Source organism: Passer domesticus, chromosome 6 (genome assembly GCF_036417665.1).
Source record: "Passer domesticus isolate bPasDom1 chromosome 6, bPasDom1.hap1, whole genome shotgun sequence".
Taxonomy (NCBI): Eukaryota; Metazoa; Chordata; class Aves; order Passeriformes; family Passeridae; genus Passer; species Passer domesticus.
The window spans coordinates 72,301,316-72,370,693 of NC_087479.1; the positions used below are offsets into that span (position 1 = coordinate 72,301,316).

The following is a 69,378-nucleotide window of genomic DNA, read 5'->3' on the forward strand; positions in this document are numbered from 1 at the left end:
CTCTTCAAGACTTAGCTCTGTCCACTGAATGAAACTTATCAGTAGAGAATGGAAGCCCAGTACCTCTATTATGAAATCGAGCACCTATTAAGAAAATATTGTAGCAAATGGAAATTCTTTATGATAAGAATAAGCCTGTTTTCTGATTTTCTTGTGAATTTAAGGTCTTTGCCTTAAGGGGTGGAAGGCATAGAGGACAACCTCCTCCCCAAATGACCTTGTTGTGGAGGGTTGCAGAGGAGTGCCCATGGGCTGCTCTAAGCTGTCACCTGAAGCAGCTCTCAAGACTGCTTGGAGATCATGGCCTCACCTTGTCATGAGCCAGGGAAGATCCAGATCTCTGTAAGAGTTTTGTAAAAGACATGGAGAAGTGTTGGAGGCAAGGTACATCAATAGGTTTAAAAAGAGAAATTCCGTTCCAGTGTCCCTTCAGGATCGCTATCAGTTTCGTAGATTTCTCCAAACTAGTCAGTCACAACCAGTCTTTCTAGAGAGACACAGATGTTGATTCCTGCACAGACCTATGGGGACTTTGATGTCTAGTTCTTTTCCTAAATTTCTTGCCATTTATTTATTCAGCTGAAAAAGAGGACATGTTAGCAACAAGACCATAATCTTCTCTTGGGAAAGGATATGAAATTGTCTGAGGGAGGATAATATTTGGGAACACACAAAGGTGGCTGGGAATGCCCCTTTCTTCCTTGCAGAGCATTCTACAAATTCCTCCATTGTCTCCAAGCCAATGATGTTGAGTCCCTGTACCTGAGAGCCCTTGGGGTGTTTTGTGATTGAACACCTGAGCCGTTGTTGCCCTTCTGTTCTCCTTCAAGCCAAGTTCAAGAAAATGTCACCTCCTAAACCCTGAGACTTGTGTCCATTTTTGCCTGGCTCAGGGGTGCTCCTCCAGCTCTGCAGTGCAGCAGCCCCAGGGATGCTGCCGTGGGGGGCATGGGGTGAATTGTGCTGGGCTGCCTCCCCTGGGCCTGCTGGCTGCTGCTGCTTGACAGAGTGTGCCAGAGTGCTGCTGCCCAGGCTGGGCTGAGACTGAGGACTTCATGGTTACCCATTCATGACATATCTTCCCCTTGATGGGATTTCTTCTAACTCACTCTACAGTGCATTAGAAAGTTTTATTTCCATGTTTTAACAAATAGAGGCTTCAAATTCTCATCTATATTCCCTCCCCCAAGTCCCTTATATGTTGGGGTTGGTTCCCTTGGGGGCAGGTGTATCAATGTACTGATCCCATCCCCTTTTATTGCTGCAGGAGTGCTTAGGAACTCTTCAAATGGTTCTTTCCACTTTTCTTTAGGTGGCTTGTTGTTCTGCTTTCTGACACAAGACACAGTCCCCAGGTTGATGAGGCTGTGGCTGAGTATCCAAAGCAATCAGGAATGGTCAAACCATAAATTTGTGGAAAGATTGAGAGCACTTTTCACAAGGATGATAAAAAGGGATTTAAATTACCATTTCCTATAATAACACCTTCTCTAGAAAGGATTGTAATTTGGTATTGTATTCCGAAGAGCATTTTCTATGAGCTCACTTTTTCTTTAGAAGCCACTGGAATTCTGGAATTCCTCTTAGTAGTGCAAGGGGAAGTGTTTTTGTCTATTTCAGTGAGTTTTCCTGACAAAATTTACTCATTTCTCTTTTAGACTCTGATTTGTTCTCACAGTCTTGCTGCTGGGGCAAGACCTCCATGGGCCAAGTAAATTCCATTTCATTTGGAGTTTTCTAGGTTACAATATAAAGATATATTCTATTCCCATCCTCAAGAGCTGTTGAAAACAGGAGGGGCATTGTTTTGTCCTTATCTCCTGTTAATGGGCCCATCAATGCCTTTCCCCATGACTCAGAGATAACTCCCTACAGGAGCCATTTCTGTTTAATGGGCAGTCAAGGACCCACTGCATGACTCAGAATGATATCAGCCCATTGTGAGATGCTCCCCCCAGCGGGGAGGAGCTAAGCATCCCCACCTGGATATCATTTGGGATTTGGGACAGAACAAGGGGCCCCAGCCAAGTGGTTTCCAGAAGAGAAGATCTACCAGATCTTTTCTATGGGATCAGCACTTCAACAAGACCATTTCATCTGGACTGCTACCACCACCCTAACTAGCAGAGGGTCAGGTTGTATTCTGATTCTGCCCATGGTTTTTCTTTTGTGTTATTGCATGCATTTTGGGATTTTTTTCCCTTTTCCTAATAAATTGTATTTCTGACTTGGAGTCTCTCAGTAGTTTTGCTTCCAAACCAGAACAGAGCTGCATTGCCCGCACACATCCAGACCACCCATGGCACAGAGCTTTGGTATCTAAAAAGAGAAACCAGAGGGAAAGAGCTGGAAAAGGTTTCATTGGGACCTTTCTTACCTGCTAACAGAAGTTGCCAAAATGAAAGTCACCAAGCAGGGCCTGATCCCTGCTGCCAGCTCAGGGTTAGAAAGAAAGCAATACTTTGTTTCAGTGCTGGGTGTGTAGGGATTCACTTCCCTAACACATGCACACCCAGCAATCTGACTTAGTAGTTTGTATCCATGGAACTAAGACATAGTCAATACTTTGCTGAAACTCACAGGCTAAACATTACTCCAAATTATTTGACATATTTAAACCTCTTCTCAGAATTTATTGCCATCAGAGTAGGAGTGTCCTGTGGGTCCCTGATGGTGGTTGCCACAGGTTCAGGAGGAGACCCATGCAGAAAAGCACCTAAGACACAACTGGGCTTGCAAAGCAAACTTATTCCATTAGTTGCAGTAGCAAATAATACATACCAACCCCTGGTTTCCCAAACATCCGCTGAGCAGGAGAAGGAGCTGGAGCGTGGTGCTCAGTAGGAGGCACAGGTAGGCAGTGCACTTCCAGGACATCCCCTGGATCAAAACGGTGTGCATCTCATCATTCTCACCCCTCCACCCCAGAACCAGGCCTTCTATCTCCTGCTCAGGACTGGGATTTTCCCAGTTACAGCATCAGCTCACACACGGCCGGCGTGTGAGATGAGGCCACCATGGCTCACCATACTCCATGACTCCCTGCCAACAAGGGCTCCATGATGCATTGTTCCCCTTTCAAAGCCGAACTGCCCACCCACTGACCAATACATTCTTTCTCTTTCAAGGGTCAGGTTCCCCCCTTTAAACAACACACTTTTCTTCATTGTCTTATCAACCTGCTCTAACATGGATCAAATATGGCAGCACCTCGGACATAACTCTGGTTACTGACACAGTGGTTTGGGAAATATCAGATTCCTCAAATTCTCCTTTGGTGGTAAAGAGCCTTCTAAGAACACATTCTTCCCTTCCAATGCATTCCAGCTACCTTCTTAGCAGGACCTCTCTCTTTATTCTCAAGGCTAAGATAGCCACTTGCACACATTCATCACTGCAATGGGGGAATACAGGGTTCAGCACTGCCCGTTAAAGCTAAAGGAATTCACAAGACTAAGCCCTGTTTGTTACACTTCATGCCTCTCCTTCCTTTTCTGGGAATCAAACACAAGCATTTCATCAATACACCATACAAGCGCTCTTGCTGAGTCACACCACATTGCTGTGTCAATAAAGCAACTGGGACTCCATTTCTTCATGCAGGGAAAGCCAATTCTTTATTCATATAACACATTTTTATGTGGTTTTCACAGCCCTCGTGTTCAATTCCAACTGCCTGGTAGTTTCCTTGCCACACAATTCATTGCTTAGAAGGTGTTTTTGTGTGTATGTGCTAAGACTTTCTCTGTTACTCAGGTGTTTACATTTTTCCTCTGTGGACTCTCGTGGGACATATTTCTTATTTATTACAGATGCAAACTGTTTTCTAACCACAAAAGCTTACTGTGTTAACTGCACTCATTCTTATGATTTTTCACATGGGAAGTTAGCTAGCTGCACATAGAAGACATAACAGGCCACCTGGTAATTGAGCAGAGCAAGGCCTGATTTTATAAGGCCTTTCTTTTCTAATACCCCTATCTGTGTGCAACACATGGTGACTTTCTTTCAGAAATTAACCAGGAAAACACAGATTGCCTGATGAAATTATTCTGCTCTTTTCCAAATCAGTTCACTACTCAAGTACAACCTCAGGCACATCCCCGATTCCCTCTCTCCCAGCAGCTCAGAGCAGCATTGCACAGTGCTTGCTGTGCTCCAGAGAGCACAAAGCAGGCTGGCCTGGTGGCCCTGAATATTTCTGCAAAACACTCTGCATTTCACACCTTTGCTGTGGCTCAGGGCAGAACTGCAGGCCTGCAGGCGCTTCCTGGCAGAGCTGTGGGAGGCACTGGCTCCTGCAGATGTGAGCTGCCAAGCTGTCAGTGCCTCAGGCTGGCCTGGGTTGCCCTGGCAGAAGTGCCGTGCCTGAAGGACGCTGCCCTGTGCTCCAGCCTGCCCAGCAGCCCGGCTCCCTGCGCCGCTGCCCAGAGTGCTGCACACACTGCTGCCCTTTGCCAGGAGTCACAGGGCAGCCGGCAGAAGAGTAGGAATCCTCAGCCAGGCCACCGGCCCTCGCCTGCCCCTGGCCTTTCTCTGCTCCTGGGCGGACTCCAGACGGCCAATGCCTCCAGTCTGGGCTGTGCCCAGCACGGCTACGCTTCCCCTCGGGAGCAGCCAGCTGCCACCTGGGCTCTGAGAGCGGAGGATTCGCCCGCTGCCAGGAAGAGGCACCCAGGGCCCGGCTGCTGCCTCCTGCAGCTCCAAGGGCCTCCTTCCAGCCTGCCTCTGCCCAGGCTCAGGCTGCTCCGGGCTCTGCCAGGCCTCTGCTGGGGCTGCACCCCGGCCAAGGCCGGGCCCGCTCTCACCTCACAGGCGCTGCCAGCTCTGCACCAGAGGAGACCTTTCAGAGCCCCCTCTCTGATCCTTCTGCTTTCTCACTTGAGCAAGGCTCTCCTTCTGCCAAAGAGATTGCACTTGGGGATACAAATCTAAATAGCAGGAACCAAATGTTCTCGAGTCACAGCTGCAGGCCTGAATCTGCACAGGAAGTCTTGGCTGCCCCACTCCTTTGGTCTTTCCTTAAAATGTTGATTCCCTTTCTGCCTGCACTAGAAATACCACAGCTGGGCAAAAACAAGCCAGTGGGTCATATTCCAAACACAGTGTGGTCTGGAGAGGATGGATGAAGAAGATCCTTCCCCACTTATAAACCATACAAAAGAAGCCATAGTGTGATTTAGCAGCAATAAAAAACAAGAAGTAAACGTTGAGTTTTCTGAAGGGTCAGAAGGAGGGGATTCTTCCAAATGAGTTGATGATTCGGAAATTTTATTTCATTCCAATCCTGATCTATAATTCAACTCTACAAAACTCTTCAACAATCCTACTCTACAATCCTACTCTACAGTTCTACTCTAAATTGCTTATGAAGATAACATCTTGACGTGATTGTAAAATTCTTGTCTCCTACTTCTTCTTCTTATTCTGCACTGAAATGATGAGTGGTGCCAGGATGGAGGCTGGCTTGGCTGATATTACAAATGGATGCTGTCCACAGGAAAAAGAAAAAAAAAAACAACAAAGAACAGTGAACCATGACTTTCCAAGCTCAGTGCTTCACTGGCTCCATGAGGATACCTCTAGTTCCTACAAAGACCCACAAAGTAGAACAATGGGACCATCTGCTCCTCAATTGTCATGTGCACGACCTTGCCATCACAGGCAAACCTGGCCCAGAATCCCACTCTTCCATTTAAACAGGTGTCTTCATCTTGCTGGGATTTTTGCCCTGCCAGTGCTCTAGAAATGCTGCTTTCAGTCCTTGGAGTTTCTTCTTTTCAAGAAACTTCAACTAATCACATAGGTCCCTGTCTTTGAAAGACAAGCACTGTGCTGATTCCCACAGGGAGACAGAGCAGTGTCTACCTTTCCATGCCCTGCCCCTCCTGTGCTGGATGGCACCTTCCTTCCCAGCAGGGACAGCCCAGTGGCACTGGCTGCTGCACTTCCCTCTCTGCCACACGAGCTGGCAGTAACCCTGGGGCAGTTCCTGTCTGCTTGAGCGTGCCAGGCAGCAGATGGGGCTGGGACAAGTCCCCCTCAGCTCTCCCTGTTTGCGTGCCAGAAACCTCCAAGGGTGGGCTGGGGGCACAAACCAGGGCCCCTCAGAGGCTCACAGTGAGCCCCCCCACAGCCCCTCCTGCCCACAGCCAAATCTCTGACCACTTGGCCAGCCTGGCTTCCTTGGGTTCCTGCACCACCTTTTCATGTCTCTGTACCCTGCATTGCTCTACTTCAATTCTTTTGCCATTGGATAAAATGGAGCACACCATCAAATTACAAAACAGGGCAGCAGAAACAGTCAGAGGACAGAGTACCTATCCTCTCAGGAAATGTGGAGAGAGGTGGAGTTATTCAGTTGTGTGAAAAACAGGCCCCAGAGAGGCACTTATTGCCACTTTCCAAAACTTCAGATTGGCTTTGAAGAAAGTGGGGGACACCTTTTTGAACGGGACAAGTTACAACAGGATGTGGGTGAAAAATTTTAAACACACAGGGGATCAAGTCAGAGTAGGTCGAAGGAAGAAATTGTTTCCTCATGGCATGGTGCCACCCTGGCATGGGTTGCCCCAAGAGCTTGTAGTTGCCCTGTCCCTGGAACCATTCCAGGTCAGGTGGAAAATGGCTCTGAGCAATCTGATCTCTTTAAAGATGTCCCTGCTCATTGCAGGACACTTGCACCAGATGACCTTTACAGGGCCCTGCCAGCCCAGCCCAGTCTAGGACTCCTCACCATTTTCATTTGAAGAGCACCAAGAGTGGAGGTGAGGAGGAAGGGGGCTCATCTGATGCCTTGGACTTCAGTAGAGGAGGAGCCCATCCCTCACACCCTGTTTCACCTGCAGCCCCTTTGCATTTTACCTGCAGGAGCTCCTTGGCAGACCAGCGCCGCTCCTCGTCTGCCTGCAGGCAGCAGCTCAGGAAGTCATGCAGCCAAGCCGAGAGGAGCTTGGGATGCAGCAGCTGTGGGGTCCCTATTGAGGCTATCATGAATTTAGCCTGGAGAAAAAGGAAACACCTGCTGCTTTCCCCATCTGTAACTGCTCTCCCACATCCCACTGTTTAAATCCTGTTCTTCAGTGGCAGTTTCTGCCCTGGCAGAGACCCAGAGATGACTTTCCTTCACCTACAAAAAACCCAAACCCCGATGCAGCCACAGCTTTTCCAACATCCCTCAGATCTTGCCATGGCTGCTGATTTAATTGACCTACTCAGTGGGAACTACATCAACAAAAACATGTTTGCTTCTCTGAGGATTCACACCAGCTTGACAGGCTTTTTGGAAGAGGGACTTTACTATACTAATTCCAAGGATTAGTACATGAACGGCATCACTGCAGTGCTTGTTGGTCCCTTAAGCACAGCTGCCATAGAACAAAACTAATCAAGCTTTTTCTCCTGTTCTTGAAAACAATGGTAATTGGAAGGAAAGAAAGGAAATCCATCAGTTATTCCCCAGGTAAGGCAACTAACACCTACAATCTCATATTCCACACAGACACATTAAGATGCCTGCAGAAATGTGTTGGGATGAAAATGCCTGCTTGGGCACACAGGAAACACCTGCAGCTCTGTCTCTCAACTGTCTGAAAATTTCAGCTTCTCTTATGTGGAAAAGAAAAGCTTTTCATGGTCAGGAGAGGTGCCATCACTATGGTCACTCTCTGCTCTTTTGGATACTCAAGTCAATGCATTAATGGTAGGCCCATCCCAGAAAGTGCCAGGATACACTGGGAGGTTTTGTCAGGCTCACCACATCACCAGGTGCTGGCTTGGTGACGTGGAGAACGTGGCTTCAACTGTGAGAGAAACATGGTCACTGAGTGTTTCAGCAGCACTGCACAAGAAGCAGAAGAGACTCTGTGGTCTCTACACCCTCCTGCCCAGATTTCAGGCAAGCTTCCCAGAAAGAAGAAACTGCACAGGGGATGCAGTCCCCCTCTGAAAACCACAGTTTTAGAAACTCTGTTTGGTTTGGGTTTCCTTCCTTCATTTCTGAAAGCATAAGAGTAGTTCTAAGATTCTTGTTTCATATTATTGGAGCCATCTACGCAGACAAATAACTGGAACCACTTATAACCCAAAGGCAAGTGTTGCCTGAGAATGGAGTTTTTTTGCATGTGGTAAGGCTTGAGTTCCCCCACTGATGCAACCAAAACTACAGCAGACACTGATGTGTTGCAGGGACATTTTTAGGAGGGCACTGTGCTGGAAGTACTTCCAGCAGATGGCAATGGGATTTTGTCCAATGGCACACAGAACATGGGACAGGTGAGAAAGACAGCGGGATCAGTGAGGATTTGCTCCTTACCGAGGCAGGACTCTGGTTCCAGTAAGGAGGTTCTTGTTCCACCATTTCAATTCCCACAATTCCAAAAGACCATATGTCCACTTTGGGGCCATATGGTTGACACGTCACCACTTCAGGTGCCATCCACCAAGCAGTCCCTGCTAACGAGCTCCGTATATTCTTCTCAGGAGTGAGTTGAGTAGAGAGGCCAAAATCGGCTGAGGAGAAAGCAAAACAACTGTTGTTATTTTATTCTGTGCAATTAGGAAACCAAGCAAAATAATTTCTCTGTAGAAGTTTGAGAATGTGCTGTTCAATGTCCTGGACAACTGTCCTGTTCTGTTTTCTCAGGTCTTTAGCCAAGGAAATATGGCATTGGCGACTTAAAAAATCCTCACATTTTTTTACACTACCTCCAGCAGTGGCTTTTGTTCTTTGGAAGCTTTAGACCTGTAGCTCCCTCCCTGTGGAAGGGACACACAGAGCAACACCACTCTTGGCTGCTTGTTCCTTGTCATGCCTCTGAGCACATTGCAGCCGTGTCACCAGCTCACAGCAGATGTCCCTGCACTGTCACCAGCACCATTTCTGGGGAGCTGGCAGTCACTCCAAGCAGCCCCACACCCACATCCCTGGAATGTTGCACCTGACCAAGAATACACTGACCCAGCTTGACAGATCCGTCGGTTCTGAGGAGGATGTTGCTGCTCTTCACATCTCGGTGGATCACGTGGTTGGAGTGAAGAAAATCCAGTCCTTGCAGGCACTGAGAGAGGAAACAGAAACAAGAGGGCAAAACTAAGTGATGTGATTTCATCACATAAGAAAGGGCACAAAGAATCAAAAGGATTCCCTCTTCGGGGGAATGGGGAGGAATGGAGAACACAGTGCCACTGAGAGGAAGAGCTTGCTGCTGCAACACTTGCAGAGCAGGACCTTTCTAAGGAAAGGCGTGCCAGCCTTTGAAAGAGCAACAGCACCTGCTGTTGTAGACTGTCCCCTGCACACCAGCCAGGATGACTGCTGCTGCAGGGGATGTGCTCAGAAGCAAACAGTGCTTTGGCTGCACTCCTATCCTTTTTAGCTGAGGACTGAGAGAAACGAGTCTCTCTCTTTTCCTTTGCTGTTCCTTTCAAATCCTGCCACCAGCACCTTTGCTTTTACAGGCAAGGAATGCAGTGAAGACAGGCAAAAGTTTAGAGAGGCAAGATGGAGAAGAGCAAATACAAGAGGCAGAGCGAGAACACAACAGCAGGAGATAAGAGTACAAGAACTGAGTTCAGTGAGTGCAGGGGCACTGGCAGCCATTTCACTTGAGATTCTTCTACTTGCCCACAGCGTAGCAGCAACACAGAAACAAAGCTTGGCACATAAAACCTCTCCTGTTCTGAGCCCCTGTTTCCCAGACAATCCTGCCCAAGCCCTCGGCAGCACAGATGGCATTGCTGACCTCCCGACTGATGGCTGCCATCTCCTCTTCAGACAGGTAGCTCTTGCTGATGACATCGCTCAGGGTGCCTCCGTCCATGTACTCCATAACCAGCCAGAGTTCCTCACCCAGAAGGTAGCTGAAAGAAGGAAACAAGGGCGTGGAGATAAACATGCATGGCTACATTTATATTTCCTTCCGGGTTTCATGTTTCCAAGTCCCTTTGTGATGAGGACAGAATCAAAGGAATAGACATTCCCTCTAGGCTGGGCATTGTTTGCAGTCTGTGCAGTCTCAAGGAGAAAGGCACAGCGGTGAAAAAGGAGATGGCTTAGATAGCCTGCAAGCAAAAAGTTCAGTTTAGTAACAGCCCAGACAAAAAGCCTGTCAGGCATGGTGCTTCTGGAAATAAGCACCTAGTCTTCCTGGCATGCATAGCAATGGCAATGAGAGGCAAAGATCTAAGGGAAATCCACTTTAGGAAGGTTCATCAGCACTTAAGAAAGTTTAAAAAATCAATCCTGAAAAACTGTGGAGGCAGTGATCTTCGAGGGTATTAACTTAGTAAGATACAGCTGATCCAGGTTTTGAATATTTTTGAATAATTGTCAAACTCTGTGTGCCTGGGAAGACTCATGCAGACAAGATGCACTCTCTTCTCATCTATTGGAGATGAGAAGAGAAATATTAAGAAATAATTAACAGCTCTACTTTCTGACACTGACCAAAGTGAGTTTTTAACCTCTCATGTTTCCTGTATGTAAATGCACATTCACGGGATAAGACCATGACCTCTCACCTGTCTAAATAATTCACAACACTGGGACTCCTATGCCTCTTCATGATCATGATTTCATTAAGGGTTAGCTGCTTCCTTTTCAGTCCTTGAAGCTTTATTTTCTTTATAGCCACCTAAAGAGACATTGAAAATCAATAACTTGAGAAGTTGGTGGCACGAGACCACAACAGACATGGAGCGAGGGATTTTGCAATGACACAGCTGAGCTGTGCCAAACTGCCTTGTGATTAGCACTGCAGTAATTAGGAACTGACATTCCAACAGCCCATTTCTCTGCTCCCTTGGAGGGCAGTTACAGGACATGTGGGGCCACTGATGTTGCCTTGACAACTTGGTATCAGTGGTGTGTCAACTATCAGCCACAAACCTCTGACCACACTCTCTGCTGCTTTGGATGGGATTCAGAAGAAGTAATCCAGGCCTTGATACTCTGTGGATACATCTTGGGCTATGGGCAGGGCTTAGGGCTTTTAGGGACGCCTTGCAGATCTCTCCCTACATGCAGCTCCCAAGTGCAGCACTGCAGGTGGCTAAGGAACTACCAGGAACTTTCAGATGTATTTGCTGGCAGCCAGAAATGAGAATTCAGGACTCTGAAGCTGTAGCCCCAAAGGGCAGTGAGGTGCTCTAAGGCACCACCTTTGTTTTAGCCATGGAGAGCGAGTGAGCGCGTCCTTCTCTGAAAGGAACCTCTGCCCTCCGTGCCTTCCTTCTGGCAGCTGAGAAGGACAAAGCCCCAAATGTATTTTGCAGGCTGGCACCAGTCTGTGCTTCTTGTGCCTTTTCAGCACAGCTCTACCCAAAGCTCCAGCCACAGCTCACAGCAGAGGGGAAAGCCCTCGAGTACAGCAGAATCTCTGGGGGCTGTTGACATTTACCTCTCCCCATGTGTCATTGTCGAGCGCTCTAACCACATCTCCAAAAGACCTAGAAACAAAACAGAAGCAGAGAAAGGAGAAGCTGTTTAGCTCTTGGAGTGAAAGCCAGCTCACACAGGAGATGTCTCCTGTAAATGCCCAAAACCTACAGGATACAGGAGGGCTCTGCCAGAAGGCAGATGATGCATTTTCCTCTCAAGTGCATGGGCACTGGGCCTGTTCCTGAAGCATTGGGGTTCACTCCTCAGCTCCTAAAGGGAGTTTGTTCTTTCATCTTGGGTTTCAGTTTCTAAACTGTGTGGTTCCTCTCCTAACCACAGAGTATTTCTTTCCGCAAACCATAGGAAAGAAATGTTCCTGAGAACTGTAACCTGACAGCTTTGATAGGGAGTAGGTTGCTCTTTCAGGCAAGCAAGATTCTTCTTTGTTCATTAGTGTGTCAGTATGATTTTGAGACATACAAAAACGCTAAAGAAATTAACACAGAGCTGTCCTCCACTTGAGAGAGAGGAGATATTCCAGGTTCTGTCCCTTGATGCAGGCAAGACCTCGGCAGCATGGGGATGTCTCTGACAAAGCCTTCTGAGCACACTTACAAATTCTGAGCAGCGCTAAGAGATGGGACAATCTATCCCCAGGTTGTGAACATATTTCCATCTGGCCTGACTTCATGCTGGATAGACATTCCACCAGAAGAACTCCTGGCCCATGGCTGTGCAGAAGTAACTGCAGTTGGACTCACCCGCTGCCAATGTGTTCCAGTTCTGTGTATTTCATTGTGGGATTTTCCATGGTCACCATTCTCCCTGAGGGAAACAAAGTGCAAGATACTCACTTTAAAGCAGAGATGCCAGCTTCCAGGAGATACAAAAGGCAGCCCCACTGTCTGGGGCTCTGAGTCCTTTGTGGTCAGCTGGGTAACAACAACAACCACAACAGCAGCAGGACAGGCAGCCCTGCAGTGCAGATGGCTGGCACAGAGACTGATTTTGTCCAGTCCTTTGAAGAGTTCTCTTGACAGGAAACAAAGCACAGGGAGATGCATTCCCAGGAGAGGAGGACATCTTCTCCATCTTTCAGCAGTTTGCCAAAAGAATGTCTTTCTGTTTGTAAACCACAGCAGCTCAAGCTATAACCAATCCTGACGGGGCTTTCAGCATCAGGACCCTCACCCTTTATGAGCAGTCTGAGCTCAAAGATGCCCCTCTCCCAGCTAAGGAAGGCTGGGAGTCCCACCAGCCCTCAGGGACAGGGTAGCTACCACAACAAGGCTGGCAAAGCCCAAGCAGGGAACACTGACAAGAAGTGGGAAGAAGCCACAGGCAGCCTGAGCCCTGTACAAGCTGTTGCCCCCATTCAGGACACAGCAGGATGGGCTTTGAGATCAGACACAGCGAGGTGCAGATCAATGCCCTTCTTGTCCCAACAGGTGATGGCAGACCCAGAATCCACTGGGCTCTGCTCTCAGCCCCACCAGGTCTTATCTGAGAGCACAGCACTGGCAGCTGTTGTGGGCAAGAAGCAGATTGATGGGGTTGTGCTGCAGAATCACAAAGGACTTGATGTGTTTTCCTAGGGACTGATCTGAGCAGGGCTTGGGCCAATGAGTAGGGTTCTAAGAGTCATGGGAAAGAGTGGGAATCAGGTATGAAAAAGTGCACAGAGTACACTGTCCCTCATATGAGAAATACACCAGACATACCCAGTATCTCCAGATATTTCTCCTCAATCTTCCATTTTGGAGCAGCCATGTTGCTGTCAGAACTGGTGATGAACGAACTGTCTGAGCTTGACTTCCAAGATTCAACAGTATATCTTCCTCCAGGTAATGCTGCTGCAGCAGCAGGTTTAACGCCAGAGCCCATGGTGTGCTCAACCTGTCGCACTTCTGGTAGGGACAGTTCCTGTGCCTCACACCAACCTTGGGGCCCTTCATTGCCCATTGTTTGCTGGAAGTCTTTGCAGGCTGCCAGGTGAGATGTCGACACTTGCACCTCAAGTCAAAGAGAACAAAGCAGTCAGAGACTACAGCTTGTCCCTGTCAGCCAAGAGTCATTGACTGTGAGGAAAGGGAAAGAACTGATTTACAAGGGACACAGACAGGGATTCAGTCCTCCATCTGGGTCACCATGTTCCACTGCAAAGAAACAGGGAGAGCAGCAACAGGCCATCAGGAATCAATTTGGATGACTGCTGGCCAAAAGGCCAAAGGACAAGTCCCACTGTCCAGGGCAGCAGCTGAGATTCAGCACAGCAGGAAATGTCCTTCAGAGTGACTGTGATCCACACTAGACCAGGATGGCACTCAGAGGCACGGCCCCACTCCCTGCTGCTCTGCAGTGGAAAGGCAAGAAGGGCAGAAAGCACCAGTTTGGTGACTGCAGTGGATGTCCCTCCCTCACTCACTTCATTTTGTAGAGCCTGAGGGAGGCAGTTAAGTTTCTCTCTGATGATTTTAATTTCTTCCTCCAGCCTCTTCTCCCTTGCCTTGTTCCTGTCCTCAGATTGCTGCAGCTCTGCCTCCACATCTTCCTTGATGGTCTGTAAACAACAATGCATGGGAAGTTTCATGAGTGGAGTGGCTGCCACTCTTCCACTTACCTGGTTTTGTTGATCGCTCCTGTGCTGATGGCGATTCATCTCCTCTTGAATTCTTCTCATCTCATCTTTGTTCCTCCTCTTCACTGCCATGATGGCACTCTGAGCTTCGGGCAGCTCTGCCTGGGGCTCTGACTTGATGTTCTGTACACACAAATGCACAGCAAGTGACTGGCAGCTGCCATCAGGCTCAGCTTTTTCCTCTTGCAGCCTCAAAAGCACATCTATTCAGCCACTTCATTCTGCTTCCCTACCCAACTCTGCTTCCATTGCAACCCTCCTGTCCCAGTGCTGATCTCTGCAGATTCCAAGGCTCTGTGCTTTCAGTGCCTGTGGGACTCCTGGCCTCCTCACGCCCAAGAGCTCTGTTTTATGCCCCTCTTCCTGCCCTTCCCTCTGGCACCTGGTCAGTCAGGCTTACCTGGCCATTCTGCTGTGGCTCTTCCACCTGCTGCCTGAGCTGCTCTTCCTGCTCTCGGGCTGGGAACAGCTCTCCCTGAGCCTGGCATGGCATCTCTGATAAAGCAGTCTGCTCCTGCTTTTTCTCTACAAGGACCTGCAGAGAAAGCAAGAGAAGATGGGTTTTGACTTGCCATACAATATTTGTGGGACAAGACTCAAAGGCTGATGGGCTCACACATTCCCAAAGCTCTGTGCTGATGCTCTCCTGGGTCATTCCCTACCCGAGGGGAGGCACAGATTCCAAAGTGAGCCTGGCACTACAATCAGGGGCCATCTGGCACTGAAGCTCCAACAGCCTGTCAGGCAGCTGACAGGGAAGGTGTGGCATTCCTCAAGGCTCTGGTGAGGGCCTCCCTCTGCTCCTGCCATGTCCTCTTTGTCTTTCAGTAGTGACTGACACCCAGCCCTGTCCCACAGCTCCATCCTGGCTCTGCAGGTGGCTTCCTGGCTGAGCTCAGCCCTTGGGAGAGACACTTCTGCAGTTCACGTTCTCCTCGGGCCTGCACCAGCATTCCTGCCTTTCTGACATCTAATCTCTTGTTAGAAATCCTGGTCATTCAGGAGATAAGGATGCGTGCAAAGATCCTCTGATGGAGGTCACAGAGCCTCTATGGCCACCACAGTATATGGAAGAGGACCAAGGTGTTTCTTCTCCCTCTTTTGTCAGTTGAGAATTCTGACCAGCAGAAAGAGAGACTCTCATAAGGCCCCATTAACAAATGCACTTAAACACCCCTGGGGATGCCAGTGAAGGAAACCGTGTGTCATGTAATGCATGTATGAGCAGAGTCACCAAACACCACTGAACCATGGAATTGTTCCACCTCTCTAGGACAGACAGAAATTTGAAGAATTAAGTGGGGACTTCAGGGCAGAAAAGACCAGAGGAGGAAAACAGCTCTGAGGGGAAAAACCACCATGTCTGGAGGGGGAAACATCTCTGCCTGCTCAGAATCGGTCGACAGAATATGTCACTAATCCTCTCCTGAAAGGGATGCTTTAGGTGAGCTTTGCACCTCCGACATCCTTGGACCAGAGATGGGAAGATTTAGTTATTAAATGTTACATAGACAGAGATAGAGATAGAGAGAGAGAGAGAGAGAGAGATAGAGATCTCACTACTATAATCTGTTATTACTGTCCTCTCTGTTGTTACACACATCAACACTTGGTAGCCAGTGCCCCCAGTCAGCAACAATCCTGATATTGCTGTTCAATTGCTTCAAGAAACCCCATTCCTGGGGAACCTGGAGTGTGTAGGTCCTTATGGAAATTGGTCTGACCCAGAGATTGCACTGGGAACTGCACTGTGTGCATCTGTGCTGGAGAAAGTTCTTCTCTTGGACTCTACCACAATGACACTGCTAAATTTGCTGTAATCAGAAATAAAGCACAGCCCCTCCCTGCTCCTCTGATCTCTGAGGACCAGTTGGAATGAAAGGCCATTGATATCCTGCTCAATTCCCAAACAAAACACACTCTGATTCCCTGGGCTGCAAAAAGGAACAGACATTGATTACCTAAAAGTGATCTCTAATGCCATACTGGCCGGCCTGGAACCACAACAGATCCATTGGCACCAAGCTCATGAAAAACGACTTAATTCTCCAGAAGTGACACATTGGAAATTAAAATTCTAGCCGACCCACTACAAGTACTGTAAAAGGGCAGAAAATAATGAGGAAAAGTAGCATGGTAGGGATAAAAAGAAAATGAACAAGCCTCATCCTCCAAGAAAAGAAAAATTAACAATTTTTAAAAAGGGGAAAAAAAGTAAATTCCAAAAGTGGCTACAATATTTTGATTGAGTGAGGAAAATCTGAATGTCCCTCACCAGCCTCCCTTTGTCCAGGCTAAAGCTCGCTCAGCACCTCCTCCCTGGGCTGCTGCTCCACACCCTTGCCCACCTCCCGTCTCCTTCTGTGCACACGCTCCAGCCCCTCAAGGACTTGCTGCTTCACAGGGCCCACAACTGCACACAGCAGTCACTGCAGCTGCGGCCGCAGCGCTGCCCAGCACAGGCTGGCGCTCACTGCCCTGCTCCTGCTGCCCCTCTGCTGCTCACACAGCCCACCATGCCCTTGGCCTTCTTGGCCACCTTGGCCACAGGCTGGCTCTTGCTCAGCTGCTCTGGACCGGCAGCAGCCCTGGCTCCTTTTGGCCCACGCAGCTCGCCAGACACACTCTTGCCCATCTGACTGCAAATACAACATCCTCCATTTCTACATGTCCTTCCTGCTCTGAGCAACACAAGACAGCTCTCAAGGACTTGCACCTTCACCCCCACTCCAGGCTCCAAGGCACTTTCCAAAGCTGCAGACTTCACTGCAAAAGTGATGCCCAGAAACTCACCGCTTCTGCCTTTTGCCTCACGAGAAGGCTTCACAACTACGCGCCTCCTTTCCTTGGCCACAGGGGACAGGAATGGCCCCCCACTGCTACACGGGCAGCACACTCATCTCCTTGCAGCTTATCAGAAGGCAAAAAGCTGGACCAAAAGAGTCTGTATGAGTGAATAACTCCTCAAGAAAACTGCAGAACTCTTCCACAAGCCAAACACACCTTTCCATGAGGGAAAAACAAAGAAACAAATCCCTGGGACCAGCGGCTCAACCACCTGTGCCCTTGGCCAATGCACTGCAGAAGCCCAGACATAGAGCTTCACTGACCCAGGTGGCCAAAAGCCCACCCAGAGCCCCCAGCTCTTCGGTGCCTCGACATGACAGGGCAAAGGCCAATTTCCAGCTGGCACTGCCTGCAGGAATTGGCTACGTCCTGCAGGACTCCAGCACTCTGCCTCCTCGGCCAGCAACAGCAAGTGCTGGCTGCTCAGAAACTTGCACCTCTGCCTTGCACTAAAGACAGCAGCACCCACAACTGGCACTTACTCTCTTGGGATGATCAGGCTGGGCTGTGACCACAGCTGGAGTCTCGTGGTCATCTTGCTCCCTTTGCTCCTCTTTGGCTTCTTCTCCAGGAGCAGAGGGAGCCAGGGGAGAGATGGCTGTTGCATTTGTCACCTGTGGCAAGAGAGAAGCATGAGGGACAGCCAGTTACCTACCATTTCTAACCTCATTTCTCCTGGCATTTACAACCACAGCTTCTAAGGAGAACTCGTCAACTGTGTTAGCAATGGCATTCTCAGTCACTCCATCCCCATTAAAATCGGCCAATTCAACACTGTATGGCTATGAATTTGATATTCCTTCCTGGCTGCTATCAGCAAGCAACGTTGTCTCTGCAAAACAGAGCTTATACTTCTTGCAATCTCGGAAATGGAGGAGTAGGAAAGAGCCAGCAACGTTGTTGCTATTGCTGCAGCAGACAGGGAAAACTACAACTGGATCAGAATCCCATCCAGTGCTGGAAAAGGGCAGGAAATGTTGTGCAGAAGCCCCATTGCTGGCTGGAGAAAGAGAAAACGAACAGGGCTTCTCATCCTGGCATACCAAAAACACCTGCAAGCCCCAGGATGCAAGTGAGCCATTCCAGTGTCTAAAGCACTTGGATGCACTGAGGGCAGGTTTGGCAGGGCAACACGTCCTTTCTGGCCCTCTATACTCTTCTGTGACTAACCAAGGTGACAGCTCGCTCCCGAATTTTAAATAGGAGGAACATGAAATCTCCCTTTCTCACTCACCTCAGGATCAGCTCCGCTGAATACATGTTTTATGTGACCTGTAGTGGGCAGGGAAAATGAATCAAATGCTGTGAGAAAAGTTCCTGACCTGGTGAATCCCATAGAAGAGGTCAAGCCAAACAGAGATTATTTTCCCTTTCACAACATCCCTCCAGGAGACACATTTCATTCACACAGCCACCAAGAGATCAGGACAATGTTCTTGCTTGTTCCTACACTTCAACCTCTTTAGCCAGCAAAAGAATACAAACATGATCAAGAAAATACAAAGTCTTCATTAACACTCAATACTCATGTTCTAGTAAACACATAAAATAGCTTCTAAAATCCTCTCCTTCAGGTGGTTTAAAAAAAAAAAATCAGTTGCATGCACTAATTCTCATTAACTTGCTGTAAACAATTGCCCAGTAAAGCTTCCCCAAAATTCCTCTGAGCTTTGGCAGTTCTATTGTGAAACAGCACAGCAGCAGCTGCAGGGTTCAGGAGGAGACACTCACTGGTTTGAGTTTGCACTTCATTGCAAAGGGAATCGCTCTTTTAGCACTAGGTAAAGGGTCAAGTTAGACAATCAAATTCTTTCATGACCAAATTTAGAAAGAAAGAAGCTTTCCCTGAATCCTGGGAACAACTGCAACAGGGAAGAACTGAATTTTTAGAAGGCCTTCCGAGAAGTTCTCCCAGTCTACAGTTTCAAAGCTATCTTGCTTGTCCCAGCAAATTGAGGAAATGACAGACCCTGTTGCCACAGACTCTCCCATGGAGGGAAGGGAATCCCTGCAGGTTCCCTGGCAATGCTGCCCCTGTGGCTACAGACACCCCCTTTTTAGCTGAACCTCTTGACAGGACCTTTATTAAACCAGTGGCATCCTAATGCTCTTTCTGTTTCTCAATCAACTCAGCCACTAAGAAGGAGCAGGAAGACATACAAAAGCCGGTTATGTTACACCCTAACCTAAGTAGAGGGGAAATCTCTACTTACGTGCCAGGTGAGTCAGAAAATAGCCGGAATAAGTAACGCCACAAACAGTAACCACTGCAGCAGCAAGCTGCTGAATCATTGCAGCACTGCTGTGCAAGTTTGCACACTGTGCTCCAACACTAGAACAAACAAGGCTCCTGTCAGTGTGCAGCTGCCCACTGACAAATGCCTCAAGGCGCAGGGTGCTCCTGCTCTGAGCAAGCCCTAGGACTGCTCTGACACTGAGGCCTTCCGTGCACCAAGGCAACCTTCTCATGTCACCACTGTGACGTGGCAACCATGCCCTGACATCACAAAGCAAACGCTCCATGCTGGTCTGTGACTTTATGCAAAGCAATAACCAACCTTCCCCACAGCAAACACAAAATAGCCTGGGAAGTTCTCCTCTGCCACAAAGCAGCACAAATTGCCCTCCTGGGCCAAACCCTGTTGTTCAAGGGATCCAAGAGTAACTCCAAGAGTGCCCCTAGCACCTACAGCCTGTAGCCCAAGTGAGCACTCAGATGGGACCCAAGCAAAGGAATCCAGATCAAGAAAATGGCCCACAGCATTGCACATGTGAGAAACTACTCTCACTTTGAAAATTTTAAAGGTTTATTAAACCTTAACAAAGGACTGAACAAGGAAAAATGTTCAGCACTGGCAGTCTCTGTGACTTGCAGCCACATCCTCATCTACAAAAGAGGTACTCTGCCTTTGATAGCTTTAGCCCCTCCAAAAGTTTGGTCAGTCAACTCTTTCTCTGCTATCCATTGCTGGAGATTACTTTCTTACATCTTGATTGGAGGTCAGATGTTTTAGACCCCACCTCCTGGTCACAAGCCAGCCCTTCCCTAATGCCCTGACTGCCAAGGTTATTACAAGGGGAGGGGAAAGAGGACAATGGGAGGATATATTACGATAACATCATTTTACATTTTTACATCCACATCATATCTATCTCTTAATTGTGAGAGCCAACCATTACATTACTCATCTGTAACACACAGAGCCAGGAGAGAAGCCACTGTTGGCATAACAGCTGAAATAATTGCTAACAAATCTCCCCATATATTTGCACGTTTATCGGACATGCCCAGGGCTTCTGTGCATGTACATCTCTGCCTTTAGTCCCGTTTGGAAGCAGTCACACTGGCAGCACCTGCCCAGCAGCAGCAGCTGCTCCCAGCTGGGAACATGACTGGAGGTGCTGATTTCCAGAGGCTTCTGTGTGCCAGGGGAAGGCAAGGCAGGAGCGGGTTGAACGGCGCTGGCGCTGCTGCTGCTCTGTGCCAGGGAGCCCCGGCTGGGCAGGGCACGGTGCCCTCTGCGCTGCGGGCTCTTCCTCCTGCCACAGCTGGGCACACCTGGGAACAAGGCAGGACAACTTGTGGGAAACCAAGGGCTCTGTGGGGCTCCTCTGCTCTGCACACACTCAGGACACCTGCAGCAAAGAGCTCTGGAGCCTAAAAAGAGAAACCAGAGGGAAACAGCTGGAAAAAGTTTCATTTGGACCTTTCTTACCTGCTAACAGAAGTTCCCAAAATGAAAGGTTACCAAGTAGGGCCTGATCCCTGCTGCCAGCTCAGGGTTAGAAAGAAAGCAATACTTTGTTTCAGTGCTGGGTGTGTAGGGAATCACTTCCCTAACACATGCACGCCCAGCAATCTGACTTAGTAGTTTGTATCCATGGAACTAAGAAATAGTCAATACTTTGCTGAAACTCACAGGCTAAACATTTCTCCAAATTATTTGACATATTTAAACCTCTTCTCAGAATTTATTGACATCAGAGTAGGAGTGTCTTGTAGGTCCCTGGTGGTGGTTGCCACAGGTTCAGGAGGAGACCCATGCACAAAAGGACCTAAGACACAACTGAGCTTGCAAAGCAAATTTATTCCATTAGTTGCAGTAGCAAATAACACATACCAACCCCTGGATTCCCAAACATCCACTGAGCAGGAGAAGGAGCTGGAGCGTGGTGCTCAGTAGGAGGCACAGGTAGGCAGTGCACTTCCAGGACATCCCCTGGATCAAAACGGTGTGCATCTCATCCTTCTCACCCCTCCACCCCAGAACCAGGCCTTCTATCTCCTGCTCAGGACTGGGATTTTCCCAGTTACAGCATCAGCTCACACACGGCCGGCGTGTGAGATGAGGCCACCATGGCTCACCATACTCCATGACTCCCTGCCAACAAGGGCTCCATGATGCATTGTTCCCCTTTCAAAGATGAGCTGCCCACCCACTGACCAATACATTCTTTCTCTTTCAAGGGTCAAGTTCCCCCTTTAAACAACACACTTTTCTTCATTGTCTTGTCAACCTGCTCAAACATGGATCAAATATGGCAGGGCCTCGGATCTCGGGTTTCCTGCTGTCAGGATGACCCAAGTGTCCCTTTTTCCCAGCCCGATGGTTGAAGGAAGAGTCGGAATTCTTTGGCTCTGATTCACAAGATTGTTCATTATCTAGTATCTAAAATATTTTCTCTCAGACTCACAGAGGTCTGATCTGCAGGTCTGTCAAGGGCACGCTGCCCTGCCCTGAGGCAGTGCTATCTCTTGATACTAAAATCTACATGTACTTTATTTATAGTTATTTTCCAATACCTATCACCTATGTTAGACTGTCTACTTCTACTCTAAACCAATCCAAAAGTGCCAGCATCACCCAGAGCATGGATGTTAGGAAGGAGAAAGAAGAAGGACAGGGAACGCCCAAATTCCTCCATCTTGGGACTCCAAACCCCTCTTCTAAAAATCCCAAAATTCTACTTTTCACCCTGTAACAACTACTATTATGCTACTTCAACTCCTGTGACTTGTGATTCTTCATACAAGGTTGTTAATTTGCTCCATGGCTTAAGATCAAAATCCCAAGTGTCTTTGGCTTCCTGACAGGATCTCCGAGCCCCCTGCCAGGGCTCGAGCCATCCAGGGCTCCCAGAAGGATGTCCTGGGTTCTGACACTCCAACACGACTCCTGTTCCTTACATAGTCATTTAGGAAATATTTCAATCTTCAAATTCACCTCTGCTAGTCAAGAGACTCCTAAAACACTATCTTCCCTCTCAATGCATTCCGGCTGCCTTCTTAGCAGGACCTCTCTCTTTATTCTCAAGGCTAAGATAGCCACTTGCACACATTGATCACTGCAATGGGGGAATACAGGGTTCATCACTGTCTGTTAAAACTAAAGAAATTCACAAGACTAAGCCCTATTTGTTACACTTAACGCCTCTCCTTCCTTTTCTGGGAATCAAACACAAGCGTTTCATCAATACACCCTATAAATGCTCTTGCTGAGTGAAGAGCCACATTGCCACATTGCTGTGTCAATAAAGCAACTGGGACTCAGTTTCTTCATGCAGGGAAAGCCAATTCTTTATTAATATAACACATTTTTATGCGGTTTTCACAGCCCTCATGTTCAATTCCAACTGTCTGGTAGTTTCCTTGCCACACCATTCATTGCTTAAGAAGGTGTTTTTGTGTGTATGTGCTAAGACTCTCTCTGTTACTCAGGTGTTTACATTTTTCCTCTGTGGACTCTCGTGGGTCAGATTTCCTGTTTATTACAGATGCAAACTGTTTTCTAACCACAACAGCTTGCTGTGTTAACTGCACGCATTCTTATGATTTTTCACATGGGAAGTTAGCTAGCTGCACATAGAAGACATAACAGGCCAGCTGGTAATTGAGCAGAGCAAGGCCTGATTTTATAAGGCCTTTCTTTTCTAATACCCCTACCTGTGTGCAACACATGGTGACTTTCTTTCAGAAATTAATCAGGAAAACACAGATTGCCTGCTGAAATTATTCTGCTCTTTTCCAAATCAGTTCACTACTCAAATGCAACCCTCAGGCACAACCCTGATTCCCTCTCTCCCAGCAGCTCAGAGCAGCATTGCACAGTGCTTGCTCTGCTCCAGAGAGCACAAAGCAGGCTGGCCTGGGTTGCCCTGAATATTTCTGCAGAACACTCTGCATTTCACACCTTTGCTGTGGCTCAGGGCAGAACTGCAGGCCTGCAGGCGCTTCCTGGCAGAGCTGTGGGAGGCACTGGCTCCTGCAGATGTGAGCTGCCAAGCTGTCAGTGCCTCAGGCTGGCCTGGGTTGCCCTGGCAGAAGTGCCGTGCCTGAAGGACGCTGCCCTGTGCTCCAGCCTGCCCAGCAGCCCGGCTCCCTGCGCCGCTGCCCAGAGTGCTGCACACACTGCTGCCCTTTGCCAGGAGTCACAGGGCAGCCGGCAGAAGAGTAGGAATCCTCAGCCAGGCCACCAGCCCTCGGCTGCCCCTGGCCTTTCTCTGCTCCTGGGCAGACTCCAGACGGCCAGTGCCTCCAGTCTGGGCTGTGCCCAGCACGGCTACGCTTCCCCTCGGGAGCAGCCAGCTGCCACCTGGGCTCTGAGAGCGGAGGATTCGCCCGCTGCCAGGAAGAGGCACCCAGGGCCCGGCTGCTGCCTCCTGCAGCTCCAAGGGCCTCCTTCCAGCCTGCCTCTGCCCAGGCTCAGGCTGCTCCGGGCTCTGCCAGGCCTCTGCTGGGGCTGCACCCCGGCCAAGGCCGGGCCCGCTCTCACCTCACAGGCGCTGCCAGCTCTGCACCAGAGGAGACCTTTCAGAGCCCCCTCTCTGATCCTTCTGCTTTCTCACTTGAGCAAGGCTCTCCTTCTGCCAAAGAGATTGCACTTGGGGATACAAACCCAAGTGGCAGGATCTTGAATGCTCCTGAGTCACAGCAGAGAGCCTGTATCCACATAGAGTATTTGGACTGTCCCATTTCTCCTTTGTTTTTTCATGAAAATGCTATTGCCCTTTCTACCTCAAATAGAGGTACTACAGCTGACCAAAACCAGACACGTGGGTCATATTCCAAAAGCAGCATGGTCTGGAGAGGATAAATGAAGATGAGCATTCCCCAATTTCACAACATGCCAAAGACACTGTAGGGGTAACTTCCACCTTTAAGAAACAACATACAATTTACAAGGAAATCATGAGCTTATTCACAGAGTAAGAAGGAAGGAAATTACAAGGAGAGTTGTGGTTTTAAAAATTTTATTAATTTCAAATCCTACTCAGCAGACCTATTAGACAATCATACCCTAATGCTAACCCCCTAAGACTAGTTGTAACCCTAACCCTAACCCTAACCCAAACCCAAACCTAGTCATAATACTAACTCTAACTGTAACCCTAGTCCTAAACCTACTCCTAAACCTAGTACTAAGCCTAAGCCTAAGCCTAAACCTAAGCCTAAGCCTAAACCTAAGCCTAAGCCTAAGCCTAAATCTAAGTCTTCTAAATGAGTTGATGTTCCAGAAACTTTATTTAAATCCAATCCTAATGTATAATCTATTCTACAGAACTCTTCAACTCTTCAACAATCCTACTCGACAATCCTACTCTACATTTCTAATCTAAATTTCTTATGAAGATAACATCTTGAAATTATTGTTAAATTCTCATCTCCTAATACTTTTTTTCTTCTTCTGCAATTAAATGATGAGTGGTGCCAGGATGGAGGCTGGCTTGGATGATGTTACAAATGGATTCTGTCCACAGGAAAAAGAAAAAAAAAAAAAAAAACAACAACAAAGAAGAGTGGTGAACCATGACTTTTCCAAGCTCAGTGCTTCACTGGCTCCATGAGGATTCCTCTAGTTCCTACAAAAACCCACAAAGTAGAACAATGGAACCATCTGAACCTCCATCTTTATGTGCAGGACCTTGCCATCACAGGCAAACCTGGCCCAGACTCCCACTCATCTGTTTATTGTGATGTCTTCATCTTGCTGGGATTTTTGCCCTGCCAGTGCACTAGAAATGGTGTTTCTGCCCTGAGGCTTCTTCCTTTCAGGAAACTCCAAAGCCTCACATTGGTCCTTGTCTTTGACCAACAGGCACTGGGCTGATTTCCACAGGGAGACAGAGCAGTGTCTGCCTTTCCATGCCCTGCCCCTCCTGTGCTGGATGGCACCTTCCTTCCCAGCAGGGACAGCCCAGTGGCACTGGCTGCTGCACTTCCCTCTCTGCCACACGAGCTGGCAGTAACCCTGGGGCAGTTCCTGTCTGCTTGAGCGTGCCAGGCAGCAGATGGGGCTGGGACAAGTCCCTCTCAGCTCTCCCTGTTTGCGTGCCAGAAACCTCGAAGGGTGGGCTGGGGGCACAAACCAGGGCCCCTCAGAGGCTGACAGTGAGCCCTCCACAGCCCCTCCTGCCCACAGCCAAATCTCTGACCACTCAGCCAGTCTGACTTCCTTGGGTTCCTGCACCACCTTTGCATGTCTCTGTACTCTGCATTGCTCTACTTCAATTCTTTTGCCATTAGATAAAATGGGGCACTCCACCAAATTACAAAACAGGGCAACAGAAAACAGTCAGAGGACAGGGCACCTCTCCTCTCAGGAAAAACAGAGAGAGGTGGAGTTATTTACTTGTGTGAAGAACAGGCCCAAGGAGATTTTACAGCCATTTTCCAAAATTCAGTGTGGCTTTGAAGAAAGTGGGGGACACCTTTTTTGAACAGTGCCAGTTACAACAGAATGTGGGAAAATATTTCTAAACACAAAGGGGATGCAATCAGAGTAGATCTTAGGTAGAACTTGTTTACTAAGAGCATTCTGCAACACTGGCACACGGGTCCCCAAGAGCTTGTAGGTGCCTCATCCCTGGAACCATTCCAGGTCAGGTGGAAAATGGCTCTGAGCAATCTGATCTCTTTAAAGATGTCCCTGCTCATTGCAGGACACTTGCACCTGATGACCTTTACAGGGCCCTGGCAGCCCAGCCCAGTCTAGGACTCCTCACCGTTTTCATTTCAAGAGCACCAAGAGTGCAGGTGAGGAGGAAGGGGGCTCATCTGATGCCTTGGACTTCCATGGAGGAGGAGCCCATCCCTCGCACCCTCTTTCACCTGCAGCCCCTTTGCATTTTACCTGCAGGAGCTCCTTGGCAGACCAGCGCCGCTCCTCGTCTGTCTGCAGGCAGCAGCTCAGGAAGTCACACAGGCAAGGTGAAAACATCTTGGGCTCCTGCAGCTTTAGTTTCCCTCCTGTGCCTATCAGGATTTGAGGCTGGGGAAAAAGGAAACAGGGAGGTTCCACCTGCTGCTTTCCCCATCTGTAACTGCTCTCCCTGAGCCCATTGTTTAAGCTCCACTCTGCAGTGGCAGTTTCTGCCCTGGCAGAGACCCAGAGATGACTTTCCTTCACCAACAAAAAACCCAAACCCCACATCTTTTCCAACATCCTGCAGATCTTGCCTTGGCAGCTGATTTCATTGACTGACCTAACAAGTGGGAACTACATCAGCAAAGCATGTTTGATTCTCTGAGAATTCACACCAGCTTGATAGGCTTTTTGGAAGAGGGACTTTGCTATACTAACTCTGCTATTTCCAAGGATTAGTACAAGAAAGGCATCTCTGCCATGCTTGTTGGTCCCTTAAGCAGAGCTGCCATAAAACAAAACTCATCAAGTTCTCTCCTTTGTTCTTGAAAACAATGGTAATTGGAAGGAAAGAAAGGAAATCCACCAGGTATTCCTCAGGTAAGGAAACAAACATTTAAATCTCAAATTCCACACAGACACATTAAGATGCCTGCACAAATGTGTTGGGATGAAAATGCCTGCTTGGGCACACAGGAAACACCTGCAGCTCACCTCTCAGCAGTCGGAAAATTTCAGCTTCCCTTATGCAGCAAAAGAAAACTTTCCATGGTCAGAAGAAGGAGAGGTGCCATCCCTATGGTCACTCTCTGCTCATTTGGCTACTCAAGTCAATGCATTAATGGTAGGCCCATCCCAGAAAGTGCCAGGAAACAAACAGGAGGTTTTGGCAGGCTCTCCACATCACCAGGCTCTGGCTTGGGCTTGATGAGGAGAACGTGGCTTGGGCTATGAGAAAAAACACGGTCACTAGGTGTTTCAGCAGCACTGGAAAAGAAGCAGAAGAGACTCTGAGCCATTACACCCTCATTCCCAGGCTTCCAGCATGTTTCCCAGTGAGAAGACACTGCACAGGGAATTAAGTTCTTCTCTAAAAATCATTGTTTTAGAAACTTTGTTGGCTTTGGGTTTCTTTTCTTCATTGCTGGAAATGTAACACCAGTTCTGAGAGGCTTGCCTTGTGGTTTTAGGGGCATCTTCACAGACAGACAAGTGGGAACAATTTGAAACACAAAGCAAAGTGTTGACTGAGAAGAGTTGGGGAGTGTTTGCCTGTGTTAAGGCTTCAGCTGCCTGGCAGTCCCCTTACATCCATGTGCAGAAACACCCAGCTGCTCCCCAGATCTCAGTCCCTCTGGGCACACAGGCCTCGGGAAAACGATTCCAGCCTTTCCCCTGCTCAAGAACATCTAACCTAAGCTGAGCTCCAGTTTCTTCAGTAAAGTCAAGGACCTTCTCTTCCATGCAGCTGACAGTGTTCATGGAGCTCAGCAGGTCTTCCTGATATTCCTCAGGCCAAGGAATTACAGTGGAATTTGGCCAGGCATCAGATGAACATTATCCAATGTGGTTCATGCGGAACCAAGCTCTAACGCTGACAAGCCAGAGGGAGAGAGCTCATTCTGCTTTTGAAAGATGTCAGTTAGAAACATAAGACACAGACTCAAACCTCAGCGTGCAGAATCCATCTAAAATAGACCACAATCATAATGGCAAGGGGCCTTGGAGTCTTGATAAAAACGCCCACCACGATAATAATAACTCTGCCCTAGTGGCAGTGAAATCAATGGTGGCCAAAGAGACTTTATTACTTTCCTCTTCAAACCAAAGGAAAATTTCCAAGCCTAAAATAGCCAATGTACTCTCCTTGATTAAAAGCAATTATGACAATTCATTCAAGTACGCAAACGTGAGCCAAACAGAAGGATCACAGGTCACGCCTGACGTTCCTTGTTCATCAGTGGAACCTGCAAACTCTGATTTTATGCTATTTATAAATGTGCCAGTTGTTGGTTTCGTAGAGCTTTTTTGGCAAAGGCATGGGTTTTGTTTTCTTATGTTACAGATCCCCTCTATTGGACTTTCAAAGGTGAAATTTTAATTAAAATCAAAACCAAAGTTTTTAAATTGATATATATGGGAAGATCTTTTGCCAAAAATTAGGTCATTAAAAGGATGGAGCGTTCCTCAGCAGTCCTGTCCTGTTCCTGATTTGTACACAGCCCCTGGCGGGCGATAATTCCCTTCCTTGCCAGCCAGGGAATAAGGCTCTATGTTCTCTTCTGAATTGGCCATTCGTTCTTAAAGATGGAAAGTCCCCCCTTGTCGGAACCCAGGACATCCTTCTGGCAGCTCTGGGTGGCTCGAGCCCCTGGCAGGGGGCTCAGAGACCCTGGCATGAAGGCAAAGACACCTGTGCCTTTGAGGTGTCTTTGATTTTGACCCATGGAGTAAATTACCAATGTTACGTGAAGAGCTACAAGTCATGAGAGTTTAAGCAGAATAATAATTTGTCTCAGGGTGAAAGGGTAGAATTTTGGGGTTTTTAGAATGGGGGTTCAGGAGGTGACACGATCCGTCCTAAGGACATGATTCATGGAGGCTTTTTTTCACTGATGTCAGGGTGCAAAAACTGACACGACAAGGGGATTTGCAGTAAAATCAAAATACGTGTACTTTTATTAAATAGCCATAGAGAAGATGCGTTAGAGAGAGGGGAATGAAGAAAGGGAAAAGAGTAAGGAAAAGAAAAAGAAGAGAGGGAGGGCAAGGAGGTATATAGCTACCAGACGTGCAGATGACAAAGTCCCTCGAAGTCCGGTCGACGAAGAGGCCTGTCGTCTTCACGTCAGGGGAGATCTCAAAGGTATCAGTCAGGTCTAACCTTTTTTATAGTCCTTTTGAAATGGGGGAAGGGGACCCATTTCAAAATAGTCTATTGATAAAGGGTACAAGGAGTCCATCAGTAGTCCATCAGGAACAGGCATCGTCAGCAGCAGATGTCGTAGGCAGGAACTATTGTCTTCTCGGTCCAGTGGTCGCTTGCAAAACTTGCTCCGGTCCCCACGCATACCTTCCCTCACCCTACGGTGGGGATTTCAGTCTCAGTCCTTTTGGGAAAAGAGGGGAGCTTTTCCATGTAGGGGTTACACATCTCAGTCCTTGAGGGAGAACCTTCTCCCATCTCAGTCCATCTGTCACGGTGGTTGATGTACGGTGAATGGAGGGTCCTTTTGTGGTGACCTCCAGAAAGGTCATTCCAGAGAGAAAGTCCAGCCAAGTCAGAAGGGTGGAGAAATTCCAGCACTAGCGTTGCTAGGTGATGCAGGCGAAGGAGAGCACACTGCCCCTTCTTGGGTGCAGTGTTCCATGAGTTGAGCAAACACACCCGTAGGCAATAATCTGGCTTGGTGGACCAGACAGACCTGGATTTTCAGAACAGGATCTTTCCCTTTCCCCGGTGGTCTTGGCTTTCATGACGATCGAGAGGCAAAAAATGAGGGAAGTTTCGGACAGACTCTCACACGACCCCGTGACTCACGATTGTCTTGAAAGGATCTTCATCAGCAGGTCTTCAAGTCTCCTTCACGCTGGTAGCATACCTCAGAAAATAGGGACAGTATGACAGAGAGAGAGAGGAAAAGAGATTAAAAAAAGATAAGAAGAAATAAAAGAAGGGCGAAAAAGAGAATCAATTAGCAAAACAAAATCAAAACAACTTTTTTAGCAAATAATTAAATAATAATTGAAAATGATCAAAATAATAATTGGAACAAAATCACAGATTATTATCTTAAATAATTGAAAAATCACAAATGGTAATCAAATAATCAAAATAAAATCACAAATGGTCAAAAGTAAAAGCAATAATAAAATGAATATAAATTTAACAAAGTTACAAAATGGAAGATAAAAAGTTATTTCAAAACACATCTACTGATTAATAATCGTCTTGTGTCAATTGTCTTGGGGACGTCCATAGTAAAAAGGACATCAGCCAAATTGTGTGCATTAATTATGGACGTCAGTCTTGTTAACTGTTTCATCATTCTCCAATTCATGACAAACAAGATTGCTGACAAAACAAAACCAATCGAAACCAGGATCAAAAGGACAACAATAGGATGACACATGGTGTTCAGGACACTTGTGGCAGTTGGTGACCACCCAAAAAGAGTATCCCACCACTTGTGCTCGGCATCTCTCTTTACTCTTTCCCATGACACGGTGTATTTGTTTTACATTGTGATGAACAGTTACTAGGGTCTTCTGCCCATCTTTCTTGATCTTTCCCAGAATCTCAGCCAAGTCTTGGTGGAGCAGCAACTGCTTTACCAAAGTGAGGTTCATCCCAATTGGAGTAGGTATCAATTTGTGAATCAGGGTGTAATTAGATTGCAAAAGTTGGTGAGAGGTAACTGGAGCTACATAAGAGAAATCACATCCTACAATTCTGGTAAAATTACAAGCACAGAAATTTGAATGATTCTTAGTATCCACTACTACATTTTCTACAAATACAAGATCACAGGCAGTTCTAAAGCATGCACATCCATTGCCTATGTATATGAGAACCCTTTCAGAAGTCTCGTTAGGATGTATTTCAAAGTGACAGATATTCTGCTCTGTGTCCAGACAGATATCCTGGGCTATGATTGCATTGCTTTCACAGATGAACCCTTGTTGTTCACGGACAATACAAGATTCCAGATTGACAGTTTGCCATTTGTTGTTAATCTGGCGGGCCCATTCCCTATGCTCCGAAGGATAGAGAATAGCTCCGTCATGATTTATCCCTAATGCTGTAATAGGAAAAACCAAATGTACTGAAGCACTACGTATGGTTAACACAAAAGCTGTGGCCGTGTTTGAAATGGGGTTATAAGTGAAATTCACCAAATTCCACCAGGATTGGAATTCTCTTTCAAAGTCAGTAGCACTGTCCCAGATTATTTTTCAAATTTCAGTGGGAAAAGTGCCTTCTTCACCTTCCTTTTTAATTGAGGCAGCAACTGACTGCATTCACAATTGAGCCTGAATACAGCTGAGAGCCAAAGAAACATTATTTTGTGTGGCATTGAGTGCATCAATCACCAATTTGTGGTCGTTTACATTTACCTTTTCCCAATTTGGTAGTATGTTTGATAGCAGCCACTGATGTGTTAAGGATGATTGCAGTGGTTGCTGTAATTTGGTCAGATTTTCACTCATAGCGGCCAATTTGTTCAAGTTTACTTAATTTACATGTTAAGTGTAATATTATCACTTTGTGTTACCATAAAGGGAAAGGAAAACATTATATTTGTTGTACAATGCTAGTGTTATCATGGTTTCTCAGGTCTTCATGTCCCACGGAGTTCTTCTGTAAAAAATAAGCACAACAGAATCTGCCACGAAGAGGCAGAAAGAGTTAGAACAATGGGATTGTCAGAGAGGTTTTTAACACCAGTGGTACTTCCCCTACAATAGGGGGTGGTCCACCAAAACCAGGTTGTCCAGGGTAATGTGCTGGGTTCTTGAAATCATCTGGTCCGTGTAGTGAAGGAGTTATGCTTGGAGCTGTCAGGCAAAAAGCAGTGATTTTAGGACACCCATTTGCCCCCCATCTATCGTAAGGGGTGTGAGAAGTCCATTCAATCCCTTCACCTTTTGCCCAATCCTGCGCACTTTTCAAATTCCAAACCATCCCTGTATTGCTTTAACAGTATTATTTCCTGTAGCTCTTTTAAAAGCATCGGCCTGAAACAACACAAATACAAGTGTGGCATAGGACTTGATGTTAATACAGACAAGAAAATAATTCTGTCCCTTACACTGGAAAATACTACAAATGGTTAACAGTTCCTCTACCTGAGCACTGCCTTCTCCCTCTCTGTTAGCAGAAGTGGGGAAGAAAGGAGGGGTTGCTTTAATCACAGAGGCAAGCTTGTTTTGGCTGCTACCCAAGCTCTCAGTTTCTTGTATTGCTAAGTTTTTTTCTGCTTCTAGGAGAATTAAGATAACCACAGACAAACCTCTTTCCCAGGTAGAGTATCTTCTCTCAGCATCTTTGAAACTATGGGAATAAAAACCAACAGGCCTTGTTGGACCCTCGGGACCCCGCTGCCCAATGTGTACTGATAACCCTGAGGAGGCAAATCCCCACTCTACCTGAAAGGGATCTGTAGGATGGATAGGGTCCAGTGCTTGGTGAGCTGTTGCTTCAAAAATCAGCAATTGCAGTGCTTTCTCCTGAGAAAGACTCCAATCCCATTTTATCCCTTTTCTCGGCAAGTCATAAGAGGGAACAAATGGGTTATTCTGGTTACTAAGAAGTTTATCTGGTGTTTCTATAGGGGACATAGCTGCTATGGGTTTTTGAGGGAAAATTGCTATAGGTTTAAGTGTTTCTGAAAACCTTTGCATTAAAGAGGTCATAATTTTAGACTTTACAGGTGATTGCATTGGTGACTCATAGCTTGTAGTTGGTTTTCTTTCATGCATTATTTGCAAGCAGGCAGCTTTGTGAATGTTTTCCAGGAGTTGGTCAGGGGTACCAGCTATGGTTAAAAGGTTTCCCCTTTCCGAGGGGTTAAGCCCCTCTGTCCAATAAGCTATATGCTGAATTAGGGACCATGGGATGCGTCTGTCTCCCGTTGGTAAGAACACTCCATGTCCCCAGTACCCACCGGCTTCTTGTTCTGACAAATGTGTTTGAACTTTCCCAGTGAGAGATTTTGTTTCAGTTTTGTAGGAAAGAAGCCCATACTGCTTTGCAAGTTTTGTTAATTCAGTAGCAGTGTATAGGGTTTCTTTAGTGATTATATGTGGGTCAAAGTCCTCATCACTAATATAGTTGCATTCTGTTTTAATTTGAGGTTTCATGCTATTGCAACAACAGGGTTCCCCAAAATTTTTCATCAGAACTAATTCTTTTTGGAGGTAATTTTGATTAAGGTGAGAAGTTTCCTTCTCCTCTGTTTCTTTTGAGGAATCAAAGTTCTGTGAATTTTTAACATGTACCTCTCTCAAGGCAGCCCGTAATAAATTATTTTCATTTCTTTCTTCATCTAATTGTTTTTGCAAAACTCCAACTAAGTTTTGAAGGGAGTCTATTATAGCATTTTCCTCACTTCTTCGCTTAAAGCGAGTTTCTATGGCTGCTGTGAGGCAGGCTCCCAAAACTGAGCAGAGGATGGTTTTATCTTTACCAAGTTTAAATTTTGTTTCATGCTGCAGAGAACATATTCTACCAACAACATTTTCTAAATTAAACCAATTGTTCTTTGCCCAGGCCTCTCCGCCTGGTGAAGGTTTTGCATTGTGTTTAGCAAGTAGTGTGTAAAAATCAGTTTTTGCCTTGGCACCAAAATCTTCATTCATCTTGTGAAGGGACTAGGGACCACAACAGGGAGGTGTTTTCGGTTACACAATCACACACTGTGTTTTCCCTTCACTCAACTTTTTCCCTGGGTGGCTGAAGAGACAGAGTCAATCTGGGAGGCCCTGCTTAGTTTCTTCGAGGTGTCTCTTCCTTTCCAGACAGTTAAACACACTCTTACAACAGAAACAGTTGTTTTTTTGGTTTTTTTTCCCCCTTTTGCACCAAGAGATCTTTTGTGATATTCTGGAGACAGAACCCTCAAAAAGAGTTTGGAGGATGCTTTTTCCGCCTTGGTTTGTGCAGTATGCGGGAAATTCGAATCACAGCCCTTGCTTTCTAAATCCGTTCAACCCCTTTCGGGAAACTTGACGGTTTAGGTGCGGCTGCTGTGAAACGTCCTTCCCCTGTTACAAACTACACGTAACCTGCAGACACCTCCGTCCCCAGAACCCAAGATCCGTGACCCAAGATCCAATTTATTACACGATCCGTCCTAAGGACATGATTCGTGTAGGTTCTTTTTCACTGATCTCAGGGTGCAAAAACTGACATGACAAGGGGATTTGCAGTAAAATCAAAATACATGTACTTTTATTAAATAGCCATAGCAAAGATGTGTTAGAGAGAAGGGGAATGAAGAAAGGGAAAAGAGTAAGGAAAAGAAAAAGAAGAGAGGGAGGGCAAGGAGGTATATAGCTACCAGACGTGCAGATGACAAAGACCCTCGAAGTCCGGTCGACGAAGAGGCCTGTCGTCTTCACGTCAGGGGAGATCTCAAAGGTATCAGTCAGGTCTAACCTTTTTTATAGTCCTTTTGAAATGGGGGAAGGGGACCCATTTCAAAATAGTCTATTGATAAAGGGTACAAGGAGTCCATCAGTAGTCCATCAGGAACAGGCGTCGTCAGCAGCAGATGTCGTAGGCAGGAACCATTGTCTTCTCGGTCCAGTGGTCGCTTGCAAAACTTGCTCCGGTCCCCACGCATACCTTCCCTCACCCTACGGTGGGGATTTCAGTCTCAGTCCTTTTGGGAAAAGAGACGAGCTTTTCCATGTAGGGGTCGCACGTCTCAGTCCTTGAGGGGAGAACCTTCTCCCATCTCAGTCCATCTGTCACGGTGGTTGATGTACGGTGAATGGAGGGTCCTTTTGTGGTGACCTCCAGAAAGGTCATTCCAGAGAGAAAGTCCAGCCAAGTCAGAAGGGTGGAGAAATTCCAGCACTAGCGTTGCTAGGTGATGCAGGCGAAGGAGAGCACACTGCCCCTTCTTGGGTGCAGTGTTCCATGAGTTGAGCAAACACACCCGTAGGCAATAATCTGGCTTGGTGGACCAGACAGACCTGGATTTTCAGAACAGGATCTTTCCCTTTCCCCGGTGGTCTTGGCTTTCATGACGATCGAGAGGCAAAAAATGAGGGAAGTTTCGGACAGACTCTCACACCTTGTCATCTCCTTTGCTTCTTGCATTCCCTTGCTGCAGGGATAGCAGCAATCAGGCTGTCAGAAGAGGCTTAAGAGAGGCTCCGCTGATTGCAGAAATGGATGCTGCCCAAAGGGAAAAAGAAACAAAACAAACCAAATTAAAAGAGACAAAGGAAAAAGGAACCATTCTTTTCCAAACTGAGTTCCTAACAGGGTTGAGCTGGATTCCTCCAGCACCCAGAAATACACAGACATGGGACTGAGGGCACCAGCAGCATGTCTGCCTTCATGTCCAGCATGCTGCTGTCACAGGCAAACACGGCCCAGAACTGCACTAGTCCATTCCTCATGGTGTCGTCACTTGCTGGGATTTTTGTCCTGCTATCACTGTGGGATTGCTGCTTGCTGTCCTAAGGATTTATTCCTTTCAGGAAAGTCAACAGATTTATTCAAGCTCCTCTTTTCTACAGACATGGGCTCTTTGAGTGTCCAAGAGAGATGTGGGGTATAAGGCATTCCTCAAGAGACTCCCAAAAGCTCTGAAAAATGTTGATCCCACGTGTTGATCTCAGCTAAGCTGGACATTCAGGTTTTCAGCAGCAAGCCAGGAGCAAGGACACAAGCAGCAGGGTGCAGATGTACTCAGCTCTGACTTGCAGGAAGAGCAGTGTCTGCCTCAGCACGCCCCACTCCCTCCTGTGCTGGCTGGCATCTTCCTTCACAGCAGGCACAGCCAAGGAAGTGGCCTGGTCACCAGCTCCTTGTCTGCCACCAAACCTGGCAGCAAAGCCACAGCCATTCTCATCTACTTGATGGGGCCAGGCAGCACATGGGGCTGGCACAAATCCTGCACAGCTGTGCCTGTTTGGCTGGCAGAAACCTCCAAGGGTGGGCCAGGCGGGACAAGCTGGGTGCCCTCGGATGCTCACAGTGAGCTCCAACCCAGCTCCCCCATTCCCACAGACCAATCTAAAACCGTTTGGCAGGGACTGCTTTCATTGTGTTCCTCAAGCCCCCATCCCCAGCATTGCAATACTTCAGTTCCTTTGCTACCAGGCAAACCTGAATACAGCACCTGAGAGCAAAAGAGGGACACAGAAATGACCAGAAGGTGGGAGCTCTCCTCTGAGGAAGGGCTGGGAGCCTTGTGCCTGTTTATCCTGGAGAAGAGCAAGCCCCAAGGAGACTTTTCAATAGTTTCAGGGGCTTCTAGGAAAGTTGGGGACATTTCTTTTAGCAGGGCCAATTGCAAGAGGACAAGGGGGAACGGCTTTAAGCTAAAAGACACTCAATTCAGATTGGCTCTGAGGAAGAAACTGTTTGTGAGGAGAGTGCTGGAACACTGGCACAGGCTGCCCAGAGAGCTGGGAGGAGCCCCAAACCAGCAACATTCAAGCTCCGCTTGGATGGGCCTCTGAACAACCTGATCTACTTGAAGATGTCCTTGCCAGTGGCTGGAGTTCTGGGCTAGATGACTTTCACTGGTCCCTTCTAACCTCAAGCAGTCAAGATCCTACTTGGTTTTCATTTGAAAAGCACCCAGAGTGGAGATTACTCTGTGGGGGGCCCATCTGATTCCCTGGAGTTTGGCCAAGGAGCAAACCCTGGCAGGGAACAGCTGTTTGGCCTGCAGCCGCTTTGCCTTGTACCTGCAGAAGTTCCTTGGCAGAGCCTCGCCTGTCCACATCCATCTGCAGGCAGCAGCCCAGAAATTCACACAAGCCAGGGGGTAGCCTGAGCTGGTGCAGATTTGGAACCCCTTGCTTGCCTATCAGGTAGCTGGCCTGAAGCAAAAGGAAACATGAGACTCTACGTGATTCTTCCATATCCTTCAGGGCTCACCTAGACCCCATCTTTAAAACTCCAGTCTGCAGTGGCAATTTCTTGCCCAGCAGATGCTTAGAGATGAGCCTTGTCTCCCAAAGGAAAAAAGGCCCCAGTGCAGACCCAGCTATTCCAGCACCAGGTCTTGCCTTGACGGCTGATGTGAGCCCCAGAGACCTTTTTTGAAGTGGCCCTTGCTGGAAGCACTTCAAGCTGTGGGAATGGGATTTTCTCTAATGGACTGAGAGCAGAAGGACACGGCTATCTGAGCACATTTGCACCTTACCTTGACACTGGTCTCCTGCATATAAGGAGCCTCTCCTGTGGCCATTTCTATCCCCACAATGCCAAGGGACCAGGTGTCCACTTTGGGGCCGTAAGGCTCTCTTCTCACCACCTCGGGTGCCATCCAGTAAGTGGTCCCGACCATCAACCTCCATTTCCTGTGCTCAGGGCTGAGCACAGCACAGAGGCCAAAATCAGCTGAGGAGGAAAACAAACACTGCTTCAAGTAGGAAACCAAGGAAAAGGGCTTCTCACTCTCAGTCCCAGAACGCAGTGCTTAATGGACCTAGAAAAGCAGCTGGGCTCTCCTTCCTCAGGGCTGCAGCCAAGGACATGGGCAATTGTACAGGTAACAACCCGCCCAGGATTCCCACAAAACTTTGGCTTTTCCTCATTGCCCTGAACGTTTACACTGTAACTCTCTCCCTTTGGAAGGAACACCCACAAACCAAAGTTACTCTGGATACCTGGTTGCTCTCTAGACCACTCAGCACCTTCCAGCTGCGGCCTGGGCTTGCGCAGCGCTCCCTGCACTCTCAGCAGCCACTGCTGGCACCCGGCACCTCTCCAAAGCAGCCCCACGCCGCCTCCCCGCAGCGCTGCGCCTGAGCAGGAATACCCACCCAGCTTGACGGAGCCATCCCGGCCCAGAAGGATGTTGTCGCTTTTGATGTCTCTGTGGATCACCTGCTTGGCATGAAGGAAAGCCAGGCCTTGCAGGCACTGCCAGGGGAAAAAGAAAGAGGAGGCCAAGAGTTAGCCTGATCTGATTTCATCACATGCAAAAGGAGGCTGCTCCTGAAGATTCACAGATCTCCAAGGAGCAGTGAGTGCTGGCAGGAGGAAGAGCTTGCTGCTGCAGCACTAGGAGAGCAGGATCTTTCCAAGGGAAGGCATATTAGCTTTGGAGGGGGAAGCATCAGTCAGTCGTTGCTCCAGACTGTCCCCTGCAAAGCCAGTCAGAATGAGCGCTGCTGCAGCGGATGCGCTCTCCCCGTCCGGACGACAAACAATGGTTTGTCAAAAGAGGGAAACGTCCCTGCCTTGGATACCAAGGGGATCACTGTCGGGTGGGAGACTGGAGGACAAGGGTTCTACGGCTGCCTCGACAGCAGACTTGGAAGTAGCTCTTTTGTCAGTTTGCAGCAGCAAGCACCATGCTGGGTGCCGTGCCATCCTTTGGAGTGGAGACCTGTGACAGATGAGTCTCTCTTTGGCTTGGCCTCTGGTTTAAATCTCTCACAGCAGCACCTTTGCACTTACAGGCAAAGAAGGCAGTGCAGAAAGGCTCTGGGCAAAGGCTTGGGGAGGCAAAGTGCAGAACAGAAAATAAAAAGGAAAAAGAGACAGAGAGTTCAATGATGGTGGATAAGAGTGAAGAACAGAGTACAGGAAGGGCAGGGACACTGGCAGGCACTTCAGTCCAGATGCTCTTTCTTCTCTGAAGCAGAAGAGCAACACAGAAAGAAAGCTCTGAACATGGAATCACTCACTTTGCAGTGCTTTCAAAGGACTAGCCTTGTCCAAGCCATCCCAAGCACAAGCAGGACCCCTTACCTCCCGACACACTGTTGCTATGTGTCCTACAGCCATCCTTCTCACAGTGACCACATCAGCTAAGGAGCCTCCATCCATATATTCCAACACCAGCAGGACAGCCTCATCCACAAGGTAGCTGCAAGAGGAAAGCAACAGCGTGGAGCTGAACGTGCACAGCTAAATTGCTGTGGGGAAGAAAAGACTACAGCTGAGTTTTGTTTCCAGGTCACTGGTAAATGAAGATGGAATCAAATGAAGACACACTCCACCTAGGCTAGCCAGTGCCTGCCATCTGTGCCACCTAAAGGAGGAAGGCACATCCATGGAAAAGGAGACGGCTTAGGTGGCAAGCAGGGGAAAAAGGAGGTTTAGTGAGGAAAAAGATAAATCTGGAAGTGGGCACATCCCAGCAGCTGCTTCATCATCTTCAGACACAAATTGCACCATTCCCTCCAGCAGCAAGGAGACACAGTTTTCACAGCTTTTACTAAAGGCAAGTGGGTGTTCAGCACTGCCAACACCCTTTGGAAAACCTTGCAGAAAGGACAGTCACAAACAGGAAAACAATTTCAGACCTGGCAAATTATGTGTCTCCTAGCCTAGTCTTTTGGCATGCAAGGCTATGGAAAATAGTGGGAACAGCACAAGGGAAATAATCTCTGGCATGTTTTCTCCTCCAACACTTGGAAAAAATCATGCCCCAAACCAGCAAAACCACATGCAGCAAGTGAACATACAGGCTGCTGGCTTAGTAAGAGAGCCAGGTTTCTGAGATCAATCTTCAAGCTGTTTATGTCAGGAAGCATTCATGGGGACAGAATGTAAACTCCTCCCATGCCTGGTGCAGGAGTGGATTGATGTTCATTGAAAGATCCATTTTCTGCCAGTGGCTAAAGAGCTTTTAAATCTTTGCCTTGCAAGTATGGAAATGAACATTCCCAGAAAATCACCAGAACTACTTACCTTTCTAAGTAGCTGACAATATTGGCGTTCTTATTTTCTCTCATGAGCAGGATTTCTTTTAATATTCCCTCACAGCCCTGGTGCTGGAGATAAAGTTCCTTTACAGCCACCTACAATGACATCAAAAGCTCTTAGGGACAGACATGACCAGAGCCTCTTTCTCTGGCACTCATGGGCCTGGATGCCTTGTCACCTTGGAAAAAAGGGACTCTAAACCATCAACCACAAAGCGCTAACACCACCCTCTGCACCCGCAGGCTTCTCAAACAGACTTTGTTTAGCACTACTATTATCATTTACACACGCTTTGGAAGCCAAAAGTAATTTTGCTCCTGTGAAGAGACGGCTGCCAATTCAATTGTGTGCCAGAGTAAACACATAAAACATGATGGGGAAAATGCTGTCAAAAAAGAACTGCAAAGTGACTCAAGGTAAAGTTACAATCCCAGCACATCCTCACTTCTTCAGTTTGGCTTTTGCAAGTTTGAAGAACAATCTTTAGACTTGAAATTATTGAATGGGTTTAAAAATGAATACCTCTTTCTGTGGTACACTATGGATGTGCCCCAAGTTCTAAGCACAGGGCTTGGGGCTTTTGGACGCCTCCGAGACCTCCCTCCAAGTGCAGTTCCTGAGCACAGCTCTGCAGCTGGATAAGGAACTACCTTCTCTAATTCCTTACTATCAAGGAAGATGGAATGTATTTCCTGAGAGTCAAAAAGGAGAATTCAGGACTTGGAACTTCTAGCCCCAAAGAGCAGCAAGACTCTCCAAGACACCACCATGCCTGTTCAGAACAGAGAGCATCTCTCTAGTGGAACACAGGATCAACACAAGGTTGTATTATTTAAGGCTCTTCATCAACTTCTTCTCATTCATCTGTGCATGTGTCCCTCTGTGTGTGTAGGTGTGTGTGTATGTGAACTAGGTTCCCTAGGACTGAAAGGCAAAACTGTGCTTCAGACAAGATCTCTCTTTCTGAAGGGCTTGCATTGTATTTTCCAACTGAATCACGTGATAGAAAACAAAATATCTGTGTCTGATCCTGGGCTTAAGAGGAATTGGGCTGGAATGATGGCTCTTGCCATCAGCTAATCTATGCATATTTATCCAGTAAGTCCAAGCTAGCGTGTCCTCTGAAAGAGACCACGGCCATCCTTGCATTCATTCAGGTAGGTAGGAAGGACAAAGTCTGTCCCAAATGCATTTTGCAGCCTGCCTCTAGACAGACTGCTTCTGCAGAACAGCCTCTGCAGCACAGACAGGCGGCCCAAAGCTCTGGCCACAGATCACATCACAGGGAAAGCACTCAAGAGCTGCAAGATCTGCACGGGCACTCACCGCTTGTCCTGTGGCAGTGTCGAAGGCCTTATAAACAGCTCCAAAGCCCCTAGAATCAGAACAGTGGCAAGAACAGAGAAGTTGTTCAGTGCTGAGGAGCAAAAGGCAGCCCAGGCAGGAGCTCTGTGCTGCCTGCAGTGGCTCTAAAACACTGGGCTTTGTCTACTCTTCAGCCAAGGGCACAGCAGCCCAGCAGCCCTCTGCCATGCAGAGTGTCCAAGAGAAAAGCTGGCTCCCACAGGAAGAAAAAGGGCTGCTAGAAATCTCCAATGTACACAGTAGGTTATGCATGTGGGGGGGTTTTCTTTGCCTTTTTCTTCTTGTGTCTGTGCCTGTGACGTGCCTTTCCAGGCAATGAAACACACAGTGCTGCTGGTCCTTCTCACTGCTCTCTTTTCATCCTACCTGCCAAACTCAGGCAATGCCACACAGCCTTTCTTATTTTCCTGACCACTGAATATTGTTTCCAGAAAAATACTACTAAGAAATGCTACTGAGAGCTGTTATTTGACAGCTGTCTGGTGGGAAACAACACATAAAACCTGCTCTCTCAGGTTTTCCTTCCTTCATGAGTGTGGCCATATTACTTTGAATCATACAAAACCATGTCTCCTGGGAAAATAGGCAAACTGGTGCCACATCTTGGAGGGACAGGAGGGCTTCCAGGTCCTGCTCCTTGAGGCAGCCAAGACATTGTCAGCATCCACTTATCTTTGATGATGCCTTGTACTGCCTCAGTAGTGAGACAGGGACAATCTGGAGCCAGGCTCTGAAGATGCTTGCAGCTTGCCTGACTTCCCACGTGCCATTGCACCACCAAAATTCCTGGCCTGTGGTTCTGTAGAAATAAGTGTGACTGCACTCACCCACTGCCAAGATGTTCCCATCCAGTGTACTTTTTTTCTGGATCTTCCACACTCACCACACACCCTGAAAGAAACAAAATGCAAGAAGCAAAGTTCAAAACAGAGAGATTGAGCTTGCAGGAGATCTGAAACCCAGCTCCACTCTCTGGGGCTCTGAGCAATTTGTGGTCTTTTGGCTAACGATAACATCAACAAGAACAACAACAACAGCAGCCCCAGCAAGACAGGCAGCTCTGCACAGAGTCTGATTCTCCCACACTCCTTTGCAGGGTTGCCTTGAAGGGAAACTAAGCCCATGGAAAAACCATCAGAGCAGACAGAAATCAGAAGACAAACTGGCACCAAGGCAAGCGGCTGTCATCTACAAATGGGGAGGAGGGCTGAAAAATCAGGAGCCTTCATTTTCTTGGGAAGAAACACTCTCTTGTGAGATTCAGCACAAGATTACATACTTCCAAAGATTCAGTGCACCCTGGGATCTGGGATGAATTTTTATCAACATCTGCTTTTTGCAGAGCAGAAAGAATATTGCAAAGTGAATTCCAGGAGAGGAGGGGATGTTCCCTTCCTCTCAGCAGTTTGCCTAAAGAATGCCTTGACATTTTCAGAGAACAGCAGCTCATGCTACATCCAAGAACAATGACTCTAAGAATTAGAACCCTTTTATTTAGGAGCAGGCTAAGTTCTGAAGACCACTTTGCCTGTTCCTCATTTAGTGAAGAACTACAAGTGCTGGTCTTCAGCCTGGGCTGCAGCAGCCACGGGCACTGGACTTGGCCCCTTGAACAGCACCCACGTGCCCCATCTTCCCAAAGGGCACAGCCCAGACGGGTCACAAGGACAGCGCCGCTCCTCAGGCGCTGCCGTGACACAGACACCTGCACAAAGGAGATGCTGATCCTCTCACCAGCCCAGGCAAAGCTGCAGCAATGGGGCGCCAGCTGCAACCCCACAGCTGAGGAAGGCTCCAGCCCCTGCAGGCACAGCAGCTGTCAGTGGCAGGGCAGGTATGACAAAAAGCTTGGCAAAGCCCACGAATGGCCACTGACAGCCACTGTCAAGAAGCCAGAGGCACACCCAGCTCTGTTACAAGCTGTTGACCCCACTCAAGGCAGAACATGGTTGTCTTTCTCTTCAGACCCACAGAGGAGTCAATCAATCCACCTTTTGTCCCAACAGCTGATGGCAGACACTGAGTAAACTGGGCTCTGCTCTGTGCCTGACCCGTTAGTCTCTGACAGCACTGCACTGGCAGCTATTACTAGTTGTAAGAAGCAACTCAGCTGTACTGCAGAGTCACCAAGGGCTTGGTGTGCTTTCCTAGAGTGCAGGAATCTGTGCAGGGATTGAGGCCAACGCTTAGTATTCCAAGAGTGTTTATCAGCTGGGCATTAGCAGTGACAAAGTGCCTGGTACTGCAGGAACATGCAGCAGAGGGGCTGCAGGCTTCCTCCTGAGAATTGCCTGCAGGGCAGTTCTATCTGGAAATGCCACATGGATGTGTCTCTTTGATGCATCTTCCTAGGCATACAACTAAAATATCCAACAGGGATTGTAAAAAAACGTCCTTCTTCTTTTGGGGCACAATGAAAACAACACTTCCTATCTGATACCTTGGGATTGTTCTAAGAATGTAACATTTTAACTTTTAAGGCACATTGAAAAGACCTCTTCTCTCTCTGTGCTGTCACCTCATGTTATCTTCCAGGAGGTCAGGCTAACCAAAATGTAGAATTCTTATCAAACCCAAACTGTAGAAGGAACAGTAGAAGTACTAACAGTCATAAAAACAACACCAGCATTAAACCAGCCCCACAGACAATCAAGTTCTGGGAAGTATTTTGTCTCCAATGGCTGGTGACAGGTCAGGAGTCTAAAGGGAATCTAGGAAGCCAAATGTTCTCATCAGTTTGGCCAGACTAGCACACACACCTTCACGGAGGCATTGGCTGGGTTGCAGCCTTCTGCTGCTTGCAAAACAATCCCTGCTTTTGTCTTGACTGCACAGGGAAGCTCAGGCAAAGCCCACCCACTCCCAGCTGCCCTCAAAGGCAAAAGGAATGCCCCAAAGTGCTGCCTGGCTGCCCCCAAGCACAACACTTGCTTCTGTAGGGAGTCCAAAATGTCTGTCTGACACCAAAGGCAGGAGGAACATGTGCTCCAGCCCATGCTGAGGCACACACACCCCATAAAACACTGCTCAGTCACACAAGAAATCCCCAGGATGTACTCAGCAGCTTCAGGAACTGCTTCTCTCTCTCCTGGCTTGAGTGGGCCGAGCTGCTCATGCTCTGGTTTTCAGGCTGTGGAGAGGAGGCTTCTTGGCAGGATGCTGCTGCACCAGCAGCTTCGATGGCAGATCCTGCGTCCACCTGGGAGAAGAAATTTGTTTGTGTCAGAAAGGTGCTTGGCAGAGATGTCCCAGACAGAGCATTTCAAAGGCAAGCCCTTAGGAACAGCACTGGTGTTAGGCTGCAGGCTGAGCTGTCAACTCTTCCTCCTCAAGTCAAACCCACACAAGCAGTCAGAGACTACAGCTTGTCACAGCCAGCCGTGGAGGAGAGCGTGAAAGGGAAAGAGCAACTTTACACTTCAGCCCGTTCTGAGGACTGCAGTCACCATGGACAGGGACAACTTGCTCAGAATCTGTGTGGGTCACCATGCTCACCTGAACAAACCCCTCAAAAAACAAAGGGAGCACTAAGAGGCCAGCAGAAATACATTCACAGGATTGCTGGCCCACTGGCCAAAGCACTTGCCCTGCTGCCCAGGGCAGCAGCTGAGATTCAGCAGCCCAGGAAGTGTCCTTCTCTCCAGCTGCCATGGAGCCCACAGAGCACGGCGGTCAGAGACATTGCCCCCATCCACTGCTGCTCTGCAGGGGAAAGGCAGCAAGGGCAGAGACCACTTGTTGCAGGACTGCAGTGCCTCCTGTTCTTTCACTCACCTGCTTTTCTTCAGCCAGCCTGCACTGCAGCAGGACCTTGTGCATCCTTTCCATTTCCTCTTGGTGCCTCTTCTCCATTGCCATCATCTTCCTCTCAGCTTCCTGCAGCTCAGCCTGCAGCATGACCTTGATATTCCATCAAGAGAAATCTTACTGGCACCTGCCATCACACTCAGGTTTCCTCTTTTCCAGTCTCTAAAGCACTTCTATTCAGCCACTTCTTTCTGCTTCTTTACCCAGCTCTCACCCTTCCATCCCAGCTCTTCTTCCTGCTGCTCAGCACTGGAGCCTGCCAGGCTCTGTGCTTCCAGTGCCTGCAGTAGTCCTTGCCTCCCCTTCCTCAGATCTCCAGTTCCTGCCCCCATCACTGCCCTTCCCTCTGCTGCCTGCCTACTCAGGCTCACCTGCCCGTTCTGCCACTGCTCATTCAGCCTCTGCCTCAGCTGCTCACTTTGCTTCAGCTCTCTCTGCAGCTGGTACACCTTGTGGATGACAGCAATCTTCTGACGCTGCTCTTCCTGCAGCATCTGCACACAAAGGAAGAGAAGATGGCTTTAAACTTCCCACACTCCACTTGTGTGGCAACCAAGACTGATGTGCTCTCGCTTTCCAAAAGCATTTTGTTCTCATGCTCGTATTTCTAAGGGGCCAGCTAAGAGACAATGCCACCCAGACAGACAGTGCCCAGGGAAGCAGTGCCCATAGGGAGCACAGAGGAGTCCAAAACAGCACACAAACTCTCTTTCCACACTCTGTGCCTCTTGACTGCCTCTGCTTGGTAGCTTTTCTTCTTCAGCTTGCATGATGCCAATTTCCTGCTTCATCTCAAGCAGCCTTTTCTCCTGCTCCCTCTGTACCTCCGCCAGGAAGTTTGCCCATTCCTCCAGCTGCTTCCGTGCCTCCACATGCTGCTCTTCCAGTTGTCTCTCCTGATGAGGGGAAGAGACAATTCCTGATGAAGTCCAAGCAATGCTCCCCATAGAGAGAAATGGAAGCTCCATCCCTCCAACAACCCCCCCACCTGGAAAGTGCACATGAGTCATGACTTTGTGCCCTCCAGCAATGCTGTTCTAACCCAAAATGTAGAGGGAGTGTCAGCAGGTGGAAGGAAGGAGATGCCACCTTCCTTCCCTGCTCTCATGGCTGCCTGTTTTCTAGCCCCTCTCTCCTCAGCATTTCTGCCTGTTCTCAGAGGCTCTGTGCTCACATTCCCCCTGCCCTTTGATCAAGGAAGAGCTGCACATGGACTGCAGGATGAGGATGAGGCCAGCGCCTCCATGATCCAGTCACAAGGCAGGCCACCAGCTGAAATACCAGCAACACGGGGCCTCTTGCATATGATTCAGGCCCAAAGACATCTGTCCACCATGGGAGGACAGAAAGCAAGGAACCCAGTTGCTGGGACTGCAGTTGGCAGCAAGGTCAGCAGCCGCCTGCTGCATGGCACAAGGCTGTGGGGAAGATCCTGCCCCTTCGCTGCCATGCTTTGGGTGGCGACCACCCAGCCTCCTGGGGAACTTGGCTGATGCCCATCCTCAACCTGTGGCTGCATATACTGTCCCAGCATTGTCCTCTGGCTCTTCACAGGCCTTCAAGTATGAGCCCTTGAAGGCCCCTGCTGCCTGGCCCAGCAACGTCTGGCCTACAGCAGATGCTTGCGGCCATGTCACATACTCAGGCTGCTCTTCTGCTGAGCCAGCCCACCAAACCTGCCTGAAATCTTCAGGGGCCTCTTGTTTCTTACCAGTTCTCTCATGAGATTCCTTTTTTCCTCTTCCTGGGCAGATTGCCAGAGTCTCAGAGCCTTGCAGCACTGCTCTTGTGCCCAGCGGAGCTGTTCAGCCATGTCTTCACATTGCTGCTGGCTGAGAGCTCTTACAGCCAGCAGCTCACGATGAAGGCCCCTCACATCCTCTGCAAACATGACACACGGCAGCAGTCAGACACTCCACAAGCAGAGCAATCTGCTGGCCTTAAGCCCTTCCAGTTTCAGGCAAGGAGGGACCTGCCCTCAGCTGCTTCACTGCTCAGAAGCCCTGCGCACAGAGCTGCCTTCGCAGCCACTGCACTGGGCAGGGCCATCAGCAGAAACAAAGCGCACCAGGCTCTCACCCAGTATCGCCTCCTTGGCCTGCCTGGCCCTGCACACTTGGGCTTCCACACGGCTCCTGGCTATCTCCAGCTCCCATATGTGCTGCTCAGCCTCCAGCAGGCTGCTTTGCAGGCTCTCCTTCTCTGACCTACAAGGCGTGAAGATGAAGAGCAATTGTTCCTGGCACACAGGGGCAGCTTCTCCAGTAAGATGTGCCTTAAGATCCCTACACCTTAGTATGCAAAATGGCTTGCATGGAAAGTCAGATACAGCAGGACTATCTTGCCACTTTACATAGCAAATCAGGCCCCTCCAGGTGACTGGGCAGCCTTTCCTCATGACCTAGCCCACCTCAGTTTGGTCTCAGCAACCAAAGCTGAAATTGCTGTTGCCTGACCTATCACACACGGGTGTGCCCACCAAGTATCTGCAAAGGGACAAAAGCCCAGCCTTTGCTCACAGCCCTGAGCTCATCAGCACTTCCAAGTCACTCTGCAGGTGCAGGACAGAACAGGGCTCTCCTGGCTGACTCCTCAATGCTCATGCCATTCATAGTGGACGTATAGGTACTTTGTTGGCCAGGCACTCTCTAAGTAAAAGGGACTAAAGGAATTCACCAAACCATATAGCAAAACCTCTGGCTTCTAGCAGCATGAGTAGGAAACCAGAAGTAGGTTTCTATCTGCACAAGAACTCTCTAGGAGGAGGGACAGATATCCGGCCAATTAAATTACTGGAATTGGATGAACAAGACCAATTGCTACCTTTATTTTTGGCTAACTAAGCCAGCAGTGCCCAAATATCTGGGCACTCTTTAAAAAGGAAGAACAATCAGCCAAAAAGATCCTTGACAGGTTACAGAGGTGACTGGACAAGTGGGCAAGAATCAGTGCGCAGCAAGAATCCCCAGACACTGTCAAGAAGTCACAAGACCTTTCCCTTCTGCTGCTGCTGCTGTTTGTAAGCAGTTCTAGGTTCTGCACCATCCATCACAAGAGTCAGCTCTGCAGGCTCTCAAGATTTTCAGCATGACCCTCCAGCTTCACCTGAAGCGTCAGCGCCCTACTCACAACACATCTAAGAGCCTTGAATTCCAAAAACCCCATGTCAAACAACTTGGCAAGCAAAGATTGATGGTCAGATGCACTGAAGGAGAAAGCAAAACCAGAGGGAAACTTCTGGATTCAGCAAACATCTGCACAGTGTTCCTGGTCCTCAACTGAGTGCCAAGTTGGCTTGCTTTGCACTTGTCACAGGAATGTGCAAGGGGTCCCAAGCAGGCACACATAAAAAGCTTTGAGAGCTTGAGCTGGCAGAAAAGTAATATTCACATCACAGTATCCTTCCCTTTTTGCTCGTGTCTCTTTGCTTCTCTGCCAGAGAAACATCTGGAGAGCACACAGCAGGCAGTAAATCCTGGCATAATGCTCACCACCTTTGTAACTACAGACCTTCAGTAATGTCCCACCCAGGGTCTCCTCCCTGCCTTTACCTGGCCTCTGCCAGCTGCTCTGAAAGGCCTCGCAGGTCCCGCTCCGTGGCTGCCAGTCGGGCTTCCAGGGCAGCGTTCTCCTGTGCCAGCACTGCCTTCTCTCTGCACACCTGGGACAGGGTGTGCCCTTGGCGGGAGAACTCCTGCAGCAGCTTCTCCAGACCCCTGTGGGCTGGCCGCTGCCGGCGGAAAACCTGGCAGTGGGGGGGCACCATTTTTCAAGAGGAACAACAACAACAACAACACAGGCTCGGTCTCAGCTTGCTGCCAGAAGCAGCATTCGGGGGAGTCTTGCTAGGACAAATCCCTCTCCCACAGGTGCTGCCTAGGAACAAGGTGAGCGTACCTTTGGCACTGCCAGAGGAACCGCTTCCTTCAGCAGATCCCTCTGAGGCTGCCATTCCTCCGCTGTCGGTGCTGCCACTTCAGACGCCCTCTCTAGTGAGGAGTGGCGCTTTCTCTCAAATGCAGCCAACTCCTTCCACCTACGGCAAGCAGACAGACAAACAAGCCTTTAATTGCAACACAGTCTCCTTGCAAGACCAGGACTGCATACCATGTCCCACACAAGGCAGCCTCAGGGGCTTCCAACAGCCCTCTACTTCCACCTCAAGAGAATGCTGCAATTCCCTCCCTAGACCAGCATCTCTCTTTGTTGTTCCTGCAGGTGAAGGAGTCACGGCTGAGGAAGTCAAACAAGCTTCCAGAAGCCACAGAACACTTCCAGAAAGCTCAGGTACTCTCAGCGTAACAGCTTCCTGCCTGCTAGCTCTTACACTCCTTTCTGATTACAGTGGATACTGGACTTGTAAAAGTTCTTCTTTGGCTAAGACATGCTTGCTAAGTCTAGATGAGTACTGCCACAATTACTCTTGCTTTCACTAGTGAAACAAGGAAAGAGCCTGCAAGCCATAGCTTGGGCAGGAGGTGGGGACGATTTTCCAATCCAATCATCAAAGGATGGGTTAGGCTGGCAGAGATCCCAGGAAGCCTCTAGCCCAGGCTTCAGTTCCAAGCACTTGGGGTCAGCATCTGGACAGGCTGCTCAAGGCCCCATCCAGCTGGGGCTTTGGAATGTCTAGGGCTGGAATCTGCCCAAGCTCTCTGAGACACTTGTTCTGCTGCATGACTGCCTTTGCAGGTCAATGCTTTGCTCTCCTTAAGCCCAGCCTGACCCTCCCTTGCTTTTACTCTGGTCTAGTTAGGAATGCTTTTTGTCAGGGTTTAAGGAGTGAGTCCCAGGAGGCAGCTGTGCTCTAGGTTGCTCAGCAGCCAGACCTGCCCTGGGCTGCCTTCCCCCGTCTGTGCTGAGCAAGTCCAGCAATGAGAAAGCCAAATTTGTTCTTTGACACTGGGCCTCCTAAAGCCCAGCAATGCTCAGCCCTGCTCAGAGAAAGCGAGAAAGCTCAACACACACCTGAACTCCTGGGCACCGTGCACTCTGTCCGTGCTCTCCTGCCTTTCCTGCCTGGGCCCAGGAGTCCTGACTGGCAAGATCCTCTCCTAGCGGGACCTGCAAGGAATAGGCAGGGAAAAAGCACAAACAAGCAATCAGGAGCAGGGAAGTTGGCTCCTGAGAGCTGGCAGAAGCAGCAAGCAGCATTCTGCCTGAAGACAAAAGCTGTTGTGTGGGGCTGTTTATGTGGTGTTGATGTGGTGTTTATGTCCCAACTAACCCTGGAGTTGCTCTGGAAGTGTCTGAATAGAAGCAGGCAACACTTCCCTGCCCAGCTTTGCTCAACTGCCTTCCCCTCAGGATTTCAGGCCTTCAAGAGCAGCCAACAGGAACTGCATTCCAGCCCTTCACAGCCAGATTTTGTCTCTGCCATGCAGAGCTGCTCAGGAGTCTCCTCAACACACTTGGGTCATGTCAAAGTTAAGGGGGCAGTGGAAGCAGTGCCTGTAGCTACCTAGATAGGGTGTGGAGAGGGGTGGGTCCCTGCAGGCAACAGCGGCTCCTCGGCACCCCACAAGGCTGTGAACTGCACCTGGGGACCTCTCTCTGCTGACAGCAGGGAGCCTGCACAGACTCTGTGCACAAAGGGGCTGACTTCCACACCAGTAGCACTAAAGGACATCATGCTACCGCTTCTCTGACACCAAGGGAAGTTCACAGTCCCTGTGAGAATGCCAGGAAAATGATGCCTGCATGTCAATTTTCAGATGCCATTTCTCATGGGTCAGTGGCTGGGCTGAGGAGCGAGGTCATGGCAGGACTCCAGCCCCCAGCATCCTCAGCCACAAAGGGCAAGGGCTGCCTGCTCAGAAACTTGCAGCTCTGCACTGCCCCAAAGCTTTGCACTCAACCAACCAAAGCTGCCACTGATTGCTGTAGGATGCTCAGGCCCTGGACTGACAACGCCTGGAGGTTTGTTGTCCTTTGTGTCCCCTTTAGCCTCTGGAGGAAGAGAGCGAGCCAGAGGAGGTTCTGCTGCTGCTGTGGTGCTCTGCAGACAGGCAGCAGTGTGAGGGACAGGGAGTCACCTGTCATTTAGAGCCTGATTTCTCCTGAGCTCTATTCCCAGCTGTCCTAAGCAGAAGTCATGAATTTGGGTAAAAGTGAGATGCTCAGGCATTAAAACTCAATTAAAAAGGGCTGATAAGTCTACTGTTTAAACAGGATTGTGCATGCTTCTGCAGGAGATATTTCAGGCTGGCTACAATCAGCATGCAGCCTCCTGTCTGCAAAGCTTGACTTCCATTAGTTAAAACCTCTTCCGTCGAAAAGGAGGAAAGGGATGGAATCCTTCTGGTAGTGTTCATGCAGATGCTGATGTGGACTTTCTTTCAGCTTGCCAGGCTGGCACCCTACTGCAACAGGCCAAGCCCACAGCTTTCTCCACACTCCTCAGACACCAGGAATGTCAAGGGTGCCCGTCCCACTCACCGAAGTGCGCGCTTGACTCCTTCCATCTCTGAGGCGAGCTGCCGGGGGCAAGGGAAAATGAACCAGGTGCTGTTAGAAAACTGTTTGTGCTGAGGAATCCCCCAGAACAAGTCCACCCCAGCAGAGAGCATTCTCCTTCCACAACATCCCTCCAGGAGCAACACTTCTTTAACACAGCAAGCAAGACTGCAGGCCAATACCCTAGGCTGTGTCTACCTTTTGTTCAGCTTTGCCACTAAGGAACTAGAAACTTGGCCGTGAAGACGCAAATTGTTCCTTAGCAGGCAGTGCCTACATTGGAGCTCACTGTCCAGCCTACAGCTAAAGCAGCTTTTTTCTCCTCTCTTTCCTGGACTTGCTTTTTCTTTTTGTAAATTGCATGCAGCATGTGCCATGTGGTTGCTGTAAACAATTCCCTACAAAAGCTTCCACCAAACCCCTCTCAGCACTTGCAGTTCTGTTGGGACACAGCACAGGCCCAGCTCCAGGCTTCAGGAGCACACACAAAGTGCTCGGCAGTTTGCCCTTCAGCACAGAGCCAATGGCTCTTGGAGCACACAGAGGGGGTCCAGTTAGACAGGCACATCCTTTAAGGATGGAATGCAAGCAAAAGATGCTTTTCCTGAGTTCTGGAGAGACCTGCACAGTTTTTGGTAGGATGCCTGCAAAGCTCTCCCAGTCTGCATTTTGGAGGTTCCTACACCCTGCCGGACAAGAGACACCCCCTTCTCCAGCTGAAGCTCTTGACAGGAGCTTTACCAGACATATGGCATCTTTATGCCATTTTTGCTCCAACGTGCTGCCCCAAAGGAAAAAACAACTTCTATTTACCAGCCAAACGAAGAAAAGCTTTCCAAGAAGCCGCCAATGAAAAGGTGCTGCTGACTGCTCTACGGACTCGCTCCATCCTTTGAGCAGGGCTGCTCGAGTCCGTAGGCCAGGAAACAAAAATGGAAAAAAAAACCCCACTTGCACAAGTCTCGGGACTGTGCAAGTAAAAAGGGGGAAAACAGGACACTTGCACGAGTCCTGAGACTGTGCAAGTAAAAAGGTGAAAAACGGGACACTTGCACCAGTCCACGGACTGTGCAAGAAAATAGAGAAACAAAAGGACACTGGCTGTAATCTGAGAACAGCTCAGACGAGGTGATCCTCCTGCAAGGAGCACACCAAGAGCTGCTCTGCACACTGAGGCCTTGTGGGCACCAGGAAAACCTCCTGCTGACAACGCTGTGACGTGGCAGCCCTCTGCTGACATCACAATAGCAGCTGCTCTGGCTTGCTCTGTGAGTTCATGCAAGGCAACCAAACCTTCCCTTCAGCTAACACAACAGAAAAGCCCAGAAAGTTCTCCTCTGCCCCAAAGCAGCACAAAACCCCCTTGCAGTCCACAACCCACAGCTCAAAGGATCCCAGAGTAACACAGAACAGGCACCAAGCCCATTCACCCTGTACACCAAGCTGAACACTCAGAAAGAGCCAGCATGTGAGGAAACCAAAGGCAATGTGCCCTTTTGCCCAGCAGTGCTTCTGACTAAAACCAAGAACATTTGTTTAAATGCTGTGGATGAAATCATGCTTTGCTAATATCCTGGAGAGTTCCCTCAACTGGAATGCCTGTCATTCCCACTCACTTGCTGCATGGCTAACATCAACCAGCAAACTGTAGGGCTTGCTGAAGGAAAAATGACACCTAAGTGGGGAGCAAAAGCCAAGTAACCAACCTGCTGCACACACAGCACACTGCTGCTGCACAATTACAGCACCTCAAAGTAGCCTTTGGGGCCTGTGCCTCACTTCTGGCAGCTTCCCTGCAGTATGCATCTGGCAGTCACAGGGATCTGACTCTAATGGACACACAGAAAGAAAGAAAAGAAGCTTAAATCCCAATGTGGGACAATGTAGAAGCTGGTGGGGGGAGGAAACCCACTAAAATGGGCAAGTCCCACCTAAAAGGGAGTTATAAGGCAGAGACCAAATAGCTCAGCTGGTGGCCACACCTTAGCAAGGCAGGCTCAGGAAAACAGAGCAACCACAAGCTTTCCAAAATTCAGAACTTTCCTTCCCCCTCCTCTCCTCCGCCCTTGAAAACAGGTTTTTTTCTCCCTCCTAAAAATACCTTCATGAGCATTAACAGAAAGTGCTTGGAAAAACCACCAGGTCTCAGTTAAAAACTAAAAAGAATGGAGAAAGATCTGGGCTTTTGCTGTTTGCCTGCTCTTGCAGCCATGGCAGCATTTTGGAAGGGCTCTACACAAGTCCAGGTGTTTCCCAGCCCCAGGACCACCTCTGGCATGAGCCCAGCAAGTGGAGTGGAGAGAGCAGCTGGTCAGACACCACATGTGACAGCTGGGAGGCTGCATATTGTCCTGATGCAAATTCCCTCTCCATGTCACACTGGAAGTCAGGAGAATTCTCCAGAAATGTCTGATTAGATCAGGAATGCCTGTGGATCTACAGACCCCACATTTGTGCCTTACTGGTGTCATAATCCTGAAGCTTTAAGGTGTTGCTGGGTGACCCTAATTTCCTCCAGGCTAGAGATCAGGGAATAGTTTCAAACATGCACTGCTTACAAAACAGTCCCCAAAGCCGTTTTCTGCCCACCATTCACAAAACACTGCTGTTTCCTCAAAGGAAAGCAACAGGAAGCTCCAGCAGCCTGCCCCCAGCCCAAGAGTGTGGCCACATTCTCTTCACAGAGAAAAGCAAGGCACAAATCTTCCCAGGAATATTTCTGGGTTTCACATTTTCTGAACATCAGAGAAAGAGAAAACACAATTCTTATGACTGTGTTGTGCCAAAGTAGAATGTAATATGGAGATTGTTTACCCAAAGTGAGGATGTTTTGTTCCCTTGGCCTATCAGGGCCAGGAGAATGTGTGTGTCGGGACTGCCACGAGACAGACACGAGAGAATCAGAGTGGATGCAGTTCTGTGCAGCTGTGAGCAAGGGTGAATGTGTGGCAGATTCAGTTTAGATGCAATGTATATCATATGGTATAACAAAGTAATTATTTAGCTTTCTGATAAGGTGGAGTCAGATGCATCCTTCTCTCTCCCTCTCCACAATGTCAGAGTCCCCTTGATTTTCCATACAAGAGTTTCCAACTGATTTTTTTCCTCTACTTACTTTCTTTGTCCTGTGTCTCAGCAAAAGTGGCTTCTGCCAGCACAATGAAGTGGACACAGACCATTCGTTTCCATGCAACAGCACGGGTTGGTGCTCCAGCCTGAGAGCTGGAACTCAGCAATTGGGTAACTCTGCTTTGAGATGCAACAGCAGCCAGAGAACGAGGCTGAGGGTGACAGCCTGGGGACAAGGCTGGCCCAGCAATGGCATGGCACACAAGCTGTGCAGGAGGCACCATCAGCATGACAGCCCTAAGAATGCCACAAAACCTACACAGTTTTACACATTTGTGGGATGCTGGTTGCTCTGCATGTATGTCTGTACTGCTGCCTTTATAACCTTTTGGAAATGGTCAGAGCTAGCAGGATTCACCCCCATCAGGAGCTGATGCAGCCTGGCAACCTGCTGACTTACAGAGGCTTCTGGCTTTCCAGGTGAAGCCAAGGCAAGCCCTGCCGCTGCTGCTGCTGTGGCAGAAAGCCCTGTCTGGGCAGGGATGGCACCACTGTGCCACGGGCTGTTTCTCCTTCCAGAGCTGGGCGCTGCTTTTGAGCCACTGATGACAACTGGCGGCAGAAGGAAGGGGCCTTTTCCTGCACCAGCACTCATGGACGCACCAGGGCCACCTTCAGGGGAGACGTTCGGCCCCACAGAGTAAAGCAGAAGGGCCACAGCTGGAAACGCTTCCTTTGGAGCCTTCCTCTCTCTGGAAAGAAGGGAGCCGAGGGCCAGGACGAGCAGCAGGGCCCGACCCCGGCCCGGGCCTGCAGGGAGGGGCGGCTGCCGCTGGGCGGCGCCATGGGCAGGGAGTGCGCATGCGCGGGGCGGGCGGGGCCGGGCAGCCGCCAGGGGACGCCCGGGGCGGGGCGGGGCCCTGTGTGAGGGGGGAGAGCCTCGGGCAGTGCGGAGCCACAAACGGGACTGGCTCTGCTCATGTTAGTAAGCACTGCTGTCCAAAAGGAAAAAAGACCAAGGCCAAACCAGAAAGGAGCTATTCATTCCCAAGCTGAATTCCTCACAGGTGGAGGCAGGATTCCTCTGGTTCCCAGAAAGGTGCAGAAACAGGACATGAGGACACTATGTGCCCGTTACCTCCATGTCCAGGATTTTGCTACTGCGGGCCAGTGTAGCTCACAATCATATTCACCCCTTTACCCAGGTGTCTTTAGCTTGCTGGGATTTTCCCCTGAGAGCAGCTTGAGAATGCTGCTTGCTGTCACAGGGCTTTGTTCCTTCCAGGAAACTCCACAGACTCACTCAGCTTCCTCCTTTCTAAGACACAGCCCGGGTTGACTGCCAAGAGGATAAGCATTGTAAGCTGTTCCTCAGCAAATGCCATTCTCCCTAAGAAATGCTGATTCCAGTGGGATTTAGGCCCAAGTGTTGTTCTCAAGAGCACTGAAATTCAGCAGCAGGACAAGAGCAGGCAGCTTGGCAGGCCTCCTCCAGCACTCACCTGCCTTGCAAATTCCTCTGCTTCCTCCAGCCATTGGCTGAACTCCTGTTCTTGACCTGCGGCCTTCTCCTGTTACCCGTGAGGCTGGCAAGCAGGTTTGGCACTGCTTTGGGACAGTGTGCGCCCTGTCAAAGAAGTCCTTTTCATCACCTGTTTTTACAGAGTCTGCAGACACATGCAGGTCTCACTTTTTCTTCTTCTCTCTTGTACAGTCTGTGGATTTGTGCAGGTGTACCTTTTTTCCCCCCTTTTTTTGCTGTACATTCTGACAACTTGTGCAAGTGTCCTTTCATTCTCCTTTTTCTGCACAGCCTGCAAAGTCATGCAAGTGTCCTTATTTTCCATTTAATTGCATGGTCTGGGGACTTGTGCAAGGGTCCATTTTTTTCCTCTTTTCAATGCACACTCTGGGCATTCTTGCAAGTGGGTGATTTTTCCCTTTTTGTTCCATGTTCCACAGACTGGAGCAGCATTGCTCAAATGATGAAGCGAGTGCACAGAGGAGTGAGCAGCGCTTTCCCTGGACCGAGCTCTGCCACTCGACAGAGCAGCCACCCAGCCCGAGCCACTGGTGCCACATTCAGATGGGGATGCCCGGTATGGGGCGCTTGGTGGGCCATAGTGGGGAGGCTGGGGACCGTTCCCAATCCTGGCCTGAGCACTGACAGCCACGTCTCACCCGCAGAGAGAGTGCAGGAGGTCCTGCGAGAGCCGTTCCGCTGGGGTCACTGCTGCTGCAGAGTGGCTTCGGCACTGTCTACTCGGGGACGTTTCCCACGGATGGCACCCCGGTGGGTGGTGGGGGTGGGGCGGGGGGCAGAGCAAGGATGGGGCTCAGCAGGGCAGGATCTGAGCTCAGCCCACTGCCCCCCTTGGCTCACAGGTGGCCATCAAAAGTGTGTCACAGGATTGCATCCGTCATTAGGGCCAGCTGGTGAGTGAGCGGGGCCAGCGGCAGAAACTGGGACATGACAGGCGGGGTTGGCCGAGGCCCAGCAGAGTGGAAGCCACCAGGACGCCCAGAGGGAGAGCGGGCGTGAGCTCTGTGGAGGGCTCAGAGCATCCTGGGCTGTGAGGGGTTCTAGACGCCTGGCAGGGCATCAGCCCCACTGACACCATTGTGGTCTTTGCAGCCTGTCGGAATCCGCGTGCCCAGGGAGATCGAGCTGCTGGACAAGGTGTCCCCTGGGTTCCATGGTGTTGATAAGCTCTTAGATTGGTGTGAGCTCCCTCACAACATCATGTTGGCGATGGAGTGCCCTGAGCACTCACAGGACCTTTTTGATTTCATTCTGGCATGGGGGCTCCACGTTGGAGGAGGTGGTGCAGGGGCTGTTCCTCCAGGTGCTGGAGGCTATGCAACACTGCAGCAGCTGTGGGGTCCTGCAGCGGGACATCAAACCGGAGAACATCCTCCGTGACCGGGCCACAGGACAGGCAAAACTGATGGACTTTGCATATGGCACCTACCTCCAAGACACAGTCTGCCCACACTTCGCAGATGAGCCCACCCAGGGCTATGCTCCTGGTCAGTCCCGGCATCCCAAGGCCCAGCCTGACTATGGCTCCGGGGATTCCCCTGTTTGCTGCCAGTCAGGGGCACATCTATGAGCCACACAGATCTGCCTGTATGAGACAGAAGGAAAGATCAGAAGAATCATTCCACTTTCTCTCGCTGCTAAACCACTTCTTCTCTTCCTCATAAAGACAAAATGCAGTATTTTCTATGCATCAATAGCAGCTTATAGCACCTGCAGAGCTGAGAGGATTTTTCCTCTGCTGCTGTGCTACAGGCAGATTTAGCAGCACTGTCTAACATGGAGATACACAGAGGGACCACAAGCAATTGACTTTGTGCCACTTAATCTCAAAGGGCACCACTCAGCAGATGGAGATTGAAGAGACTCGTGCACTCCCTGTTTGCTCTGTTGACACACATCTGGCTGGCACGGCTTTCCCTGATGGAGAATAACAACAAGGGACAGCTCCCTCCCAGCCCTGCAGCCCAGAGATCTGCAGGGCACTATCAGCACCCGGCTTCATAAGTGACCAGTTCTTCTGGGATGGAACCAACCACCAAATCCTCACTGACTTCAGCAGCAGCAACAGCAGTTGCTGCATCTGATCCCTAGGGCTGGGGCTGGGCTGGACAAAGGACACGCACAGCACATTGCCCCTGAAGAATGCGACTTTGGAAACAACCACCTGCCACTGCCTCCTGGTGTTTGTGCTAGAGTCACAGCAGCCTGAGGCACTGGGCAGCCCTCAATGGCACCTGGGACTGCAGATGACAGGCTCTGGCCTCTGGGACCAAACATGGGGGGAAGTCACTCTCCAGACAGACGGAGCTTGCAGATTGAAAAGGCTGCTGTGAGCAGCCACCTCAAAGGGCAGACAGATGAGGTTCTCCTGCACTTTAGCTGTGACACACAGCTACACAGCTCGACACTGTGGAGCACAGGAACAACAGAAGGCACAGAAAGAGGGACAAACCCACTCAAGCACAGAGATTTTTCATGATTGCTGAGCCCCAGACAACCCCAAGTGTGGCGTCACCCACCAGTCCTTACCTGTTGACAGACAGCAGGTCCAGTGGGTGCTTTGCGTCGCTGGCCAGGGTCCTGCCAGGTGCTTTCCTCTCTGATCTCCTGTACTGCCAGCAGACCTGCCCACCTTCTTGGTTCCACTTGCAGAGCCTCGTACCAATTAGCCATGGCTGCCTGGGAGGTGGAAGCAGTCAAAGCGGGGACGTGCCGGCTACACCGAGCAGGAACCAAAAGCATCTGTGTGCACAGCTGAAAGCCTGTATATCCACGGGGTATTTTGGCTGTCCTGCTTTTCTCACTGGGTTTTGGCTGGAAATGCAATTGCACTTTCTTCCTCATCCACAAGTCCATGGCTGGGCAACAACTGGCCAATAGGCAGCATTCCAAAGGCAGTGTAGGTTGGAGCTGATAAAGGAAGGAGACTGTTCCCAATTCCAAACCACACCAGAACGCCCTTAGGAGGTGTCAGGATCTCTGTGGTCGAGATGACCCCAAGAATGTTAGAAAGTCTCTTTTTTCCCAGCCCGGTGCTCGAAGCAGGAGTCGTAATTCCTTGGCTCTGGTTTTCGAGGTTGTTTATTTTCTCTTATCCAATACATTCTTTTCCTGACCCGCTGCGGTCTGACTAGCAGGTCAGTTCGTGGCACACTGCACTGCCCTTTGGGTGGTGTCAACATTTTGTACTAAGAACTATGTGTAGTTTATTTATAATTATTTTCCAGTACCTATCACCTATGTTAGACAGTCGGTCTCTAGTCTAAACCAATCTAAAAGTGCCAGAATCACACAGAAGATGGAGGCTATGAAGAAGAAGGAAGAAGAAGGAAGAAGGACAGGGCACGCCAAAATACCTCCATCTTGCCTCCTGAACCCCCATTCGAAAAACCCCAAAATTCTACCTTTTCACCCTGAGACAAACTATTATTCTGCTTAAATTCTCGTGACTTGTAGCTCTTCACGTAATGTTGGCAATTTTCTCCATGGGTCAAAATCAAAGACACCTCAAAGGCGCAGGTGTCTTTGCATTCATGCCAGGGTCTCTGAGCCCCCTGCCAGGAGCTCGAGCCACCCAGGGCAGCCAGAGGGATGTCCTGGGTTCCGACAAGGAGGGACTTTCCATCTTTAAGAACGAATGACCAATTCAGAAGTGAACGTAGAGCCTTATTCCCTGACTGGCAAGGAAGGGAATTATCGCCCGCCAGGGGCTGTGTACAAATCAGGAATAGGACAGGACTGCTGAGGAACGCAGCTTGAGCTATTTTATTTTCCAGCATCAGTCTCATGACCTGGTTATGACAATGCAAAGATGCCATCAGCTCATATTCCAGGCAGCAGACCAAGAACTTAATGTTACAACTTACTTAAAAGTTTTTTGACTAATCACACAAAGCAAAAGCATATTGACAGTACTTCCATCCAGTCACTGCAAGCACACCTACCTTTAGTTAAAACAATGCTTGCTTATTTCTAATACAATACTGGATTGTAAGCCTTAAAACAAAATGCACAGAGCTCTATTATTAAGCTTCGAACTTCCTAATATCTTGCTAGATATACTTTTCTGCAGCTTAGGGAGTTATTCTAGCCAAGCATTAATACACAGACCATTGTTCTATTTACCCTTACTTTTCTACTTTTTACATAATTTTTCTGCTGACCTATCTTATGGCTACTGCTTAGCTCTAATCACAGTTATGTCTCTGAGACCTTCCTCTTGCAGATTTTCCAAAACCCTCTGATGTTATGGATTCCCACAATTCCCCTCTCAGTTCACCTAAAAAGAAACCTTTGCAACCGTGTCTTTTATTAACTGCCTTGCGTTTCATAGCTTTACTATAGTATATCTGCTTATTATTTGCTTAAAGCATCCTTTTTGCTCACATTAAGTGTTGCTATATTACATCACAAGAATTTTAATGCTGTAAAAGTCCAGTCAGTTCAAAGGGCATAAGTCATGTCTGATAGCAATTACAAGTCAATGTTCAAAAAATTCTCACCTGTTCCAAGGTTTAATTCAAAACCTTCTTCTATGTCAATACCTTCATCCACCATCTCTGTGAGATTTTGAGAACTCTCTGTGAATCCATTTCCTACTTCTCCCTCTCGTACGATAAAATCTGTTTTGATAGTTTTGTCTGGCATTTGTTGCACGCACCGAAGTATGCAAGGTATTACTACAGTATTGCTACCAAAACACCCAACACATATAGACCTATTTTACAAAGTTCTCTTTGCCAAGGTGCAAAGCTCCATCCTTGGAACAAATCATCTAACCAGGACCCACCATCTTCTTTAACTGGAGCTGTCAAATCTTTCAGCTTTTGTATGTTTTTGTGGATGGATTCAGAATGATCAGACAGGTTCATACAACACACAATCCTTCACATTCCTCACAACCATGTCCATATGCCAGTGAAAAAAAATCAACTGCAGCTCTATTTTGAAGGGTAGCATGCCCAACACTATTAACATCTGTCAGCATATCACTGATTGCAGTGGATGTGGCATTAGTTTGTTTACTCAGCCAAGATCCAACCTGATCTAATTGTTTCAATGCCCTGGCTGATTGGGGTAAAAACCTGCTGAAACCCTTTTGGCAACATTCCAAGGCATGAAATCACTCTTACAGTTTTCATGGTAGTGATGAGCAGATCTTGTTCCCCTGTGTTTCTTCTTAATGACTGCTTTAGCAGTAGGTGCTATCACAGTGAGCATTCCAAGGCTACATGGGGCACCTTCAGGGTGTGATGGGATGCCCTGCCAAGCCCTATCTCCACCAATGAACCAACATCCTTTTGGCAATTGTCGTGGATATTGGTCAGCCTCGGAAAGCACATCCCAACTGTTTGAATAATTACACCAAAACCTAGAATTTCTATATGCAAAATAATGGGGAGTAACATTGCACTTTGGAGGATCACCTTCTTGCCAATCATTAGCTTCAAACGTAAGGCAGAAATCCATTGTTAAAAGACCAAGGATTTCAAATTCTTTGGGTTCAGGTCCTGCTTTGGGAAGTTCTTTGGTCCAAACGTTCCAATCCACTACAAGATTGCTCCAATTGTCAATATCACCAGGCTTACTACTGAATTGCTTTTTGACCAAGGGCAAATCTTTTACTGGCACACCGACTAGACATGTAGAGAAAAGCTTTTCTGGTTCCAAATTAGACAAACTTATGGTGTTTGAGCCTGCTGCTTGGTGGCTAAAGTCACCCAAACATTTGTTTTTGGTTGTTCCGCTGGCAAATCTGCACTACAAGAACCAATTAAAACTAAGCAACACCAGTGTATAATTTGATTTCACTCCATCCTTTTCATGAGCTAATTTTCGGCAAAAGATCTTCCCATATATATCAATTTAAAAACTTTGGTTTTGACTTTTCATTAAAATTTTGCCTTTGAAAATCCAATAGAGGGGATCTGTAACATAAGAAAATAAAACTCATGCCTTTGCCAAAAAAGCTCTATGAAACCAACAACTGACACATTTATAAATAGCATAAAATCAGAGTTTGCAGGTTCCACTGATGAACAAGGAACGTCAGGCGTGACCTGTGATCCTTCTGTTTGGCTCACGTCTGCATACTTGAATGAATTGTCATAATTGCTTTTAATCAAGGAGAGTACATTGGCTATTTTAGGCTTGGAAATTTTCCTTTGGTTTGAAGAGGAAAGTAATAAAGTCTCTTTGGCCACCATTGATTTCACTGCCACTAGCACAGAGTTATTATTATCGTGGTGGGTGTATTTATCAAGACCCCAAGGCCCCTTGCCATTATGATTTTGGTCTATTTTTGATGGATTCTGCAAGCTGAGGTTTGAGTAGTTCCAAGTCTGTGTCTTATGTTTCTAACTGACATCTTTCAAAAGCAGAATGAGCTCTCTCATTCTGGCTTGTCAGCGTTAGAGCTTGGTTCTGCATGAACCACATTGGATAATGTTCATCTGATGCCTGGCCAAATTCCACTGTAATTCCTTGGCCTGAGGAATATCAGGAAGACCTGCTGAGCTCCATGAACACTGTCAGCTGCATGGAAGAGAACATCCTTGGCTTTACTGAAGAAACTGGAGCTCAGCTTAGGTTAGATACTCTTGAGCAGGAGAAAGGCTGGAATCGTTTTCCTGAGGCCTGTGTGCCCAGAGGGACTGAGATCTGGGGAGCAGCTGGGTGTTTCTGCACATGGATGTAAGGGGACTGCCAGGCAGCTGAAGCCTTAACACAGGCAAACACTCCCCAACTCTTCTCAGGCAACACTTTTCTTCGGGTTTCAAATTGTTCCCATTTGTCTGTCTGTGAAGATGCCCCTAAAACCACAACGCAAGCCTCTCAGAACTGGTGTTACATTTCCAGCAATGAAGAAAAGAAACCCAAAGCCAACAAAGTTTCTAAAACAATGATTTTTAGAGAGGAACTTAATTCCCTGTGCTGGAAGGCTGGACATGAGGGTGTAAATGGCTCAGTCTCTTCTGCTTCTTTTCCAGTGCTGCTGAAACACCTAGTGACCGAGTTTTTTCTCATAGCCCAAGCCACGTTCTCCACATCACCAAGCCAGAGCCTGGTGATGTGGAGAGCCTGCCAAAACCTCCCAGTGTATCCTGGCACTTTTTGGGATGGGCCTACCATTAATGCATTGACTTGAGTAGCCAAATGAGCAGAGAGCGACCATAGGGATGGCACCTCTCCTTCTTCTGACCATGGAAAGTTTTCTTTTGCTGCATAAGGGAAGCTGAAATTTTCCGACTGCTGAGAGACGAGCTGCAGGTGTTTCCTGTGTGCCCAAGCAGGCATTTTCATCCCAATACATTTCTGCAGGCATCTTAATGTGTCTGTGTGGAATTTGAGATTTAAATGTTTGTTTCCTTACCTGAGGAATACCTGGTGGATTTCCTTTCTTTCCTTCCAATTACCATTGTTTTCAAGAACAAAGGAGAGAACTTGATGAGTTTTGTTTTATGGCAGCTGTGCTTAAGGGACCAACAAGCACTGCAGAGATGCCTTTCTTGTACTAATCCTTGGAAATAGCAGAGTTAGTATAGCAAAGTCCCTCTTCCAAAAAGCCTATCAAGCTGGTGTGAATTCCCAGAGAATCAAACGTGCTTTGCTGATGTAGTTCCCACTTGTTAGGTCTGTCATTGAAATCAGCTGCCAAGGCAAGATCTGCAGGATGTTGGAAAAGCTGTGTGGTTTGGGTTTTTTGTTGGTGAAGGAAAGTCATCTCTGTGTCTCTGCCAGGGCAGAAACTGCCACTGCAGAGTGGAGCTTAAACAATGGGCTCAGGGAGAGCAGTTACAGATGGGCAAAGCAGCAGGTGGAACCTCCCTGTTTCCTTTTTCCCCAGCCTCAAATCCTGATAGGCACAGGAGGGAAACTAAAGCTGCAGGAGCCCAAGATGTTTTCACCTTGCCTGTGTGACTTCCTGAGCTGCTGCCTGCAGGCAGACGAGGCGCGGCGCTGGTCTGCCAAGGAGCTCCTGCAGGTAAAATGAAAAGGGGCTGCAGGTGAAACAAGGTGTGAAGGATGGGCTCCTCCTCCATGGAAGTCCAAGGCATCAGATGAGCCCCCTTCCTCCTCACCTCCACTCATGGTGCTCTTCAAATGGAAACAGTGAGAAATCCTAGAGTGGGTTGGGCTGGCAGGGCCCTGTAAAGGTCATCTGGTGCAAGTGTCCTGCAATGAGCAGGGACATCTTTAAAGAGATCAGATTGCTCAGAGCCATTTTCCACCTGACCTGGAATGGTTCCAGGGATGAGGCACCTACAAGCTCTTGGGGACCCCTGTGCCAGTGTGGCAGAATGTTCTAAGTAAACAAGTTCTACCTAAGATTGCATCCCCTTTGTGTTTAGAAATATTTCCCCACATTCTGTTGTAACTGGCCCTGTTCAAAAAAGGTGTCCCCCACTTTCTTCAAAGCCACCCTGAATTTTGGAAAATGGCTATAAAATCTCCTTGGGCCTGTTCTTCACACAACTGAATAACTCCACCTCTCTCTGTTTTTCCTGAAAGGAGAGGTGCTCTGTCCTCTGACTGTTTTCTGTTGCCCTGTTCTGCAATTTGGTGGGGTGCCCCATTTTATCCAATGGCAAAAGAATTGAAGTAGAGCAATGCAGGGTACAGAGACATGAAAAGGTGGTGCAGGAACCCAAGGAAGCCAGGCTGGCTGAGTGGTCAGAGATTTGGCTGTGGGCAGGAGGGGCTGTGGAGGGCTCACTGTGAGCCTCTGAGGGGCCCTGGTTTGTGCCCCCAGCCCACCCTTCGAGGTTTCTGGCACGCAAACAGGGAGAGCTGAGAGGGACTTGTCCCAGCCCCATCTGCTGCCTGGCACGCTCAAGCAGACAGGAACTGCCCCAGGGTTACTGCCAGCTCGTGTGGCAGAGAGGGAAGTGCAGCAACCAGTGCCACTGGGCTGTCCCTGCTGGGAAGGAAGGTGCCATCCAGCACAGGAGGGGCAGGGCATGGAAAGGTAGACACTGCTCTGTCTCCCTGTGGGAATCAGCCCAGTGCCTATTGTTCAAAGACAAGGACCAATGTGAGGCTTTGGAGTTTCCTGAAAAGAAGAAACTCCAAGGACTGAAAGCACCATTTCTAGAGCACTGTCAGTGCAAAAATCCCAGCAAGATGAAAACACCTTCATAAAAGGATGAGTGGGATTCTGGGCCAGGTTTGTCTGTGATGGCAAGGTCTTGCACATGATGATTGAGGTGCAGATGGTCCATCTTTCTGGATCTTTCTAGGAGCCCTGTGAATCCTGTGAAGCACTGAGTTTGGAAAGTCATGGTTCATTGACTTCTCTTGATTTTCTTTTTTCCTTTGTGCAGCATCCATTTATAACATCTGCTGAGCCTGCATCCAGCCTGGTGCCACTGATTGTTTCCTTGAAGAAGAGGAAGGAGACAAGAAAGTGAAAATCACATCAGCACCACTTGTTTCTCAACCAGCTTAGAGCAGGATTGTAGGTTAGGACAAGGTTAAGGGTTAGGGCTTGGTTAGATTTAGGCTTGGTTTAGGCTTAGGTTTAGGCTTAGGCTTAGGTTTAGCCTTAGGCTTAGGCTTAGATTTAGGCTTAGGCTTAGGCTTAGGTTTAGGCTTAGGCTTAGGCTTAGGACTAGGTTTAGGAGTAGGTTTAGGACTAGGGTTACAGTTAGAGTTAGTGTTATGACTAGCTTTAGGTTTAGGGTTAGTGTTAGGGTTAGCGTTAGCATTAGGGTTACAACTAATCTTAGGGGGTTAGGGTTAGGGTATGATTGTCTAATAGGTCTGCTGAGTAGGATTTGAAATTAATAAAATTTTTAAAACCAAAACTCTCCTTGTAATTTCCTTCCTTCTTACTCTGTGAATAAGCTCAAGAATTCCTTGTAAATTGTCTGTTGTTTGTTAAAGGAGGAAGTCACCCCCACAGTGTCTTTGGCATGGTGTCAAATTGGGGAATGCTCATCTTCATTTATCTTCTCCAGACCATGCTGCTTTTGGAATATGACCCACTTGTCTAGTTTTGGTCTGCTGTGGTACCTCTATTTGAGGTAGAAAGGGCAATGGCGTTTGCAGGGAAATACAATGGAGGAATGGGGCAGCCCAAATACTCTATGCGGATGCAGGCTCTCTGCTGTGACTCAGGAGCATTCGAGTTCCTGCCACTTAGATTTGTATCCCCAAGTGCAATCTCTTTGGCAGAAGGAGAGCCTTGCTCAAGTGAGAAAGCAGAAGGATCAGAGAGGGGGCTCTGAAAGGTCTCCTCTGGTGCAGAGCTGGCAGCGCCTGTGAGGTGAGAGCGGGCCCGGCCTTGGCCGGGGTGCAGCCCCAGCAGAGGCCTGGCAGAGCCCGGAGCAGCCTGAGCCTGGGCAGAGGCAGGCTGGAAGGAGGCCCTTGGAGCTGCAGGAGGCAGCAGCCGGGCCCTGGGTGCCTCTTCCTGGCAGCGGGCAAATCCTCCGCTCTCAGAGCCCAGGTGGCAGCTGGCTGCTCCCGAGGGGAAGCGTAGCCGTGCTGGGCACAGCCCAGACTGGAGGCATTGGCCGTCTGGAGTCTGCCCAGGAGCAGAGGAAGGCCAGGGGCAGCCGAGGGCCGGTGGCCTGGCTGAGGATTCCTACTCTTCTGCCGGCTGCCCTGTGACTCCTGGCAAAGGGCAGCAGTGTGTGCAGCACTCTGGGCAGCGGCGCAGGGAGCCGGGCTGCTGGGCAGGCTGGAGCACAGGGCAGCGTCCTTCAGGCACGGCACTTCTGCCAGGGCAACCCAGGCCAGCCTGAGGCACTGACAGCATGGCAGCTCACATCTGCAGGAGCCAGTGCCTCCCACAGCTCTGCCAGGAAGCGCCTGCAGGCCTGCAGTTCTGCCCTGAGCCACAGCAAAGGTGTGAAATGCAGAGTGTTTTGCAGAAATATCCAGGGCCACCAGGCCAGCCTGCTTTGTGCTCTCTGGAGCACAGCAAGCACTGTGCAGTGCCGCTCTGAGCTGCTGGGAGAGAGGGAATCAGGGATGTGCCTGAGGTTGTACTTGAGTAGTGAACTGATTTGGAAAAGAGCAGAATAATTTCAGTAGGCAATCTGTGCTTTCCTGATTAATTTCTGAAAGAAAGTCACCATGTGTTGCACACAGGTAGGGGTATTAGAAAAGAAAGGCCTTATAAAATCAGGCCTTGCTCTGCTCAATTACCAGCTGGCCTGTTATGTCTTCTATGTGCAGCTAGCTAACTTCCCATGTGAAAAATTGTGAGTGCAGTTAGCACAGCAAGCTGTTGCAGTTAGAAAACAGTTTGCATCTGTAATAAACAGGAAATCTGACCCATGAGAGTCCACAAAGGAAAAATGTAAACACCTGAGTAAAAGAGAAGCTCTTAGCATGTACACACAAAAACACCTTCTAAGCAATGAATGGTGTGGCAAGGAAACTACCAGGCAGTTGGAGTTGAACATGAGGGCTGTGAAAACCGTATAAAAATGTATTATATGAATAAAGAATTGGCTTTCCCTGCATGAAGAAATGGAGTCCCAGCTGCTTTATTGACACAGCAATGTGGTGTCACTCAGCAAGAGCACTTGCAGGGTGTATTGATGAAATGCTTGTGTTTGATTCCCAGAAAAGGAAGGAGAGGCATGAAGTGTAACAAACGGGGCTTAGTCTTGTGAATTCCTTCAGCTTTAAGAGGCAGTGCTGAACCCTGTATTCCCCCATTGCAGTGATCAATGTGTGCAAGTGGCTATCTTAGCCTTGAGAATAAAGAGAGAGGTCTTGCTAAGAAGGCAGCTGGAATGCATTGAAAGGGAAGAAAGTGTTTTTAGGAGGCTCTTGACTAGCAGAGGGGAATTTGAAAATTGAGATATTTCCTAAATGACTGTGTGAGGAACAGGAGTCGTGTTGGAGTGTCAGAACCCAGGACATCCCTCTGGGTGCCCTGGATGGCTCGAGCCTTGGCAGGGGGCTTGAAGATCCTGTCAGGAAGCCAAAGACACTTGGGATTTTGATCTTAAGCCATGGAGCAAATTAACAACCTTGTATGAAGAATCACAAGTCACAGAAGTTGAAGTAGCATAATAGTAGTTGTTACAGGGTGAAAAGTAGAATTTTGGGATTTTTAGAAGAGGGGTTTGGAGTCCCAAGATGGAGGAATTTGGGTGTTCCCTGTCCTTCTTCTTTCTCCTTCCTAACATCCATGTTCTGGGTGATGCTGGCACTTTTGGATTGGTTTAGAGTAGAAGTAGACAGTCTAACATAGGTGATAGGTATTGGAAAATAACTGTAAATAAAGGGCATGTAGATTTTAGTATCAAGAGATAGCACTGCCTCAGGGCAGGGCAGTGTGCCCTTGACAGACCTGCAGATCAGACCTCTGCGAGTCTGAGAGAAAATATTTTAGATACTAGATAATGAACAATCTTGTGAATCAGAGCCAAAGAATTCCGACTCTTCCTTTGACCATCGGGCTGGGAAAAAGGGACACTCGGGTCATCCTGACAGCAGGAAACCCAAGATCCAAGGCCCTGCCATATTTGATCCATGTTTGAGCAGGTTGACAAGACAATGAAGAAAAGTGTATTGTTTAAAGGGGGGAACTTGACCCTTGAAAGAGAAAGAATGTATTGGTCAGTGGGTGGGCAGTTCAGCTTTGAAAGGGCAATAATGCATCATGGAGCCCTTGTTGGCAGGGAGTCATGGACTATGGTGAGCCATGGTGGCCTCATCTCACACGCCGGCCGTGTGTGAGCTGATGCTGTAACTGGGAAAATCCCAGTCCTGAGCAGGAGATAGAAGGCCTGGTTCTGGGGTGGAGGGGTGAGAAGGATGAGATGCACACCGTTTTGATCCAGGGGATGTCCTGGAAGTGCACTGCCTACCTGTGCCTCCTACTGAGCACCACGCTCCAGCTCCTTCTCCTGCTCAGTGGATGTTTGGGAATCCAGGGGTTGGTATGTGTTATTTGCTACTGCAACTAATGGAATAAATTTGCTTTGCAAGCTCAGTTGTGTCTTAGGTCCTTTTGTGCATGGGTCTCCTCCTGAACCTGTGGCAACCACCACCAGGGACCTACAAGACACTCCTACTCTGATGTCAATAAATTCTGAGAAGAGGTTTAAATATGTCAAATAATTTGGAGTAATGTTTAGCCTGTGAATTTCAGCAAAGTATTGACTATGTCTTAGTTCCATGGATACAAACTACTACGTCAGATTGCTGGGTGTGCAGGTGTTATGGAAGTGAATCCCTACACACCCAGCGCTGAAACAAAGTATTACTTTCTTTCTAACCCTGAGCTGGCAGCAGGGATCAGGCCCTGCTTGGTAACCTTTCATTTTGGCAACTTCTGTTAGCAGGTAAGAAAGGTCCCAATGAAACCTTTTCCAGCTCTTTCCCTCTGGTTTCTCTTTTTAGGCTCCAGAGCTCTTTGCTACAGGTGTCCTGGGTGTGTGCCGAGCAGAGGAGCCCCACAGAGCCCTTGGTTTCCCACAAGTTTTCCTGCCTTGTTCCCAGGTGTGCCCAGCTCTGGCAGGAGAAAGAGCCCGCAGCACAGAGGGCACCGTGCCCTGCCCAGCTGGGGCTCCCTGGCACAGAGCAGCAGCAGCGCCAGCGCCGTTCAACCCGCTCCTGCCTTGCCTTCCCCTGGCACACAGAAGCCTCTGGAAATCAGCACCTCCAGTCACGTTCCCAGCATGGAGCAGCTGCTGCTGCTGGGCAGATGCTGCCAGCGTGACTGCTTCCAAAGGGGACTAAAGGCAGAGATGTACA

The 69,378-nt window shown here is 48.7% G+C and overlaps 2 protein-coding genes and 1 long non-coding RNA gene across 4 annotated transcripts in view; all 3 read right to left on the reverse strand.

Annotated features, from left to right (window-relative positions):
* Window positions 1–5,250: 5,250 nt before the first annotated feature.
* Window positions 5,251–19,554, reverse strand: LOC135304003 (serine/threonine-protein kinase PAK 3-like). 2 transcript variants are annotated; one of them, XM_064426318.1, is made up of 15 exons: window positions 19,079–19,554; window positions 18,100–18,137; window positions 17,348–17,479; window positions 16,812–16,947; window positions 14,419–14,553; window positions 13,806–14,141; window positions 13,102–13,393; window positions 12,142–12,205; window positions 11,400–11,448; window positions 10,522–10,634; window positions 9,744–9,861; window positions 8,960–9,059; window positions 8,315–8,511; window positions 6,865–7,002; window positions 5,251–5,490 (listed from the first exon to the last, which is right to left on the reverse strand). In XM_064426318.1, the coding sequence occupies exons 5-15, from the start codon at window positions 14,509–14,511 to the stop codon at window positions 5,410–5,412; spliced, it is 1,581 nt and encodes a 526-aa protein (XP_064282388.1). In that variant the 5' UTR covers window positions 14,512–14,553; window positions 16,812–16,947; window positions 17,348–17,479; window positions 18,100–18,137; window positions 19,079–19,554; the 3' UTR covers window positions 5,251–5,409. The 2 variants fall into 2 exon arrangements, with proteins under 2 accessions (XP_064282388.1, XP_064282387.1); XM_064426317.1 differs by lacking the exon at window positions 16,812–16,947 and having other exon boundaries at window positions 19,079–19,538.
* A 9,115-nt stretch (window positions 19,555–28,669) lies between these two features.
* On the reverse strand, window positions 28,670–48,357 carry LOC135302360 (serine/threonine-protein kinase PAK 3-like). The gene is made up of 15 exons (XM_064422730.1): window positions 48,143–48,357; window positions 46,671–46,798; window positions 46,303–46,472; window positions 45,416–45,487; window positions 44,963–45,085; window positions 44,559–44,684; window positions 43,842–43,983; window positions 41,612–41,675; window positions 40,746–40,794; window positions 39,405–39,514; window positions 38,460–38,577; window positions 37,526–37,625; window positions 36,904–37,100; window positions 36,443–36,577; window positions 28,670–34,916 (listed from the first exon to the last, which is right to left on the reverse strand). The coding sequence occupies exons 1-15, from the start codon at window positions 48,355–48,357 to the stop codon at window positions 34,872–34,874; spliced, it is 1,794 nt and encodes a 597-aa protein (XP_064278800.1). The 3' UTR covers window positions 28,670–34,871.
* A 15,432-nt stretch (window positions 48,358–63,789) lies between these two features.
* The window catches only part of LOC135304005 (uncharacterized), a 6,366-nt gene continuing 777 nt past the window's right edge, over window positions 63,790–69,378 (reverse strand). The window contains exons 2-3 of the long non-coding RNA XR_010365440.1: window positions 64,793–65,038; window positions 63,790–63,834 (exon numbers count right to left, since the gene is read on the reverse strand). This is a non-coding gene — a long non-coding RNA (uncharacterized LOC135304005). The remainder of the gene's footprint in view (window positions 63,835–64,792; window positions 65,039–69,378) is intronic.

What these genes read in the sequence shown, in the direction of transcription:
- LOC135304003 (XM_064426317.1), bottom strand. Translation starts at nt 19,388, where the DNA reads ATGGAGCGTTTGCTTTGTGATGTCAGGGCATGGTTGCCACGTCACAGT. An exon ending in TCAGCGGAGCTGATCCTGAG is followed by an intron (nt 17,480 to 18,099) that starts GTGAGTGAGAAA and finishes CTCTTGCCACAG; the next exon opens with GTGACAAATGCAACAGCCAT. An exon ending in GTTGTGAATTATTTAGACAG is followed by an intron (nt 9,862 to 10,521) that starts GTGAGAGGTCAT and finishes TCCTTCTTTCAG; the next exon opens with CTACCTTCTGGGTGAGGAAC.
- LOC135302360 (XM_064422730.1), bottom strand. Translation starts at nt 48,357, where the DNA reads ATGGTGCCCCCCCACTGCCAGGTTTTCCGCCGGCAGCGGCCAGCCCAC. An exon ending in GGGCAAACTTCCTGGCGGAG is followed by an intron (nt 45,086 to 45,415) that starts GTACAGAGGGAG and finishes CTTTGTGTGCAG; the next exon opens with ATGCTGCAGGAAGAGCAGCG. An exon ending in ACACTGCCACAGGACAAGCG is followed by an intron (nt 39,515 to 40,745) that starts GTGAGTGCCCGT and finishes ATGTCATTGTAG; the next exon opens with GTGGCTGTAAAGGAACTTTA.